This window comes from Lolium perenne, chromosome 7, assembly GCF_019359855.2.
Source record: "Lolium perenne isolate Kyuss_39 chromosome 7, Kyuss_2.0, whole genome shotgun sequence".
Taxonomy (NCBI): domain Eukaryota; kingdom Viridiplantae; phylum Streptophyta; class Magnoliopsida; order Poales; family Poaceae; genus Lolium; species Lolium perenne.
Window position 1 is genome coordinate 1,047,778 of NC_067250.2, and position 72,089 is coordinate 1,119,866.

Here is a 72,089-nt window from a genome sequence, read left to right on the forward strand (position 1 = left end):
TGGAGCGTCTGTATGTTTTTGTTTTGTTTGAATAAAGTTGGATCCTAGCATCCTTGTGTGGGAGAGAGACACGCTCCGCTGGTTCATATGAACACATGTGTTCTTAGCTTTTAATTTTCATGGTGAAGGTTGAAACTGCTTCGTTAATTGTTATATGGTTGGAAACAGAAAATGCTACATGTGGTAAATGGTATAATGTCTTGAACAATGTGATACTTGGCAATTGTTGTGCTCATGATTAAGCTCTTGCATCATATACTTTGCACCTATTAGTGAAGAAATACATAGAGCTTGCTTAAATTTGGTTTGCATGATTGGTCTCTCTAGAGTCTAGATATTTTCTGGTAAGGTGTTTGAACAACAAGGAAGATAATGTATAGTCTTATAATGCTTGCAATATGTCTTTTATGTGAGTTTTGATGTACCGGTTCATACTTGTGTTTGTTTCAAACAACTTTGCTAGCCTAAACCTTGTATCGAGAGGGAATACTTCTCATGCATCCAAAATCCTTGAGCCAACCACTATGCCATTTGAGTCCACCATACCTACCTACTACATGGTATTTCTTCGCCATTCAAAAGTAAATTGCTTGAGTGCTACCTTTAAATTTCTATTCTTCACCTTTGCAATATATAGCTCATGGGACAAATAGTCTAAAAACTATTGTGGTATTGAATATGTACTTATGCATTTTATTTCTTATAAGTTGCTTGTTGTGCGATAACCATGTTCCTGGGGACGCCATCAACTACTCTTTGTTGAATATCATGTGAGTTGCTATGCATGTCCGTCTTGTCTGAAGTAAGGGCGATTTACCATGAGTTGAATGGTTTGAGCATGCATACTGTTAGAGAAGAACATTGGGCCGCTAACTAAAGCCATGATCCATGGTGGAAGTTTCAGTTTTGGACAAATATCCTCAATCTCATATGAGAAAATTAATTGTTGTTGAATGCTTATGCATTAAAGAGGAGTCCATTATCTGTTGTCTATGTTGTCCCGGTATGGATGTCTAAGTTGAGAATAATCAAAAGCGAGAAATCCAATGCGAGCTTTCTCCTTAGACCTTTGTACAGGCGGCATAGAGGTACCCCTTTGTGACACTTGGTTAAAACATATGTATTGCGGTGATAATCCAGGTAATCCGAGCTAATTAGGACAAGGTGCGGGCACTATTAGTATACTATGCATGAGGCTTGCAACTTGTAGGATATAATTTACAGAACACATATGCTTTATTACTACCGTTGACAAAATTGTTTCTTGTTTTCAAAATCAAAGCTCTAGCACAAATATAGCAATCAATGCTTCCCTCTGCGAAGGGCCATTCTTTTACTTTTATGTTGAGTCAGTTTACCCATTTCTCTCTATCTTAGAAGCAAACACTCGTGTTAACTGTGCATTGATTCTTACATGCTTGCTTATTGCACTTGTTATATTACTTTATATTGACAATATCCATGAGATATACATGTTACAAGTTGAAAGCAACCGCTGAAACTTAATCTTCCTTTGTGTTGCTTCAATGCCTTTACTCTGAATATATCGCTTTATGAGTTAACTCTTATGCAAGACTTATTGATGCTTGTCTTGAAAGTACTATTTATGAAAAGCCTTTGCTATATGATTCAATTGTTTACTCATTGCATTTACCATTGCTTTGATCGCTGCATTCATTACATGTGCTTACAATAGTATTGATCAAGATTATGATGGCATGTCACTTCAGAAATTATCTTTGTTATCATTTACCTACTCGGGACAAGTAGGAACTAAGCTTGGGGATGCTGATACGTCTCCGACGTATCGATAATTTCTTAGGTTCCATGCTTGTTTTATGACAATACCTACATGTTTTGTTCACACTTTATATAGTTTTTATGCGTTTTTCGGAACTAACCTATTGACGAGATGCCGAAGTGCCAGTTCCTGTTTTCTGATGTTTTTGGTTTCAGAAATCCTAGTAAGGAAATATTCTCGGAATTGGACGAAATCAACGCCCAGCATCTTAGAATTGCATGAAGCTTCCAGAACACCCAAGAGCCACCAGAGGAGGGCCCTGTGGGCCCCAGATGACAGGCTGGCGCGGCCAGGGGGTGGGCCGCGCCCCCCTAGTGTGTCACCGCCTCGTCAGCCCTCCGACTCCGCCTCTTCGCCTATTTAAAGGTCCCTGACCTAAATCTTCGATACGGAAAAGCCATGGTATGAGAAACCATCCAGAGCCGCCGCCATCGCGAAGCCAAGATCTGGGGGACAGGAGTCTCTGTTCCGGCCCGCCGCCGGGACGGGGAAGTGCCCCCGGAAGGCTTCTCCATCGACACCGCTGCCATCTCCACCGCCATCTTCATCAACGCTGCTGTCTCCCATGAGGAGGGAGTAGTTCTCGATCGAGGCTAAGGGCTGTACCGGTAGCTATGTGGTTCATCTCTCTCCCTATGTACTTCAATACAATGATCTCATGAGCTGCCTTACATGATTGAGATTCATATGAGTTTTGTATCACAATTCATCTACGTGCTACTCTAGTGATGTTATTAAAGTAGTCTATTCCTCCTGCACGGTGTAATGGTGACAGTGTGTGCATCGTGTAGTACTTGGCGTAGGTTATGATTGTAATCTCTTGTAGATTATGAAGTTAATTATTGCTATGATAGTATTGATGTGATCTATGCCTCCTTCATAGTGTGATGGTGACAGTGTGCATGCTATGTTAGTACTTGGTGTAATTGCAATGATCTATCATGCACTTTAAGGTTATTTAAACATGAATATCGAATATTGTGGAGCTTGTTAACTCCGGCATTGAGGGTTCGTGTAATCCTACGCAATTAGTGGTGTTCATCATCCAACAAGAGAGTGTAGAGTATAGCATTTATCTATTTATTCTGTTATGTGATCAATGTTGAGAGTGTCCACTAGTGAAAGTATAATCCCTAGGCCTTGTTCCCAAATACTGCAATCATCGCTTGTTTCTCGTTTTATCGCATCTGTATCGCCTGCAATATTACCACCATCAACCACACGCCGGTTGTAGCATCAAGCTATTTTCTTCTCGGTGCGTATCGCTGCTCATATACATTCATACCACCTGTATTTCACTATCTCTTCGCCGAACTAGTGCACCTATACATCTGACAAGTGTATTAGGTGTGTTGGGGACACAAGAGACTTCTTGCTTTGTGGTTGCAGGGTTGCATGAGAGGGATATCTTTGACCTCTTCCTCCCTGAGTTCGATAAACCTTGGGTGATCCACTTAAGGGAAACTTGCTGCTGTTCTACAAACCTCTGCTCTTGGAGGCCCAACACTGTCTACAAGAATAGAAGCACCCGTAGACATCAAGCACTTTTCTGGCGCCGTTGCCGGGGAATGAAGGAAAGCTACACCATTTCCTCCCTCGTCAATAGCGCGCCAGTCCTGGACAGCATCAAGCAATTTTCTGGCGCCGTTGCCGGGGAGGAAAGGTAAAAGGTACTCACACTCCGGATCACGGCTACTAAGCTATTTTCCGCCGTTGTAAGTGCTCGAAGCTATTTCCTTTAGATCCTGCAATTGCATCTTTTTGTTTCTTGTTTTACACTAGTTTGGCATAATGGAAAGCAACATGGATCTTTTTATTCTATTTCCTGAGTTAAGACATGGATGGTTTGATGCGAAAATTAAAAAACCCATGGAACATATTAGTATGAACACTTTGAACACCATTGTTGCTAATGATATGGAAAATTCTAAGCTTGGGGAAGCTAGTTTTGATGAGCATGATCTTTTTAGTCCCCCAAGCATTGAGGAGAAAATTTACTTTGATGATACTTTGCCTCCTATTTACGATGATTATAATGATAATAGTCTTTTGGTACCGCCTGTTATGGAGGATAAATTCGATTATGATTACAATATGCCTCCTATATTTGATGATGAGAATAATAATGATAGCTACTTTGTTGAATTTGCTCCCACTACAACTACTAAAATTGATTATGCTTATGTGGGTAGTAATAATTTTATGCATGAGACTCATGATAAGAATGCTTTATGTGATAGTTATATTGTTGAATTTTCTCATGATTCTATTGGATATTATTATGAGAGAGGAAAATATGGTTGTGGAAATTTTCATGTTACTAAAACACCTCTCTATGTGCTGAAATTTTTGAAGCTACACTTGTTCTATCTTCCTATGCTTGTTACTTTGCTCTTCGTGAACTTGTTTATTTACAAGATTCCTTTTCATAGGAAGCATGTTAGGCTTAAGTTTGTTTTGAATTTGCCTCTTGATGCTCTCTTTTTCTTCAAATACTATTTCTTGCGAGTGCATCATTAAAACTGCTGAGCCCATCTTAATGGCTATAAAGAAAGAACTTCTTGGGAGATAACCCATGTGTTTATTTTACTACTGCACTTTTATTTTATATTTGAGTCTTGGAAGTTGTTACTACTGTATCAACCTCTCCTTATCTTAGTTTTTATGCATTTTTGTGCCAAGTAAAGTCTTTGATAGTAAGGTTGATACTAGATTTGGATTACTGCGCAGAAACAGATTTCTTGCTGTCACGAATCTGGGTTGAATTCACTGTAGGTAACTCAGAAAAATCTTCCAATTTACGTGAGTGATCCTCAGATATGTACGAAACTTTCATTCAATTTGAGCATTTTCATTTGAGCAAGTCTGGTGCCTCTTAGAAATTCGTCTTTACGGACTGTTCTGTTTTGACAGATTCTGCCTTTTATTTCGCATTGCCTCTTTTGCTGTGTTGGATGGATTTCTTTATTCCATTAACTTCCAGTAGCTTTGTGCAATGTCCAGAAGTGTTAAGAATGATTGTGTCACCTCTGAACATGTGAATTTTTGATTATGCACTAACCCTCTAATGAGTTTGCTTTGAGTTTGGTGTGGAGGAAGTTTTCAAGGGTCAAGAGAGGAGGATGATACAATATGATCAAGAAGAGTGAAAACTCTAAGCTTGGGGATGCCCCGGTGGTTCATCCCTGCATATTTCAAGAAGACTCAAGCATCTAAGCTTGGGGATGCCCAAGGCATCCCCTTCTTCATCGACAAATTATCAGGTTCCTTCTCTTGAAACTATATTTTTATTCGGTCACATCTTATGTGCTTTACTTGGAGCGTCTGTATGTTTTTGTTTTGTTTGAATAAAGTTGGATCCTAGCATCCTTGTGTGGGAGAGAGACACGCTCCGCTGGTTCATATGAACACATGTGTTCTTAGCTTTTAATTTTCATGGCGAAGGTTGAAACTGCTTCGTTAATTGTTATATGGTTGGAAACAGAAAATGCTACATGTGGTAAATGGTATAATGTCTTGAACAATGTGATACTTGGCAATTGTTGTGCTCATGATTAAGCTCTTGCATCATATACTTTGCACCTATTAGTGAAGAAATACATAGAGCTTGCTTAAATTTGGTTTGCATGATTGGTCTCTCTAGAGTCTAGATATTTTTTGGTAAGGTGTTTGAACAACAAGGAAGACAATGTATAGTCTTATAATGCTTGCAATATGTCTTTTATGTGAGTTTTGCTGTACCGGTTCATACTTGTGTTTGTTTCAAACAACTTTGCTAGCCTAAACCTTGTATCGAGAGGGAATACTTCTCATGCATCCAAAATCCTTGAGCCAACCACTATGCCATTTGAGTCCACCATACCTACCTACTACATGGTATTTCTCCGCCATTCCAAAGTAAATTGCTTGAGTGCTACCTTTAAATTTCTATTCTTCACCTTTGCAATATATAGCTCATGGGACAAATAGCCTAAAAACTATTGTGGTATTGAATATGTACTTATGCATTTTATTTCTTATAAGTTGCTTGTTGTGCGATAACCATGTTCCTGGGGACGCCATCAACTACTCTTTGTTGAATATCATGTGAGTTGCTATGCATGTCCGTCTTGTCTGAAGTAAGGGCGATTTACCATGAGTTGAATGGTTTGAGCATGCATACTATTAGAGAAGAACATTGGGCCGCTAACTAAAGCCATGATCCATGGTGGAAGTTTCAGTTTTGGACAAATATCCTCAATCTCATATGAGAAAATTAATTGTTGTTGAATGCTTATGCATTAAAGAGGTGTCCATTATCTGTTGTCTATGTTGTCCCGGTATGGATGTCTAAGTTGAGAATAATCAAAAGCGAGAAATCCAATGCGAGCTTTCTCCTTAGACCTTTGTACAGGCGGCATAGAGGTACCCCTTTGTGACACTTGGTTAAAACATATGTATTGCGGTGATAATCCAGGTAATCCGAGCTAATTAGGACAAGGTGCGGGCACTATTAGTATACTATGCATGAGGCTTGCAACTTGTAGGATATAATTTACATAACACATATGCTTTATTACTACCGTTGACAAAATTGTTTCTTGTTTTCAAAATCAAAGCTCTAGCACAAATATAGCAGTCAATGCTTCCCTCTGTGAAGGGCCATTCTTTTACTTTTATGTTGAGTCAGTTTACCCATTTCTCTCTATCTTAGAAGCAAACACTTGTGTTAACTGTGCATTGATTCTTACATGCTTGCTTATTGCACTTGTTATATTACTTTATATTGACAATATCCATGAGATATACATGTTACAAGTTGAAAGCAACCGCTGAAACTTAATCTTCCTTTGTGTTGCTTCAATGCCTTTACTCTGAATCTATCGCTTTATGAGTTAACTCTTATGCAAGACTTATTGATGCTTGTCTTGAAAGTACTATTCATGAAAAGTCTTTGCTATATGATTCAATTGTTTACTCATTGCATTTACCATTGCTTTGATCGCTGCATTCATTACATGTGCTTACAATAGTATTGATCAAGATTATGATGGCATGTCACTTCAGAAATTATCTTTGTTATCATTTACCTACTCGGGACGCGTACGAACCAAGCTTGGGGATGCTGATACGTCTCCGACGTATCGATAATTTCTTATGTTCCATGCTTGTTTTATGACAATACCTACATGTTTTGTTCACACTTTATATCGTTTTTATGCGTTTTTCGGAACTAACCTATTGACGAGATGCCGAAGTGCCAGTTCCTGTTTTCTGCTGTTTTTTGGTTTCAGAAATCCTAGTAAGGAAATATTCTCGGAATTGGACGAAATCAACGCCCAGCATCTTAGAATTGCATGAAGCTTCCAGAACACCCGAGAGCCACCAGAGGAGGGCCCTGTGGGCCCTAGATGACAGGCTGGCGCGGCCAGGGGGTGGGCCGCGCCCCCCTAGTGTGTCACCGCCTCGTCAGCCCTCCGACTCCGCCTCTTCGCCTACTTAAAAGTCCCTGACCTAAATCTTCGATACGGAAAAGCTACGGTACGAGAAACCATCCAGAGCCGCCGCCATCGCGAAGCCAAGATCTGGGGGACAGGAGTCTCTGTTCCGGCACGCCGCCGGGACAGGGAAGTGCCCCCGGAAGGCTTCTCCATCGACACCGCTGCCATCTCCACCGCCATCTTCATCAACGCTGCTGTCTCCCATGAGGAGGGAGTAGTTCTCCATCGAGGCTAAGGGTTGTACCGGTAGCTATGTGGTTCATCTCTCTCCCTATGTACTTCAATACAATGATCTCATGAGCTGCCTTACATGATTGAGATTCATATGAGTTTTGTATCACAATTCATCTACGTGCTACTCTAGTGATGTTATTAAAGTAGTCTATTCCTCCTGCACGGTGTAATGGTGACAGTGTGTGCATCGTGTAGTACTTGGCGTAGGTTATGATTGTAATCTCTTGTAGATTATGAAGTTAATTATTGCTATGATAGTATTGATGTGATCTATGCCTCCTTCATAGTGTGATGGTGACAGTGTGCATGCTATGTTAGTACTTGGTGTAATTGCAATGATCTATCATGCAATTTAAGGTTATTTAAACATGAATATCGAATATTGTGGAGCTTGTTAACTCTGGCATTGAGGGTTCGTGTAATCCTACGCAATTAGTGTTGTTCATCATCCAACAAGAGAGTGTAGAGTATAGCATTTATCTGTTTATTCTGTTATGCGATCAATGTTGAGAGTGTCCACTAGTGAAAGTATAATCCCTAGGCCTTGTTCCCAAATACTGCAATCATCGCTTGTTTACTGTTTTACTGCATCTGTACTGCCTGCAATATTACCACCATCAACCACATGCCAGTTGTAGCATCAAGCTATTTTCTGGTGCCGTTACTGCTGCTCATATACATTCATACCACCTGTATTTCACTATCTCTTCGCCGAACTAGTGCACCTATACATCTGACAAGTGTATTAGGTGTGTTGGGGACACAAGAGACTTCTTGCTTTGTGGTTGCAGGGTTGCATGAGAGGGATATCTTTGACCTCTTCCTCCCTTAGTTCGATAAACCTTGGGTGATCCACTTAAGGGAAACTTGCTGCTGTTCTACAAACCTCTGCTCTTGGAGGCCCAACACTGTCTACAAGAATAGAAGCACCCGTAGACATCACATGCCCACACACAAGCACTCGATCTCCCTGGCCCTCTCCTATCCCTCTCACCATGTCAGCAAGCACGCCCACACTCCCCTGAGCATGCTCGTACCAGCTTTGACCGAAGAAACGCACACCCTTGGCCAGAACGCCGCACGCCCAGGCACGCCAGAACGATGCCAGTCACGCCGTGAGCGCGCACTGGCATGTCACTGGACGCGACAGGACACTGCTTCGCCCCGTCAGCCTCGTCCTCCCCTCGCCTTCTCCTCTTGCACGTGCCATCACCGTACCACCAGCTATCTCCTAGACATCCTCGATAGCTCGCGGAGGAACCGTCGCCATCGCCATCATCGACGATTTAGCCGCCAGTACCCGCCGCAGACACGGAAGCGATATGAGCCATCCCCTCCTCCTTTCTCTGAGCCAGCTACACGTTGAGCGTTGCCTAGCCGTCGCCTACCTCGCGCCCCTATCGTCTTGCCCCTTCGCGCCTTGGAGCGCCCTTGACGCCGATGACCACCACGGCACCCCCGCAGCACCCCTTCACCCTATAAAAGGAGAGCTCCCGCGCCTAATTTCTTCACACCAACAAGCTCTCCTCATCTCCCTGATCCTCCTCAACATCTTCCCCTCCTCAATTAGCCCCCATCTCGCCGGAATTTGATCGGAATCCGCCGCACCAGTAGCTCATCGCCGTCGTCGAATTAGGCCACCTCAAGCTCCGCCACGACTACCAGGCAACTCCCCATCGTCGACAACATCGTCTAGCATCAGCGCCGCCCCTCGCCGGAGCTCCAGCTCGCCGCAGACCCCCTACCTCCGCCGCGGCAGCACACCCTTCTCCCCGACGACGACGACGGTCAGCCGTAGATCCTCGATCTAATCCGACGGCTTCCGTTGCAAGGTACCGCTTCGGCAGCTAACTGTCGCTGACCACTAGGCCCCACCATGTCGGGCGGCCCGTGGCGTGTGAAACGTTACTGGGCTGGCTTTTCTCTGTTTCAAACCAATTCGGCCCAATTGTCTTCCCGCCTAGCCCACTGAGCCATTTTCAAATTAATATGATTCAGTAAATTTTCAATACTGGTCTATGCTGAATTTTGAATAGTTTCAAATCTACAAGTCCAAATTGAGTGATTCAAAATGTTCTAGAAATCTTATGAAATTATATAACTAATCCCACTGGATTCACCCTCATATCTTGTGTAGATTTTGAATAGCAAAAAATAACAAGACAGAGACTTTTCAGTTTTCAAATAAATATTAAAATTCAACCCTTTTGAATTTTGAGGTGATTCCACCTCTCATAATTCACATTTCACCAACTCTAATTTACTATGCAAAAATATGATATGGGTTCTGTACATGATCTTTGGCTAGAAGCAAAATATTGGCTATGTAGTCAATAACTAGCCCATTTAAACCATTTCAAAAATTAGGAATTTAAATCTATGAGGGTAGCACCTAATTTAAATCATTTTCCCAAGTGTTATGAAGTAATATGATGACCTCTATTGCATGGGCTCATACTTGCTCACTTGTGGAATTTAAATCAAAATAGTATTTAAATCACAATGGTTATTTAAATCACATGAGATGATGAATCTCATTTAAATCATTTTTCTCAAATGATAAGTGTGAAGTGTTGACCTTGGTCAACATGTGATCATACATGGTTATTTGAGAAGATTAAATATTAAGAAGATTCAATGAGAGGAAATTATTTCTCCAAAGAACCAAATAGAAACCCTAATCCATTTTTCAATAAGAGGAAATTATTTTCCTAATACTAAGTAAGAAACCCTAGCATAATTTGTGAACAAATGTTAAGTAGTGATGCTAAATCATTTGTGTGAGCCATTAAGGCAAATTAAGATTACTTAAGTGTTGATTGGTGATTGTATCCTCGTATTCGTTTATAGACGCTAGTACCGGAGACTATGAAGAGGAAGAGGTCTTCTACCAAGAGGAAGAGGAAGAAAAACTTGATCACCTCACCAATCAAGGCAAGCTAGACTAATGCAAGATATTTTGTTGCAAGCTATTACCAATGCAAGATAGATTAGTGCAAAGCTCTACAAGAGCAAGGCACCATTACCTTTTACTTTATGATCCTATCCCAAGTTTTTTACTTTACAATTTTTTTTATTGAATCTTAATTATCAAAGTTACTTTTTGATTTATGATTCACTTGGTTTAGTTATGGAGTAGTACAAGAGCATCACACTTAGCCTAGCAAGCTCCAAGATACTTAGCACCCCTCATAACTAGTTGCTAGTGCTCAATATTAAAAGTGACTACTCTAGTTGGGAACTTGTGAATTGAAATGACTTTGAAAACCTTGGAGTGATGAGTCATTCTATTGAAAGATTTTGAAGGTGAATATGACTTGTGAATGACTTGGTGAATTTTACAAAACTGATGGTTGGGTTCGGATGCGATACCATTCCAATTTTACAAGTACCCCCACAATACCTGAATCTGGGTAAGGCTTAGCTGGAAACTTATGTATTTTAGTATGGGTTCCCTCTGAACAAGCGTCATAGGGGTTATGCCGAGGCTGCCTCCATTGAATGTGAAATGACGTGAAATGAGGTGAATGTCCTACCCAAGCCCTGTGCAGTTCCTGGGTTGACGGTTTGTTTTCACCGGGAGGCCAAGCTCATGGGGAGAGGTGCCTATACTAGGGTATGTAAATGAAAGGTTAAGATTGGTAGTTCGCGTACTGCGTACGATAAATCAGGGCCAGTTACCCCTGACGAACTATTGCAATTGTTGTGGCACAAGTGTACAACCTCTGCAGAGTTAAACCTATTCGAATAGCCGTGTCCGCGGTTATGGACAGGTTGAAAGGCCATACTGTTCCGTCATCAGAACTTTTCTAAAAATATGAATGGTGACTGGTGAATTGAATTTAAAGGTGACTTTGACTTTGAATCAACTGAGTTGTGGGAACGACACTAATGTTCCCACTTGAGTTAGGCAAATGAAGAGGTTTTGATTATTAAAGTGCTTATGAAATAAAACAAAGCCACCCACCATGTTAATAAGGATGTGATGCTAGAATAGCTTGTGTGAACCATTTGTGTGCTTAGTCTAGCCCTTAAGATTTGTTTGGTGATTGTATACCTCGTATCCGTTTATAGACGCTAGTACCGAGGAATACCAGGAGGAGGAGGTCTACTTCGAGGAAGAAGAAGAAAACTTTGATCACTGTACCACTCAAGGCAAGCTATACTCTTGCAAGTTACCCAAGTGCAAGCTCTACTTGAGCAAGGCACCCATACCATACTACTTTGTGTTTTACTTTCCAAGTCCCAGTTTTATCTTACCAAGCTTTTACTTTGCTTATCAAGGTTTACTTTTTAGTTGACTTGAGTCTAGATAAGGAGTAGTACAAGAGCATCAAAGTTAGCCTAGAAAGCTACAAGTTAGTTAGCACCCCTCATAACTAGTTGCTAGTGCTAAAATTAAAATTGACTTCTCTAGATGGGAAACATGTGAATCAAATGACTTTGAAAACCTTGGAATGATGAGTCATTCTATTGAAAGATTTTGAAGGTGAATATGACTTGTGAATGACATGGTGAACTTTACAAAAACTGATGGTTGGGTTCAGATGTGATACCATTCCAATTTTTGAGTACCCCCACAATACCTGATTATGGGTAGGGCTTAACTGGAAATTTATGTGCTTTAGTATGGGTTCCCTCTAAACAAGCGTCAAAGGGGTTATGCCGAGGCTTCCTCCGTTGAATGTGAAATGACGTGAAAATTAGGTGAATGTCCTACCCAAGCCCTGTGCAGTTCCCAGGTTGGCAGTTTGCCCTCACTGGGAGGCCAAGCTCATGGGGACAGGTGCCTATACTGGGGTATGTAAGTGAAAGGTTATGGTTGATGATCCACATACTGAGTATGATTATTCAGGGCTATCCCTGACGGATGTAATCAAAAGTTGTGGCACAAGTGTACAACCTCTACAGAGTGTAAACCTATTCGAATAGCCGTGTCCACGGTTATGGACGGTTGGAAAGGCCATACTGTTTCGTCATCAGACCATTTTCAAAATGTGACATGTGAAGGGTGACTTGTGACTTGAACTGGAAAGGTGAATTTGACTTAATCACAACCGAGTTGTGGGAATGACACTAATGTTTCCACTAGAGTTAAGTTAGGCAAATGAAGAGTCTTTTGTTACTAAGTCCTTATGAAATAAAATTGGCTTTATGCAAATAAACCTAGAGCTTAGAACCCCCTTACCATGGTTGATAGTACTTACACTAGTATTAGTTTGCGAGTACTTTAAGGTACTCATGGCTTTGTCCCTGGCTATTCAAATGGCCAAACTATGAAGAGGAGAACCAGTACCATGAAGATGGACAGCAGGACGTCTATGATAACTAGGACTACTCCTGACGTCAACAGTTGCATGTGAAACAGATGGACCGCTACTACGCTACTTCCGCTATGTGCTATGTAATTGATCATTAGATCAACTGTTTTATTAAGACTGGATCATGTGATCCTTTGATGTAAGACAATTATGGTTTGTAATGAATGATGTTCTGTGATATCAAGCTATTATGTCTCGCAAAAACAATATTCCTGGGATTGCGATGTATGACATAATAGGCATCTGGACTTAAAAATCCGGGTGTTGACAGATCTGTTTACCTCCTTCCATCACGTTGCTTGTTGCCGATGATGATGATCACGATGCCATCGAGATCCGTACCTTGCTACCTCCAATTCCCACAACGGTGCCGATTGACGAGGTATCAACTCGTCAATGCCTACAGATTGTAGACTTAGGGTTTTGTAGAAAGTAGAGGGCAAGTAGAACTCGAAAGTTGTCAGACGAATGTCCAACTCAACAAAATACGGTGGCTATGGTTTGCAATGATTCAATCCTTATTTCGACCTTAGCTTCACCTTTATATAGGATGTGAAGCTGAGGGTTTTCTGTGTCGTACAAGTACAGATTATCGGCCGCACTTGGCATTTCCCTATATTGATACAAGTTTCCTATAATAACTCTACTTTCCTAACCCAAACATCTTCAACCTTTGTGCCTCCAAATCTTCGAGTTTAAGGGTCTTCTACGTCAATAATTGCCCAGGGGTATTCATGCGACATGCCACTTAGGCATATCTATGTCACATGGGAAATTGACATCTATATGCCGATGTCGCCGAGTAAGCTCCTGATGCCGCCCATTTCCAAACGATGGTGTCTGGACAAGGGAGAAGATCCGCGTCTCAAAGAAGCTCCCATAGCTCAGCGAAGCTTGCAAGGTCTGGCTCCGTTGCAATGTTATGTAGGGCTCGAATCTAGTTGGCGTTTTGAAACTCCTCCTTCACTATCATGTCCTTTCACGTGGCAATGGACAAGAGGTTGGGAAATCGTAGCTTGAGCGGCCCATCCGGAAGCCAACTATCATGCCAAAACAAACATTTGTCACCATCCCCCAAAGAGATCTTCGTCAATGACCCGAAGAGCTCCATATCCGCACCGCTGCAAGGAAGGCTTGCTCCCAACCATGGCCTTGAAGCATGGTACTCAAATCATTTTCAATTTGGAAGAGGCCGTGTTGAACAGTTCATCTTTGACCCGCATAAGGCTATTCCAATACAAGGTTAGATGTGTACTACTCTCCACTTCGTTGGTTTTTTAGAAGTGTGATTATTACCGAAAAGGATATATTAGAGGTGCTCTAAGTTGCCGCACCGAGTAGGTGAGATGAACAGCCTGGCTAGCCTGAAAAGCTTACCTAGCTAATGGTAAGGCGTTCGAATACAGTTCCGGCGGGACAACGAAAAGGAGAGAATTCAGGGTTCAGTTTTAGACCGTTCCAAATGTGTACATAATCATAATCAGAGAGACCCGTTTTGACATTAGTTTTCTCTGTGCATAATCATAATCAGTAAGTACATTCCTGTTGTAGCCAAGAAGAAGATGCTACACGGAACTTGTCCATTTTTGAGCGAACACTCCTGCATACTGCACATCAGCACATGGTTTGTTGACCTGGACGGATCATGGATGGATATACATAACATAACCGACCTGACCGACCTTTGTCTGTCCATCACATGCGGATGGATCGGTCGAGTCGAGAGTAACATGCGTGCATGTGGGTCAGGTGACTACATGCGTGCACGTACCTGTCAAAGTCCAACAAGTAGCTACGAAAACTCAACCAAGTCAGTTATATCAGCGTTGAATTCTTGATCATACGCACGCACTCTAGCCAGCTTATCACATCGAACTTCCATAAACTTAACTTGCCAGTTGTGCCCATATCCTCAAACAGAAGCTAGCTTGCTATAGAAGAAGTGGATCGAGAAGATAAACGATGGCGGGGTGCGATCCGGCCAATTCAGGTTGGCCCGCCGCGCCAGTGCCAGGACCAGTAGTGCTATATCGGATTCCGGTCCAGTATATCTCAACGGTCTTGTAAGAGCATCTTTAGTCGGTTGGGGGATGGTGATCAAAAAATGGAGAAAAACATTTTCCAGTCACGTTCTCTAAAATTAAATAGCGTCTTATTTTATGTTTGGTATCTTCGAATAGTCTCTATCGGAAACGTCGGACACAAAAATAGATCCGAACGCACGCATGCAGCCCATACTCCCACATGTTATTCTCTTTTCTCACACTTTCTCGCACCTACTTTTTCCACATAGGGTGGCCTCCTCTATTAAAATGAATGCATCCGAACGCTATTTGAGGGACGCGGCTGGAAAGGGCCTCTTTTGTTTTTTTACAGATTTTATTCTCTTTTTATCTGGCGTTGTCTCCAAACGTGCTCCAAATCGTCGTGCCTGATATTTTTTGAGGCACGACTGGAGATGCTCTAAGAGCAACTGCATCGGCCTCTCAATAAACCTCCTCAATTATTATTAACAAATATTTTTAAAAAAATTGGTGTAAAAAATGAAGCTATAGGAGGCTTTGTATAAGTGGTTCCCTAAAGAAGTTACGTTGCTGAGGCGACATTCCCTTAAAGTTTCGGCAATCCAGTTTATAGGAAGGCTAGCAAAGCAAAATGATTTGAATTTCTAAACCTTCCCTCTCCCCTTTGTTACTTAGTTTTTAGTACTCCAATATATATAAGGACCGCGGCGAACATCCCCTGGGGATCCGAAAGCCTCGACCCCTTCCTTCCCAGCCGCTTGATGGGCGTTTTCTTACCGTTGGATTGAGTATCCATCCCCACATTCCTCCCTCCGACAAAGAAAAATCTCATACTTGGCCTCACTTGATCCTCACACACAGCTCCCCCATGGCTCGCGGCGGACCCTACTGGGTGTTGCGGAGCTCCGCCATATGACAATCGCTGCCGGCAAGGGAGCTCCATGGTGCTACAACCGCAGCCGGCCAAGAAACTCCACATCTGGCTTGCTGCAACAACGACGGCTTCGTAGTACGGACCCCAGCCCTAGAAGCTTTTCTCAAATCTGCGTGCCAATACTCTTCTTCGAGGGCCACGAACGTCGACGGAGAAGAACCTCGTCGTTATGTTACCTGCAACACCATCGCCCTCTGCTTGTAGCACCGTCCCACATTGTAGGAAGCAACGACTTGTGCCACTTGCAGAATCGTCATCGCCTGTGGTAGCACCAGCTACACCCGGACGACAATGTCCCGTGTCTTCCTATGGGCCCATCCGGGAAAGTTTCCAGGAAGATCCAGTTCTGCAGATGCAATGGAAATGACAAGACTGAGCGATACTTGGCATGGTGAGCTCAAATGGCAATTCCAAGTGCAAAATCACCATGGCAATGTCAAGCTCAACATCACCATGCAATGACAAGCTCAAGATCATCATGCCATTCATAAGCTCAAGATCATCATGTCATTCATCCTACTCATCATTGATATGCTCATGACTAACATGCAATTCTTTCTAACTACCATGCAACGCGCATTGACATCAATCCTATCTACATTGTCATCAATCCGATAGGGAAGGGATAGAGTACATACAATTGGTCGAAGAGCAAGCGGGCCCGTCAGAGGAGAAGGCCGCACACCGGCACCGACATGTGGTCCAGGAGGTCGCATCCCAAATCCAGGAGGAGGCAGAGGCGAAGCAGCGGTCGATGACAGAGCGACAGAGCAAGGGCCGGAAGATGGGGTGCTGCTAGAGCAGACGACTGCCGAAGATCACGGGGTCGGCCGAAGGGCGGTGGCGCGACTGGCGGCGCGCCATTGGGATCAGCCGGACGTGGCTGGCCCCATGGCATCATCACGTGCATCGAGGTGGAGGCAAACCCTGACGGAGGCTCCATGTCCCCGGTTGGAGCCTCCTGCACCCGCCGCCGCCCTGGCAAAAGCAAACCCTAGGTTGCAGCTTGCAGGACTGAAAAACCCCGTCACGGGATCTGCTGATCAAATCCCGACGGCTTGTAGTGCAGCCACGGCCGCGCTCCTCGTACCCATGTTGATGGGCCTGGAAGCGACCGGAGACGACCGATTCAACACAGGTACTCGAGAGGGATCGATCTGATCCACCTCGTACTCCCGGACCATGCATTTCTCCACGCGTGCAACCATTTCACGAGGGCATGCAAAATTAAACGACAACAGAAAATATCGGCTGGAAACGGCCGATTCAGATGTTGCTCTCGAGCCTATCTCGGTGCTCTGGAAAGCGGTTCGACCATAATGTTAGGCCTTTCGGGCAACCCCATGCGAGCCCACGGGCTCCATGCACCAAACAAGGCCTCATTTTCTTTGTCCTCCGCCACCGCCTGGATCTCCGCCACTGCCCGCCCTTCACCTCCATGTTTGTCTCCCCGTGTAGCCTCATATCCCCGCTCTGGTTTGTCTCCCCGTGTCCCAGGAGCCCGAGATGCGTGAGCGGAGGCGGTGGGCAAGCTCCGAGGCCAGGAGCGCGCGGGATGCGGCACAGTCGGTCGGTAGTCAGGACGGACGCCTCCTGTACTAAGTGAGGGCTGGATTCATCTGCTTGGATCATCTGGTACCGAATCCTTCCATCCTTTGCTAAGTCTCCTGTTAATTCACACCACAACTGTGTCGTAGATTAATTTCTGAACTTGCACATAGTCTAATTTCCAAAACTTGAACATAGTCTAATTTCTGAACTTGCACATTGTCTAATTTTTGAACTTGTATACCACAACTATGCAGTAGGTAGACTCTTCAAGTCCTTTATTAAACTAACACTCAGATGCCAGACTTGACTAGCGATAAGCCATGCCATGATAAGCGGCTGTCAGGCATAACAGACGCAAATACACAAAGTAACTGTATATACAGTCTTATTAATCTGTAGAAATCACTTACTAATATGTAATTTAAATACCTGCTGCAGATAATGTAGTATGTGCTGACGTTACCTAGGCACCTAGCTAAATAACTGGCTGTGCAATTCCTTTTAAAATCACTACTTGGACAGACATCTGCAGATAGTCCACAATTGTACAGTGTTCACTGGATGATATACTACAATCCAAATTCACCATTGAATTCTGAATCCTAGGACACGCGGTGAGCTGCCGCGCAGGCATGGATGGTAACCAGCTAGATGCGCAGATGTCCGGTGTTCGCAAGGATAAGGATGGAATGCTACGGAAATACTACAAGGACCCGAGCATTGTACTAGGAAGGATGAACACGAAGGACATGAGCGGTGAGCTACATCACCTTAAAGTTGACCTTCTTACTGCTTGGATGCTCTGCACACAGGTTCTTTAACTGTACCTTCAACTTATTGATTTATCAATCATTTAGCCGGATTTCCTTGAGGTTCTTGAGAAATTGTAGGCCCTCCATCTCCCTGTAACGGTCAGTCTCTAGCAGCTCGAGCTTAGCCAATGCGTCCTTTTCAAATATCAAGTTGAGCTGGCTTAACCCGGAAAGCTCCAGCACCACAAGGCTCGGGAAAGACGAGCCTAGTAAATGCAGCTGATTCATTACAAGTGACCCTACCCTCAGTCTTAAAACTGCAAGATTTGGTAGAGCCCCGAGGGTTTGTATCTCGTCATGTTTGCCCAATCCGCTGAACTTTAGGTCCAGCTTTGATAGATTCCATAGGTGATGCATCCAGTGCGGTACTCTGACCAGGAAGCCATCCAACTTGAGGCTCTCAAGGTGTTTTGGTGGCAACAAATCCCCACCTAAACAACCATCTAGGCCGTCTCCATCTGTACGACTGCTAAATGCTTGATACACTTTCAGAGAACAAAGGCGGTTGTGAGCAGCAATGGCAGACCAAAACTTCTCCCTGTTTTCCTTTTTGATACCAGCCACACATAGCTTACGCAGCTGGGTAAGTGAAGTCAGCTCCTTCAGGGCATTTTCCTTCCTCATTGCAACCGCAACAACACCCAGTGTTTGTAGGGACTTCAGTTTTCCGGTCCCTTTTGGAGCTTTAAAACCATTTGTATCATTGTGTAAACACACCCAAAGGGCGCGGTGCAGGTTGAGTGTATCGTGCAGGCTCAAACCAAGTTCTGAATGTTGTGCACTCCAAAATGATTCAACCAGAGACCGTAAGAGGGTGGCCTGCCGAAGACACATACGCAAAATCTGCGGTAGCAAAATTGTGCAACCTGTCTGTCGTTCACTGTTCTTGGCCCGTAACAAAGAAAGCCGGTGTAACCCATACACTCTTCGGTAATCATCAATAAACATGTCATTCTTCTCTCGTGCTCTCATAAAATCACGAGTTGTGCGAAGGTGTTGTAGCTTGCGAAGCTTGGTGATAGTTGTTGGCAGTTCTGATATATGCGTACCTTTGATATCCAGTGTTTGGAGGTGGCTCAAATTTCCAATAGACTTTGGCAGGTACCAGATATAATTACATCTTCGTATAGATAGGTATCTAAGGCGATGGAGCTTCCCAATTTTATCAAGATGGCGATTTCCCAACCGCAATACGCCCTCCAAATCGAGCACTCGGAGGAACCTCATCTTTTCAGATATGAAATACGGTCTCCACTATCCATACACGGTGATCATCAAAGTAACCCTCACCAACTTTGATGATCATACGTGCGATCACTCACCGTGTATGGATAGTGGAGACCGTATTCTAAAAGATCATCAAAGTAACCCTCACCAACTTCTTCTGGTGTCATGCCATGCACCTCTTTGCAGTAACCCTCTGCGATCCATCGCCTCACCAAACGCTTGCGCTTAATTATGTAGCCTTCTGGGAATATGGACATGTATAAGAAACATGACTTGAGATGGTAAGGTAAGCCATCATAGCTCCTCATAATGACTGTATTTATAGTCCTAAGCTCTGTGTTGATCTCCAACTTAGCACTAATGCGGTCATTCATCCTCCTCCATTCGAAAGCAGTTTTAGGTTTAGTGGCTAGGAATCCACCTATAGTTGACATTGCTCCTCATAATGACTGTATTTATAGTCCTAAGCTCTGTGTTGATCTCCAACGTAGCATTAATGCGGTCATTCATCCTCCTCCATTCGAAAGCAGTTTTAGGTTTAGTGGCTAGGAATCCACCTATAGTTGACATTGCAAGGGGAAGTCCCTCACACTTCTTTAAGATAAGTCTTCCTTGTTCCTCCATATCAAGGATCCAATCAACACTTTCTGTCTTGTCTTCAAACACCTATAATAGATACAATGTAACATTGTTAAGTACATGGGTTAAAGAATAATTCTTTTGCGAAAAGGAAGTACACTATGCACTTTTCAACCTCGCTTCAGTTTGTGGCTTCTGAAAAAAGTTACATGCCTAATAATCTCAGTTTATGTTTGTTGAACTATGCTACTATGTGCTTATTATTTTCAGCACTGTTGTAGACGAAAACTAAGACTGTCTATTCCATTCTTTTCTTTGTAAATACATTTAAATGCAGATGACACATGTTGACTATGGTTCCTGTCACATTTCACTTTTGTTTTCTTACACAGCAGTAGTAGTTGTGAATCTGGTTAGAAGGTAGTCACCACTCAGTAATAGGGTTATCTGAATCCAACTTGATGCCAAACGGAGCCTAAGTGCAGAATCTCAATGCCAATGATAACGAATGATAAGAAATGTGTTGGGGACGTCTTACAGAAACTCTCAATTTATCTTCTGAAGTCAAACTCAGCAAAAGGATAGAGTAAAAAATACTCATGCAAAAGGAAAGAAAAGACATCAGATATACATAAAAGTACTTTATTTTTGAAGAGGTCAAGTGCAGCAGCATCATTCAGACCTTCAAGACGATACATGCTCGTGTCTTCCGCTGAACAATGTTTGGCAACATATCTTTCCCTTGTGGTGACTATGGCCATTCCGGCATTTTTTAAGCAACTCCTGACCAAAACCCATTCCGGAGTGGTGGATATACCATCAAGAACAATGAGGCACTTATAATTTAGAAGTCCACTTAATTCTTTGACCAGCTCTTGAAGTCCCATTGTTGCAGTGCTCTTCTTTTCTTTTCCAGTTGTTGTTTTTCCAGTAGGATCCTCTCGGGCACCATTCAGTAGTTGCAATGATAAACTTCTGATGAGAGCTTCAGGATCGAACGGCCACAATGCAGTGACCCAAGCACGCTTCCAGCCACCAAGTTGTTGGCTTCGGTAGGCGCTTCGGACAAGAGTGGTCTTCCCAAGACCTCCCATACCCCACACTGATATCACCTTAGTTTCTTGATTGTTTTCTGGATCACCAACTAAATTTGTTCTTTTGCAGGGTTCACCAACTAAACTGATAAGATGATATTGCTCTGTTTCCCGTCCAGTGAGAACTTCCTCAACCAGTGCATTTGTGATGCTGCCATGGAACTTCTTTACAGGAGGTAAGTTATTATTATTAACCATATCTCCACCAGGACCCTTTTCCGGTTGAATTTCCTCCTCTATTTCACTTGTGTACTTTGCTGGGTTGTTTTCAGTAACGATAACTTTATCCGTGCCCGAACTGGTCTCGGCAACACCTGAGGCAGGCATAACCTACAGATAAAGCAGATATTTGAGCAATTTATGTATGTGATCTACAAACATGAACTGCAACATTATGTGTTCGTGTGCTAGTAAAATTAAATTTAGCATGAACTGCGATTGACATTTTAAGCTTAGGACGAACCAGAGTTTCTGTGCTTTAGTGCTGACCTTCGCTATATATTATCAGCAACGGCTTTAGACAAATTCTCTATTATCATTTATCGTCTACTAAGCACCTTTCACCTAAAAATACATACATATACGAGTGTACACTGATAAAGCGTCTACTAATCACCTTTCACCTAAAAATACATACATATACGAGTGTACACTGATAAAAAAAGTGTTACCTCCTGGTGGAAGAGATATAGTCTTGATCTGATGACAGCTTCTTAAACTCTGTTACTTGGAGCGGTTGTTCCGGCCACAAACTTGCAATTTCAGTATGATTCTACTGCCTCTCTTGTTTCTGGGGAAGAAACTCTTGATGCAGTCCAATTCAACGATAGTGGACAAGTCATCAATCACAACCAGATATCTGTTGTCAGTAACCTGTGCATTGAACACACGAATCAAATCACTTTGTAGTTTGTCACATGTTCTCCATCCTTATCATGACATTACCCCCTATAGTTGTCCCTTGTTTGGCATTGTGGATTTCCTCCAGAGAGTTTGCATAGAACTGTCTCGCAAGGCTGTAGAGGAAATCGGTCGGGTTGAAAGGATGCATCAACCTGACCCAAGCACGTCATCCAAACTTGTCAAAAACTTGTCTGCTATCATAGACGTTCCTGATCTCGTGAGTCTTGCCAAGATCACCACCGGTTCCCCACACCGCGATCACGCCAAGGTTCTCCTGTTCGCTGGTGACCAGCTGAAGGAGCTCCACATTGGGCTTCCCCTCCTCGAGGGCGGCAAGTCTGGCCTCGTTGATGCCAAACATGGCCTGTTCTTCTGCAGCAGCGGCAGCAACGGTCTTCTTGGAGCTAGACGAACCTTCCGTGATGAGGCAGTACCAAAGGTGGCTCACATCCTCAACCTTTGCCCTTAGATCCTTCACTTCCTTGGCGATGCGGCGTCGGTCACATGGGTCATGGGGGATGCAACTCCAGATGGGCTTCTTCTCGGCATGGAGGCCGAAATCCATGAGGCTGTCCTCAACGTCGAAGGCCAGGTCTCGGACCTGCTTCATCCAGGTCATGAGTACCTTGTGCTGATCTTGCTCCTCGTTGGCCGTCATCAGGAAGGACCGCATCATCTGCAGCTCGTCGGCGATGAAGCTCACGTCATGATCCACGCCCAGCTGCAACGTGATCTCCTCCGCGGCCTTGGACTTTGCATAGCCCAGTGCTCCGTCCAGCACGGCCTTGCCCACGCTCACCGCCGTTGCTTCCATTGATTGTGAATGTTGGTCTGCACAAAAGCAGCTATCCACAACTCTATCTGCGCAATATGTTATACTCGTAGAGGAAGTGCAAGTGCTTTGCAGCAGACACACAGACCTCCGGCAAGGTTTGACACTTCTTTTCAGTCCACTGAGGATTAAGTAATTCTCACTCGACCAACGTCACCATCCGATCCTCGTACAGCATTCTGTGATGACTCCCTGAACAGTCTCCCGACAGAAATTTCTTGGGCTTTTCTTGGGTCCGTTGGGCTTCAGCTTCTACACACCGTCATGGGCCTTGGGCTCTAATATGATTTTGTGCATTTCCATTCTAGACCTGTAGCTTAGCAAGACCGTAGCTAAAAAAAGAGTTTGAACACCTCGAACATTTGCTTGTTTTTTAGATTTTATTTCATAATCGCCTAGGAAAAGGGAAAACTTGGGAGCAGCCGTAGATCTCAAAGACGCAGAGAAGCCAAGCACAGACGGAAAGTGCTTAGCAATGCTCGCAAAGGTGAGCCCAGGGATCAATTCAAGTTGTAATGGTGGAGGCAAACGGTAGGGGAACACAATCCCCTCCCAATGAATGCAAAGGAACCAACAGCTAGAACCCCAATCAAAGAGATAGACATCACCTTCCTGTCGACACACTATAGCCAAACCTTCAAGAGATTTGCACCAACCATGGCCTCGTTCACCACTCCACAGCCGATCCCTAGACGGCGCCTCCACACGGGCTTGCGTGAAGCCTTTCTTAGGTGGCGGCGAGGGGAAACCCTAGTAGCCCCAAAGTCACCCTCGGGATGACGACGCGAGGGCCGAGCGTTTTCTTTCTTAAGTTGTACATGAGGATCGTTCGTATTTACTCCGCAGAATTAGATATGCAGGATTTTGCCCCATGATAGAATTAGCCAGCATAGCTACTGTGACGACCTACCCACACAGCCCAATGAGGCAGCGATCCAAACATTTCCTCTACACGAATATTTTTCCTTTTAAGTTTGTGAGAGAGCGGAGAAGGATGTTCTACAGACAATAACACCCGGCTACTTTAAGAAGTTGAAACAAAAAACGCAGCTAGCACCAGAGTCTGCTGCTCAAGTGTTCTGAACCCCAAACTCCAAATGCTGCCCGTTGCGTACCCTGATTCTATTTTGTTTTTGCGATATATCCTTGACAGAGTTTAGGATAAATTTAGCGGCTTTTCCGTGCGACCAGGAATTTTTTTTAAGTTGCAGTGAGGATTACCTGATAAAATAGAATCTACAGGGTTTTGCAGCTAGACGAAATTTGAGGATCCCATGACTCGATTAAAAGGAAACCCCCTTTGGAAATTAAGTAATCTGATACAGTTGATAGATGACACTGTCATCATAGTCACTGCAGAAGGGCTCCTGCAGATAGTTACGACTTGGGGGTAGGACAGTCATCTAATTTCATACATCACCCCGATACAAAAAAAAAACCAAATCAAAAACTATTGTACGATCCCCATCCATGACAAGATCAAGGAACCCACCGATCGAACGCCAAATGAATGTGTAGATAGGCAATCACCGGCCGTTAACAAGAATGCAACACGAGCTAAACTTGGTTTCATCTACAAGTCGTCGTTCGTGAAGATATGGTTGTCAGCTGAGGCCATCTCGTGCACGACGAGCCTCTCGGCGGTGACGGTGGCGCCCGTGGCGTTGTTGAAGAGGTAGACCCCTGCGGCCGCGTAGATGGCCTCCGTCGGGTACGCCCGCGACGTCGCCGTGATCCTCCCGCCCATCGCGAAGCTCTGCACGATGGAGTGGTCCACTAGCACCCTCACCGAAAAGGTCTCACCGTCAAGCACCGGCACGATGCTGCCAATCATCCTATTCACGACATCCTTTGCCCGTGTTGACCGTGACTCGTCGTGGCAAAAGTGGGTCTGGAGGCCGCCGTCGACGCCCTTGGACACGTAGAAGTACACAGCCGTCTGTTCGGTGCGGCCATTGGCAAGGACGAGGAGGCCAAAGGGGCCGAGCGCCCCCCGTACGGCGGCACCGCTGGTGCTGCAGTTGTAGCCGACGTCGGCCTCGTTGATAGCATCCACGTCGGAAGAGTTGAGTTGGAAGGAGGCCTCGATGTCGAGTTGAGCGCCCTGGTGGAGGGGGAGGCGAATGACGGAGCCGGCGTTGACGGTGATGCGACCGAGGTCCGTGGAGTTCCTGCGGAGGGTGTCGACCTCCTCCACTGGCCATTGGATGAGGTTTGTGCGGGTCTTCCTGTCAAGCTCCACCGTTCTTGGAATCGTCTGCACACACGATGATACATTTACCGTTATAATGAATCAATTATTTAACTTGACTGCAAACAACTACTCTTGTCTATGTAATCAATATAAAGGGCCTGCGCCCTCCACCGAATTCTCTTAAAGAAACAACGGCACGAACAAAGAAGATAGCGTAGTCTTCACATAAACAATTTAATAAGCAACAAGTTGATGAGTACGATTGTGGAGCAATGCTAGCTAATTTTCCACTAGACTGAAAATGGACACTTGAGAGGTGCAGTGTGAGATCAATGATGAAAGTGACCAAAAGAAAACAAGCCGTTGAAATTCAGCCGGCCTATGTCCCGATCGGTAAGTAAATAAAAGATTAGTTCAGCATCAAGCACCTACCATGGCGATTAACAAAAATACAAGCAAATTCTATACTGGGGGAAAGGACACACTACTACACTAGGCATATGAGTAGTCGATGGTAGATCTGCGATTTTAACTAGGGACTGAATGCGACATGCATGCAGGCAGGCAGAGCCAAAGGGGACGGGCACACCATGTGTGTCAACAAGGCAGCTAGCAGCTAATTACGATAGTGACCTGCCTACAGTAGAACCGAGAGGTGACCGTTAAACAAGAAAGAAACAAGCGACAAGACGTCCGTCTAATAGTGTTAGCTAGTCGTCCTCCATGCTTATGCCGGCGATGAAGCAATGAGGATGATAATGACAGAATATATGCAAATAAGGTACTAATACTAAGTACAAGAAGAATGATGTGGATTTGTACAAGTGCATACCATGAGATTGGCCCATCCCTTGGTGATGTCGGCCTGCTCGGAGTCGGTCTCGCCGATGTATGCCCATACGATGCGGCGGTTCTTCTTCTGGTCGTAGAAGGACTTGGAGGCGTAGTACTTTCCCCAGTCGTATCTGAGCCCGATCCCAAGGTCCAGCTCCCGGTCGATGGGCGTCCAAACGTTGGCGACGGCGTCGAACCTTCCGAGCGCGTAGTAGTCGTGGCGCTCGTCGTCGCTGCTCTCCTTGAGCACGAAGAGCACGCCGGGCGAGTCGTCGCCGCCGAGCATCTCGGACGAGTTGCCGCCGACGGGGTAGAGGTCGATGCACTCGTACATGCCAGTGCCGTCGGGTCCGCGGTGCATGTTCCCCGGCATGAGCTCGTAGTTGACGAAGTCCTTGGTCTTGTAGCTGAGGATGATGCCGGCGTGGCCGTCGTCGTCCTTGGAGCCGATGACGGTGCGCCAGGTGTGGTCGGAGTGGTCGAACCAGGCGGTGAGCGGGTCGCGGAAGTCCTTGAGCCCGATCCCGGGCGGCGGGAAGAGGATGGGGTTGGCGGGGTGCTTGACCCACTCGCGGAGGAGCGGGTCGGACGGGTCGGCGGGCGTGGCGAGGCACTGGACCTGGGCTAGGGTGTCGGTGTTGCCGGTGTAGAGCAGGATGACCTGGCCGTCGGGGAGCACGGTGATGGAGCCGGTGAGGACGCCGTTGCTGTCGTACCACTGGTCGGGAACCATGGCGAGAGGGAGGTGGCGCCAGTTGACCATGTCCTTGGAGACGGCGTGGGCCCACGCGATGTTGCCCCAGCTGTCGCCCTTGGGGTTGTGCTGGTAGAAGAGGTGGTACCATCCGCCGTAGTACACGGGGCCGTTGGGATCTGCAGATCGAGCACGCACGCCGCCGGCCACACCACGTACGCACGTCAGATCAAAGGAAAACAAGGCAAGAAAACGAAATCTGAATCTGCAGATAGCGAACTGCGCGCGCGTACGTACCGTTCATGTAGTGCTGCTCCGGCTGGAAATGGAACCCGGTGCGCTGCCACTGCAGCATGGCGTTGCTCCACGGGAACCCGCCGTCGGCGGAGTAGGCACCGGAGGACTTCTCCGACACGCCGAAGTCCTTGCCCCGGCTCCTCGGGAACTCCATCGGCACGGCCGGCACCGTGGCCGACGCCACGTCTGCGCCGGCCGGGACCCGATCCACCCTGCCGCCCGCGAGGAGCCCGACCACGACCACCACCGCCAACGCCGAGGCCGCCAGAACGGCGGCGCACGCGCGCCACCTCACGCCGCCGCTACTTCTGTTTTCACGGGCGTCGTCGGAGGACGACGGCAGCGGCGCGTACGCATAAGGAAGCAGCGGCGCCGTGGTGCCGGGGACGACGGCGCTGGACTCCATGGCGTCGCGTCGCGTCGGCGGCGGCCCGGTCGATGGTTCCGAGGAAGGCTAAGTGGACACTGGGCGGTGGATGGATGGATCGACGGAGGAGCGAGCGGGCGCGATTTATAGCTGGTCGGGCCGGACGGGGGTTTTCGCAGGGGTTTTGGCCCGTTGTGTCAAATACTGTAGTTTTGAACAGGCTGTACGTACGCGTCCCCTCCGTCGAGCGCTCCCGTCCGTTGATCGCTAAAGATTAAAATGGTAGGGTGCCAGCACGGACACGTCTGGCTCGTGGGGCCCACGGGTCAGCGACGGAGAAGGCCGACATTGGCCATGTGAAATCGCAAACATGCATGCATCCCAGCTCTGGACGGGCTCGCTCAGCTGATTCCATCACTCTACTTAGGGCATCTCCAGCGGCGCGACGCATTTCAGACGTCCGAAATATCCATTTGCAAGTTTTTATCCGCGCGTCCGTTTGCATCTAGGGGTGGCTCCAGCGGGCCGACGCATTTTCGCGTTTGCATCAATTTATGAAGTTTCCAAACAACAAAATATGAAATCAATAAAGTCATAGTTATTACATTTAAAAGTCGACATGAAAATAAGATAGTATTTCTCTAGGCATGATCTTCATGGCCAGCCAATGTCCACTGATGCTCAATCAGATCCGTTTGCAGCTGTTTTGAGACGTTCTCGTCAGTGACTTCTACATTCCTATGTAGATAGTCATACCAAGATGAAGCTCCAGGAAGTGGCGCAACCAGCTCACCTTGGAAATCCCATTGGTTCTCATTGCGGCCATCAGGACGCTCGTTCTCAACGATCATGTTGTGCATGATCACGCAGCATGTCATCACCTCATGCATGGTCTTCAGCGACCATGTTCTTGCCGAGTGACGGACAATTGCCCAACAAGCTTGGAGCACACCAAATCCGCGCTCCACATCTTTCCTGCAAGTCTCTTGCATCTTGGCAAACCTCCTCGTCTTCTCGGAGTTTGGATTACGGACAATCTTCACCAATGTGGTCCAGTCAGGGTAGATGCCATCAGCAAGATAATGTGGCTTGTCATATGCATTTCCATTGATCTCATAGCTCACCCGGGGAGCTTTACCTTGCATGAGCCTGTTGAAAACCGGTGATCGGTGCAACACATTGATGTCATTGTTGGAACCGGCCATGCCAAAGAATGAATGCCAAATCCATAAATCTTGAGATATGACAGCTTCAAGAATGACAGTTGTTCCCTCCTCATGCCCGCTGTACGCACCCTGCCATCCAAATGGACAGTTTTTCTACTGTCAGTGCATGCAATCTATGCTGCCAATCATTCTTGGGAAGCCTCTAGACTCGTTGATAGACAGGAGGTGCCTTGTATCCTCAACAGTTGGCTCCCTACAGTAATACTCTCCGAACACGGCAATCACGGCTCGACAAAACCTGTACATGGCCTCAAAACAGGTGCTCTCACCCATTCGAAGATACTCATCGAATATATCCGCAGCCATTCCATATGAGAGCATGCGAATAGCCGCGGTGCATTTTTGGTAGGAGGTGAAGCCTAACGCACCTGTTGCATCGCGCCTGCATTGAAAGTAGGGGTCGTAGTTTCTGACGCCCCGTAGAATGACCAAGAACAGGTCCCTTGACATCCTGTATCGGCGCCGGAAATATTTTTCCGGGAAGATCGGATTGGTGAGGTGGAAGTAGTCCTTGTGGAGGCAGGCCTGCCCTTCCACTCTGTTGCGCGGCAGGTTTTTGGAGCGCCCCTTCACAGAGCCCCGGTGCTGCGGCCCAGGGTTAGAGGTGAACTCGTGGATCATGGAGGCTGCAGTAGTTGCCAATGTCAGCGTCGACTCATTGGACTCCTCGTCTGAAGAGGAGTCGACGACCTCCGCGCGGAACTTGTCCAACATCTGCCACATGTCCATCTGCGTGGGTACAAACTGCGGATCAATGGCCGCGCACAATAGCGCCGAAAACACGAGTAGAAACCTACCGGCGCAATTGACCGAACAGGTCGTGGGCGGCGCAGAAGGGCGGCACAACCGGGAGCGTTTCGCCCGAAAACAGCCGGCTGGTACGCGGCGGAGCCAAGCCCGAGTATGCTCCCGCTCTCCCGCGCGGCAAGAATGCAGCCGGCGGCGGCTACTGCGGCGCTGCGGCCGGACGGCGGCGGATGGGGTTGGGGTGGTGGCGACGCACTAGGCCAGCAAAGAAGGGGAAAAAGACGCAAATCGAAGCGGTCGATTTCGCTGTCCCTGACATGCGGGACCGGGTAAGAAATGGAGGACGCTCCGTGCGACCGCCGAGCGTCCGCGGAGACGCAAACCTAGCGCATATTTGGGTCAGGTTTGCGTCTCCGCGGACGTCCCGGTCACTTTGCGTCGCCCCGCTGGAACAGGCCCCAGACGCATTTCCGGTCACGGCGGACCATTTGCGTCGCGCCGCTGGAGATGCCCTTACTAGGGTGGGCGAGATAGTAGTAGATCTATATTTGTGGACACACTCTCTTCTCCATCCTATATGTGACACTTCAAGCCGCACCAAACATATTTATTTTTCAAATGCCATTAATTGAAGAAATACTACTATATATACCACATGAAATAGTTGTTGTGCAGTAAATTAGCTAGAAACAAAACATATATTGTGGCTTTTGTGTAGGAAAAAAATGGACCTAAAAATGTATTTCGGGGACTAGGTTTTCAGGGCACAAACCTTGTTTTTTTTCCTGCCAAATACATGAATATGCAATCATATATCTTTAGCATTTTCTGAATATTGTAACCATGCATCTATTGGTGAATTTACAACACACCTTAGTACTAGCTTTCCATTTTGATTACTTTTGTCTCCTAGCTCGACCGGTCTTATGACGATCTTCAGTGCAGACCTGGAAGTGTCTCTCTAGCAATGGGTTTTGTCGACCCAGCTGGTTGTTTGAAAGCATCAACTTATGGCCGGGGATTATCCTAGAGGCCGGAGAAGAGGTCACCATCAGCAAACCGTCCGAGTTCGTTGCGTTTGAAATTGATTGCCCTTGAGCTTACCATTGAATCTTTAAGAAAGATATAGTGTCTGATTACAAAGGTGAATTTGTAGATGTCAAATGTGACCGTTCTATAGACGGTAGAAGAGGCTGTAGGGAGATAATAGGTCGACGACCAACATTGAGGGTGTACTGTAACGGGGTTGCCTTCTAATCTAACTTTTTAGAAGTGCTTGCCAAAGCATCCACAGTCGACCTCATTAAAAAGTACACATGTAATTGTAACACACATTTGTAGATGTAAGAAATATCGTATATAAAATCCCAAAACTCGACGTGGATAACACTATATGGAGCAGATTCAGAAAACTGAAAACTGGTTCAGAAATTCAGTTTTCTTACTGAACTGTTACAGCAAGTTTTTTGTTTTAGTTTGAAACAATCCAACGGAGGGCTAACCACAGGGTATATATATAGCTCATAGAAAGAGCATACATGTGTTTCATGCTATTGAAGCACTTTTTTTTTTACCCAAAAAATATGAATTTACCAACATTGTTACATCGCGTGAATAAAGCACCATCAATCAATTTTAACACTCTTACTCTACAAAACGGAGCAATCGGCGTGAGGCAAGGAGCTTGCGATATTGCAGTTGTCCACTGATCTTTGTTACGCACATGCGAAGTTCATGCTGCCATGGCACAATTATTGGGAATGACGCAGGACATGTGGGGTTTTTTTTATAAAGGACGGTTCTCCATCATTTGGACTCTATACCACAAGGTGCCTAATTTAGTACACTAATGGCCAGAATTTGGGGCCCAAGAGATTTGGCCATTGGTTGCTTTTGAGATCTCCGATCACGACCGCTGATACTCCACATGACCCGGAAATATCAAACTGGAAAGGTCCACATAAGAGTTAATTAAGTAGGACAATAATGCTGCTACACATCTGGATCTAAGCAAGGAAAAATATTGCAGCTAGCTGGAGAGAAAATTACAACGAGTAATAATTAAGTACACGGAAGAGTAACCAACGAATTGAACCAGAGCGAGGTTGGCACTTGGTGGATGTCCTCGACATACTAGAGTGGCGTTTGTCGGACCTCTGGCGCACAAAATCAGTATATATGTTTCGCTGCGCGCCATTTCGTTTTGAAACCTTGAAACTTGATGAAACTGTATGATCCCTGGCAGCACAACACAAATCTTAAAGTATGAACAAAGTGAATCAAACCAGTGGCGAAGATAGAAACTTCAGGAAGCATAGGCACACAAGGTTATACTGCCAAATCTTAGATGACATTGCTATTGAATATCACAAATTGTTAGCTTTGTGCGGTTGTCAAGCCTGGACGGCCGCCTGGGCTTATTAGGGACCGCAAGGTCCGCTCATGAATCGGCGGGCAAGAACGTGCACGGGATGTCCCATGCCGACTTAGCGCACAGATGGAAATTTTGCACTGAGAGAGCTGGTGATGGAACATGCATAATGGTGGCCTAGCTTGTTTCTCTACACTGTTTGCATGTGGTGCTTGCGCTGCTTTTAGCCTAGCCACGGCACCCAGAAGAGGACAGTGCATCGGTTGAATTGCTGGAGCCGGCCGGGACTAGGCTCACGCGCATATCAACCCGGACGACACGGGCTCGTGGGTGTTGGTGGCGAGAGGAGCCTACGGTGCATGCTCACGAAAATGGCAAGTATCTCTGCTCCGAATGAGACTCTCCCAAGAAAAAGAGCAGAAAGGGACGACTCATGTATGTTATGGAAAAAAACGGACACGCGTGAATGTTTGTAGCGATTTGGAAGTGGTAGCGCGCTTGTCCAACAGTTCACCATCGGTCGACATGACATCTTTGTAACTTGCTCTTACACAAGGCACGCATCGGCTCTGGTGTTGCTATCAGATGTCGCACCTCAGGCCCTCGCGCCAGGGAGGTAAAAAGCCATTCACAACCTGCGTGAGCCGTGAATGGCCACATCAAGCCCTCGAGCCCGGAGACAACTAGCCACTCGCAACCTGCATGAGCTGCGAATGGCCACCTCAAGCCCTCAACAAGCCATTCAAACTCTCATGCAGATTGTGAATGGCTTGTTACCTTTCGGCTCGAGAGCTTGAGCCGCAGATGTGAGAGCATTCGTCTAATCGCACGAAAGTTAAAGATCCTGAATATGATGCTAAAAGTACGTATTAAATTTTTAATCAGATGATTAATATGCTATTTTCGTAAAAATCGTAACAATAACCACATGTGTCATTTGAAGTCTAGTCCACGAGCTAGTCAATTGTTTCTACATGATGTTGACTAATGTTTTGTAATGTTAAAATATATCTTTAGTCGAGATCGTATCTTTTTATTTGTAAACTAGGTAACGATTACTTTGGGTGTCCAACAGTTCACGATCGGCCGACGTGACATCTTTGTAACTAGCTAGGCTCGTACAGAAGGCACGCATTGGTTCTGGCGTTGCTATCAGATGTCGCACCTCAAACCCTCACGCAGGGAGGCAAAAAGCCATTCACAACCTGCGTGAGCCGTGAATGGCCACATCAAGCCCTCGAGCCGGGAGGCAACAAGCCATTCACTGTGAATGTCTTTGTTGCATTTCCGCGAGAGCTTGAGTAGCAAATGTAGAGCACTTATGTTATCGCACGCAAGTTAAAGATCTCGAAATATTATACTTCCTTCAATACATCGCTGTTGGGTGAAACAGACATGGGCCTTTTAACCTCTCCGCACTCCACCGCAAACGGTCCAAACTAAACAGTTTCGATGTCCCAAAATATGCATGATCCCCTTTAAAGTTTTAAAAGATGCCTCTTTGGGGCAGATGCAAAATTTGCATACGAGTCCTATAGAGAACATGTATGATTGAGTTGCTGGAGCCCGGACTCGGCTCACGTGCATGGATGATAGCAGCGCGGACGACCGGAGCTCGTGGGGGTGGTGAGAGAGGAGCCTACGTGTACCATTTATCTATAGTAGCGACTCAGGTCCGCCCCTACGTACTTTGGCTCCCAGCTGCAAAGGCCAACCAATCGTAAATTTCAAACTCGCCACTCGGGTTGAGCAGTGAGACTTCGCACCTACTAGGGTAATGGTACTGCGCGCCTCCTCCGTTCGTAAATAAGGATATTTCAGTTTTATTTTTAGTTAAATTTTATTAAATTGAACAAATTTATGAAACGAGCGTGTAGTATTTATGATACTAAATTATCATTACTATATTTACATTGACATTTAATTTTGTAGTGTAATAATCTTGTGCTACATATGTTGCTACTTTTGTATAAAAAGTTAATCAAATTTTAAAAAGATTTAACTTAAGACAAATCTAAACAACGAGTGGTGTTTTGGAACATGGGAGCATATGCTCCCTCTATTTTAAAATTCATCTTACACATATTTTGAATTTCAAAAAAATGAAAATGAAAAATTCGCACGTACATCTTCACGTGCTACACGCTCACAAAGTTGTTTCATAAAAAAATGGACTTGTCATGTGACGTGTGTAAAAAAGACAAAACTCAGTGCTAAAAATAATGCTTTTTACAAGATAAATTTTCTCTTTTTTACATAGACCACAAAAAATATTGATTTTTCATGAAACTTGGCGAATGCACATATATTATGGAGATGTACATGTAGAATTTTTTGTCAAAACTTTTCGACAATTCGAAATATAAATTTTTGGTATAGGGAGCATACGCACCCGGGAGTCGAATTGAATTTCTGCTAAACATACAGTTATTGTCTACTTCCTCTTGGAAGAGTACTCTCAACTTTCTTGAAAAGTACAGGTGTTCCAGATACTAATAAAGACATACAGCTGAATGGTAAAAATGCGGTGCATCACGAATCTAATGACCTTAATTTAGTGGCATAAACATTGGTGATATTGTTTTTTAATCAAACAGTTAAAGACGCATTCGAACCTCACATTACCATGGGGAAGGAAAAGTAGACTAGGCATGACGGCTCCGGGTGGTTGTTGTTGGAGTGATCGGCCATGGCGGGGCCTCCGGTACTGCTCTGCCCCCCTAGCTCTGACCTTCATCGATGGCGTCATGAAGCTCGCCAGAGAAGATGGTGGGAGTCGATGGTGGCTGCAATGGCGGGATTTTCATTTTTTCATTTTGGAAATAAATCTTTGCCAAGTACCGCTATTAAATACTTTGCAAAGAGAGGGCCAACGTGACATCACTTGGAGGCATCATTTCTCCCCCGGGTGCTTGTCGTATGCACTCGGCAAAGGCTATGCACTATGAACGAAGAGGTGCCCTTTCTTTGCCGAGTGCCACAAAAATATACACGGCAAAGGGTCTTGTCGAGTACCCGCATGATTACATTTGGCAAAGAATAGCGAATGACAAGCGAAGGTGCCTTTTCTTTGCTGAGTGCCATGAAAATGTACAGGGCAAAGAGTCTTTGTCGAGTATCCGCATGATTACACTTCGTCGGGCTGTTGGGGCTACCACCTAACACAAATGGATAAACATGTCCGGACTCATTTTGGTGCCAGGGATCCAACCCAACGGATAGAAACAAACACATTTGGTGTTTGAAATTAGTCGGACAATTGGAGATACCACGATATACATGTTCTGCTCACTACGTCCATTGTAGCGCATGGCCCAAATTGATTTTTTTCTTCTAAATTCGATCAACTTTATAAAAAAGTAGTTACATTTATTATAGTATATTATTTGTTTCTAATGTAATTTCATTATATACCATTTGACATTATGTATGTTTCTGCTATTTTAAATAAAATTTATCAAATCAATTATTTTAATAAAATATAAAAGCTAGAAATACAATTATTTGTAAAAGGAGAAAATTCGACCCAGAGAGAATTCCCGGCACATTCAACCTGTCCTGCTACCTGCACCGATTCGCACGTGCGACCCGAGATTGCATTACGGCTGATCTTGTCCACCTAACTAATAAAAGTTCATGTTGTTGCAACACAATTCCTGGAGACAAATGACATGCGTTTTCTAAAGATGGACGGTTCTCCATCATTTGGACTATATAGTAGAGATCTATATATTAGTAAAATATTGGCTAGAAAAAGGGGGCCAAGAGATTTGGCCATCAGTTGCTTTTGGGATCATCGATCCCGACCTCTACATGCCGACTGACACCGGACGGAATCGAAACTGCCAAGATTCAAAGCACAATTGAATAGCACAATAATGGTAGCTGGTAAACAGAAGTAGATCCAAAACAAACAAAAAAATACTGCATCTAGCTAGCTATACTAGAGGAGATAAAATGACAGCCAGTAAGTTAGAAAAGGTAAATCCGAATCAGAGCGAACTCTGCGCTGCCTGCCAGGTTTGCCGTCCACGTCAAATGGGCTCTCTCTTCTTCATCACATTCCTCCGAGTGAACCAACAATGCTGCTGGCCCACCTTACACGTGTGCGTCAAATGGGGTTGCTGCAAAGTGGCAGATGCTGACTAGGCTGTGACAGATATATCCGTTGTTTTGACGATCCATGATGTTACCAACTCGGAATTGCTGACTTGGCTTGTAGGTGGCAGTTACGCGTTAGCTCTCACTTTTTTCACGGTTTACTTTGTGCATATGAGTCTCGACGGTGACACCGAGAAATGTCGTTTTGAAGGATCGTGACCGTGCACTATCCTAATTACTGTGGTTGTGCAAAGAAAAATCAGCATGCCCCATAGACATAGCTTTGCCTCGCATACCACGACACAGGCTCCAACTTATCCATGCCATAACAGTGGGCATCGAAGAAAGCGGAGCAAGTTTTGCATGGAAGATATGGAAATGGTGTGGGTGTCTTAGAGCTAGGCCCATAAAACTCCACAAGAGCCTCATGAAGTAGACTACAGTCACTGATTTTAGTTACCGATGTGCCAAACATTTTCATTCATGCAATACTCGCCATGGCCACTGCCCACTGGGAAACACGTTCTTGGTTTCGCAAAGATAAAAAGGAAACGCGTTGCCAGCGCTTTATACATCTGCATTTCCCTCTGTTGCAACTTCACACCCCCATCGTGTCACTTCTGCTCCACCGCCTCCTCCCAATCTACGGCTACAACGTCGCCCTGGCCCTCTCGCGGAACTCTATTTGGCATCATGGCATGGGGACTAAGAAGAGCAAATGGAGAAAAGGGTGCATTAGGCTAATAAACGATGACTGTGGCTGATGTGAACGTAATTTTTTAGGAGCTAACTAGCACAGAACCCGTGCGTTGCTACGGTGCCCATTAAATCAAATGGAATCCATCCGTTTAAATCCTTACGGCTCGAGTGTGAAACATTTAATTGAATTATCTATTTATACTTACCAACCTTATGAGACAAAAAAAAATAACATGTATCTTTTCGGAATCTAGTAAATTGCTACATGGCTACATCAATGTACTGCTATGAAATACTAAAGCTCGATTATTTTATCGTGGAATAAAAGTCTTAAAATCTGCTTCACAATTAACTCGGTGGACCTTAAGCCATAGTCGGATAATTAAATGTGGACAAGATGAACGCTTTTTGTGTTGGGGTCTCTAACATGCATTTTTTTTGCCTATATCGAATTCCAGCTGGACCCTTCCGTTGATAGGGTTACATTGCGCAGTTGAGGACAACCACAGTTAGTATTTATGCATCTAATGCTTGAAAACATGTAATGTGAACTACTGTAACGTGCAATCTCTTATTCTGAAGTGCTGAATTTTACAACTTCAAAAGCATATGAGTAGTTGCAGTCTGCAACTACTCAGAACCTCTATTTCCTTGACTTCACATTTTGATCAATCCATGGGCCTCATGTACCTGGAGGTGCTAGGAAAATCATGGCAGCGGGAAGGAAGCAGGGTTTTCCAAGCTGCAGTATTTGGTAAATCATCACGTTGAAGTTGATGTTCCATTGGTGCTGCGTTGTATATACATATTCAGAAAGCTTCAAAGTAATTATGCGGCCGTTGTTTCAGGTCACCTAGCAAGGGAACAAGGATGTTCAGGTCAATAAACTAACCATGATCTAGAATTAACTACTCCTGTTTGGCATCTTGGATCCACCTCAATTGCATGTACGTGACTCTCAGCTAATAGAAGAGTACCGGCCTGGAGGAAAATCTGTATGGAGAAAAGATATTTTGCTAAATTTAAGCAATTGCAAGCGGGCCTTCGGCCAGCTGCTCTCCTAACAAGGCGGAAACGGACGAGCACCATAGCAACATGGCCGGCCGCAGCTGTTTTCAGCATCATGGCACCATGTGCGCCTTCCCTGGATCTGAAACAGGCTAGGAAAAACACACGTTTTTCGGCGGCCGGCCTGATCATACTTTGCTTATCAATAGTTCATGAATCCGTGGATGAAAAGGAACAGCTTGAGCGGTACGCGAGATCAGCCCAGAAAGCAGTGCCCCTAGTCGATCATGAACGACACGTCGACGTCGAACCCCGTCTGCTACTTCGGCGAGCTCCTCTCCCATCCCCAGGTTCCAACGTCACCCCACGCTGCGGCCGACGATAGCCATAGGCAGGGCACGTCCCGCTCCCGTTTGCCACTGTGTCTCGCCAAGGGGGCGACATAGTAGACTTTGCGGTCTCCGCCATGGTGGAGAAGACAGCGTCGCACTAAGAGCATGTCTAACAGGCCCCGTATAACCCGCCCATCCGTAAAATTCCGGCGGGATACGGGGCAGGCGCGATTTGGGGCGTCTAGCAGGCCCCGTATTCGGGGCGGCCCGTTTCGGTGGAATACGGGGCCCAGGAAATCGGCCCCGTCGCCCCGTACTTATACTGGGCGCAGGTGCGAGTGAGGGGTTAACCCCTCACTCGCAACCCTAGCTCCGCCGTGCGCCGCCACCTCCGTACTTAGCTCCGGCGACAAATTACTCGCTCCCCCGCGCCGCATTCCACCCCATCTCCAGCATGGACGCCCGCCGCCCCAGTACCGCCTCGCCGGCGAGCGGATCGAAGCGATCCCGCTCGCCGGACAACTTGGAGGATGCATGGCGGCGCCAATGCAAGAGATCCGCCGCCGGGAGCCGGCGTGTGGCCTGCAGGTACGCCGGCGCCGCGTACGTCCCGCCGAAGCTCGTTGACTTCGCGGCGGGCGGGCGCTGGTACAACGACGATCCGCCGATGAACCCGATGAGCGGGCCCAAGTTCGACGAGTGGCGCGCCGACTGGGAGCGCCGCCGCTGGGCGAAGGAGGCTTGGAGCAGTGGGAGCACCAGCGCTGGAGGAGCTCCGCTCGCCGGCGAGGAGGAGGAGGCCCCCGACTTGTTGAAGGAGCTACGACAGTTCCTCAAGGACGACGCCAAGAGGAAGAGGGCGGAGGAGGAAGAGGTGGCAGCGGCCATCGCCGCCGCGAAGGAGGCGGAGTTGCGGGAGGCGGAGGCGGAGGCGGACTCGTACCTAGTCGACCTTCCCGAGTAGGATCGCGCATTCTGGATGTAGCAGTATCGTTGATCCATATGTATGATCCGTAGTATGATCAATGAAGATGAACTTCCCGGGGTTTTTATTTTAAAAATACGGGGCGAAATACGGGGTCTGCTAGACGGAATGGCTCTTCCGTTAGCAATTTTTCGATACGGGGTGAAAAAGCGGCGAGATACGGGCAGAAATATAAGGGGCCTGCTAGACATGCTCTAATGTTTATATCGATCTGATCCTCAATCGTACCGTCTGAATCGCTATTGCAGAACACCTGATTTTGACTGTAACCATGGATCGACCTGATCTAGGTCTATTGATTCCTCACATATTTAAATCCTTGTAGAAGGCAAGAAGAGAAGGACTCGGTTCTAATCAGGATGGATTCCTTCCCAGTTCCTTCCTGGTTTTTCCTAGCTTTGAATCGCTGTTGCTACTGGTTTTTGTTATCGATCAATGGAACAACGGATAGATTTGTTTTTTTACGTACGATGGTCAGAAAGTCATCCCAACGTGGACTCCTATTTTCATACGTTGTTTGCTAACTTTCGGGGAACAATGCCTTCCGAACTTGGACGGCCTCGATTAAGAGAGGAACTCTTCCGCTTCTGACCTACCAATAGAATAGCGGCGGACGGACGGATAGGATTTCACAGACGGACAGATGTGATTACACGACGTACCAAACCAAACCAAACCACGGAAACACTTTTGCTTTTGTTATTAGGTATAGACTAGTAAAAAGCCCGTGCGTTGCTACGGAACCTTCTAGTTGACACTTGCGATTAAAAGTGATCATTGTTTGCCCTTTTACAAATGCCTTGAATCGAGTGATCTTTGTGCAAAGGATCCAAGTGATAAGGTCCATTCTTGTCTCCTTAGATTGGAGGGAATTCCCCATATCAAGCGTTGTTGTGAGTGTTCCACCACTATCTTCCTTTGCGCGTAGCCTGAATTTTTAAAAAATACATAATTATATTTTTTTAAATTTATAAATATTGCATATTTTGTTTTTTTTTCTAAAAAATTGTGGCGTCGTGCTAGAGAATCCTGAAAGGGACTTTTCGAACTGGACTAACTCGACACCCATGTCAGGCGATAGGTCTATCGGGCTGGAAAAACCCGAGAAGACCAGTCGGGTGAGGCTATCCCGGTATGTCGTCGAGATCGGAGCGCGGCAAACATGCCTGACTCATTCGACGGATCATGTCAAAGATTGTTGCAGCCATATGTGAATCTTTTTCGCAGTCGTGGATGTGGTCCTAGACGTACACTCGCCAATACAGTGTTGTCTCTCGCATATCAATTCACGATGCCCTATTGTTTGCATGTGAAAAAAAACAGACATTCCGCTACTTGTTATTTTAGAGAGTGACGGAAGTCAGTATAAAAAAACGAGATGGAACCTATTCAACAAAGTTATCAATGCTCCTCTCGTATAGTCATATCATGAACTGATCTGGAGCGGATGAAGAGTAGATGGTAATGTGCCGCGCGCTGTTGCAACTTGTAAGAGCATGTTTAACAGGCCTCTTACTTTTCTGCCCCGTATAACGCTCGAAATTCGCCTCGTATACAAAAAATGGTCGATCAGACACCGCTCCGTCTAGCAGAACCCGTATTTGACCCCGTATATTTGTAAATTTAAAACCCCGGGAAATTTCATTCATAGTTCGTCGATCATACATAGAAATCGACATACCTACATACATACAAAATGCGCGATCGGATCGTGACTTCTAGTCGGAGAGGTCGACGATGAACCTATCGGCCTCCGCCTCCGCCTGCGCCCGCGCCTCCGCCTCCTGCACAGCGGCGATGGCCGCCGCCCTTTCTTCCTCCTCCGCCTTGTCCTTCTCGGCGGCGTCCTTGAGGGAGTCTTGAATCGCCTTCAAGAAGGCGGGGTCTTCCTCCTCCTCCTCCCCGGCGAGCGGGGCACCTCCGCCGCTGGTGCTCCCGATGGTCGCCCTCCACGCCTCGCTCACCCGGCGTTGGCGCTCCCACTCGGCGAGCCACGCCGAGAACTTCGGGCCGCTCATCGGCTTGAGCGGCGGGTCCTCGTGGTACCAGCGGCCGCCCCGCGTGAAGTCGACGAGCTTTTCCGGGACGAACTGCCCGCCGTCGTACTTGCAGGCCGCGCGACGGCTGCCGGCGGCGGATCTTTTGCAAAAAAAGCCGCCACGCTTCCTCCACGTTGTCCGGCGAGCGGGATCGCTTCGATCCTCTCGCCGGCGAGGCGCTACTACGGCGGCAGGTGGAATGCGGCGCGGGGGAGCGACTAATTGCTCGCCGGAGCAGGAGGAGGAGGCGGCGGCGCACGGCGGAGCTAGGGTTGCTCGAACCTGCGCCCGGTATAAGTAGGGGGCGGAGGGGCCGAGGCGGGTTATAAGGGGCCTGTCTGTTAGACATGCTCTAAGCATGGTGCTTGCCGTCTCCTCCTCTCCCATCGAGGCAGCAGATTCCGCCGGCCGTCCCTCCCTCTTTGTTTCCCCGGATAGAGGCTCCGCCGTCTAAGCTCTATCTTTCACCATCCACCCCAAATTCATCTGTGATCCAAGATCGTGTGCAATTTATCAATTTCGCCGTGCTCCAACTTGTCCTCTTTCCATCCGCCTTTCTGAGTTCTGATCATTTGATCTTTATGCCAAACAACCGCTCTCAAGGTTGTTATTTTGGTACAGCTCGCTGATAAGCCAGAATTTTTTTAAGCATATAAACAGGTAAAGGTGGGTATTCGTGAGCGAGGTGGGACTAAATAATTCATACTCCTACTGCCCTGCCAAGCAGTCAATGAATTTACGTGGCTGGTCGCATGCAACACAGCAGCCGAGCCGTCCAAGCCCATGGGCCAGTTTTCAGCGACCGTATTCTCGCGCGACCATCGATCGATCCTGTGAACAATTACGTGAACACAGCAGCTACGCGGTGGCATCAGCCTGTAAATTACTGTCAACTGCGAGAGCAATTTCAAAACGGACGAAAAATTAGGGGAGAAACCTTACTTCCTTTATTAGTAGGTAAAGATAAAAGCACAAAATAGATATTTTTTACGACACATGTACGTAGACCCACGACAGTACTAGGGTCGGATCTGTATAGGGTGATCCTGATGCACATGCATCAGGGTAATCAGAAAATTTTAGCACGATTTGTGTGTTTAGCAAGGTAAATGCATTAGGTTAGACTAAAAAAAAGTGCATCATGGACAAAAAAATTTAACTAACAAGGTAATCTAGATAAGTGCATCAGGGAACTTTTGATCCCAGCTCCGCCCCTGGCCAGTACATAGCATATTCGATGGACAAAAAAAGCTGATCGGGCAGCCACGCGTTCCAGATCTTGGCGACGAACACTACTGCGCAAGGGGAACTCTGAATCTTCGATTGTGCACGCGAAGGAATATCCCGTGCTGACATCAGGGAGAAAACGAATCCCGATGAAACACGTACGTGACCTGGCAGTCTTCAGCTTTTTTAGAGTTAGCCGTAGGAGTGGGCCACCGTAGGATATTTGGACGGCTCTCGTCTCTCGGAGGCCAGGCCATGATGCACTGCACAGTAGCTCCGCACATGCTGATAGCGTCCGTGTCACTGTAACAAAGAATCAAAAAGTTAAACTACGTTTGGCCAAATTACCGGCTCAAAGTGGCACGGTATTGTGTCCTAAACACTACATGAATGGCGCTATACGAGGGCTTTTTATACGTCGATGGTCAAAAGTCGGGGTCGTCGGCGTATGGTCCGGCCAGGCCTGCCTACCAAAACGACACTCGGCGTAGCCTTGCCGTCGGCGTTGCGAGGTCTACGCCGAGGGCAGCCCTCGGCATATCTTTGGCCCTAGGCGTAGACAGGGCTACGCCAACGGCCACCCTCGGCATAGACCATCCTTCAAATTTGTCTACTTTTGTAAAAATCATAACTAATTTATATGACGTCGAAATAATGCGTATAAGGTATCAAAATGTTCAGAAAAATATCCTCTATCTGTTTATATCAAAATCATGCATATTTAAATCATGTATAGTACCATATTAACATAGTAAAAATTCAAACACTTTCTTATGTGTCATCGGGTTCCCGTTTTGGCCAGATGGTAATTTAAACGAAGTCAGAAAGATGGTAATTTAAACGAAGTCAGAAAATCCCGCGGAGCCGCATGGCCTCATTTTATGTGTCCTAGTAACCACTTCAAAAGACGAAATTGGGATACAGAAAGTATTATGAAAAACTCTTCACGAACTGGCGTAGTGGTGAAGGGGCGCATAGAGAGGAGTGCTGATGATGTGCGGCGAGTCCAACGAGAACGAACTCGTCCTCTGCCCCATTGCTCCTGGCGTAGTGGTGATTGGCCTCACTCCACTCCAGCGCATCTGCTCTTCAATTAGTTTTGGATTGGGGTTCGATGCTATCTGCTCTTCAGTTAGCTTCATGTTGGGGTTCAGATGCTTGCTAGTTCTTGTAACACTGAGTGACTCCGCTGGATCAATCGAGTAGTCGTTTGTGATCTCTGGTCATAATTATTTACTTCAATTGCATCCGCTCTTCCATTAGTTTCAGACTGCGTGATGTAGTTTCCGCCTTGTTCCGGATATTCTAATGTTTTATTATGTGTAAAAATAATATATATACATTCTAATACAGTATACACATGCTATTTTTGTACATGTACATAAGTTTAAGTTTATATTATCCAAACTTAACAAATCATTGAATTCCATGATTTGTACATCCAAACGGGAATTGGAATTGAGGATCACCTTTTAATTCGAACAACAAATTCCGAGCACATCCAAACAATAGAATTTGATTTGGAAGCCAGATTTGGAATTTCCAATCCAATTCAATTCCATATTCAATTCACTGCATCCAAACACAACATTAGGGGAAATGAGTAGAAAACGACCTGTGACACCGCATAGTTTGTCGGAACGATGCCATATTTGGCACGTGTGTGAGCCCTGGTATGGGAAGCAAGGCCCCAGGCGTGGATTTCCAATTCGACCCACATGCGATGGTTTTTTCATTTTCGAGGTGCCAAAACGGTTTTTTTGTGAAGCAGCTACATGGGCGCATTTTAGTATTGCGCGAGACCTCTGTGTAGTCGTAGGAGACCGCCCCCGCACCACGTATCACATGCCATATGTGCATCCTAGCTATCTAGAAATCGATGCGGCTTCCTGCGGTGTTCCGCCGAATCCGCTGGAAACTTTACGGATTTGAACTAGGGGTACACTTTCCGCCGCTCAATAAATTCTGGCAAAAATGTTTTTAGGTCTATGACACATAACTTTATGTGCTAAATTTATTCCGTTTAGGGGGATGATGAATGGGTGCAGCAACGCGCCCGATACGGTCATACCGCATCTCCGTGGGGCCTATTTTGGCCAGATGGCAATTTAAACGAAGTCAGAAAATCTCATGGAGCCGCATGGTGTCATTTAATGTGTCATAATAACCACTCCAAAAGTTAAAATTGGGATATGGCAATTATTTTGGAAAACCATTCACAAATAGGGCCATCACGTCCGGAGTTATATGAATTTAGGAGAAAAAATGAGTAGAAACGGCCCGTGACACCGCATACTTTGTCGGAATGAGGCCATATTCGACACGTGCATGGTCCCTGGGATGGGAAGCAAGGCACCGGGAGCGGATTTATAATCTGACCCATGGGCGATATTTTTTCATTTTCGTGGTGCCAAAACGGTTTTTTGGTGAAGCAGCTACATGGGACGCATTTTAGTATTATGAGACGTCCACGTAGTGGTAGGACACCGCCTCCGCATCGCATATCCAATGTCATATGTGCGCGCTAGCTATCTTGGAATCCCCGCAGCTTCCTGCGGTATCCCGCCGAATCCGCTGGAAACTGACCGGATTTGAACTAGGGGTATACTTTCCGTCGCTCAATAAATTCTGAGAAAATGTTTTTAGGTCTACAAAACATCACTTTATGTGCTTTTTTTTTGTCCGTTTAACTTGTTGGCGAACGCTGCACCAGCATCTCGGGGGGGGGGGCATTTTGGCCAGATGGAAAACTAGACGTTATATTTAGATTCATCTCATTTTGCTGATCGATTTAGACATATTATTTGTGGAATTTCGATTTTCCGATTTAAAGATATTAATTATTCCATATTAAATGGGAAAAAGACCAAAAAAATAAAATCATTTTATTACTATTCGAATTCAATATTATTATTACTTATATATTCACTGTTGTTTACTTAAGTAATTATTTGGAATTCAAAAATAAAGAGGTGTGACATCACGGTTCAAGGGTTAATAGAGTCGATATGCTATTATTGTCAGCAAGCTAGGTATCAATTCTTTAATGGAAGCTCATCCGAATGGATCCCAGAAGTTAAGCGTGTTGAGGATGGAGTAGTGTGAAGATGGGTGACTGATACGTCTCCGACGTATCGATAATTTCTTGTGTTCCATGCCACATTATTGATGATATCTACATGTTTTATGCACACTTTATGTCATATTCGTGCATTTTCTGGAACTAACCTATTAACAAGATGCCGAAGTGCCGATTCTTTGTCTGCTGTTTTTGGTTTCAGAAATCCTAGTAAAGAAATATTCTCGGAATTGGAGGAAATCAACGCCCAGGGTCCTATTTTGCCACGAAGCTTCCAGAAGACCGAAGAGGAGATGAAGTGGGGCCACGAGGTGGCCAAACCATAGGGCGGCGCGGCCCAGGCCTTGGCCGCGCCGACCTATAGTGTGGGCCCCTCGTGTGGCCCCCTGACCTGCCCTTCCGCCTACAAATAGCCTTCGTCGCGAAACCCCCAGTACGGAGAGCCACGATACGGAAAACCTTACTGAGACGCCGCCGCCGCCAATCCCATCTCGGGGGATTCTGGAGATCTCCTCCGGCACCCTGCCGGAGAGGGGATTCATCTCCCGGAGGACTCTTCACCGCCATGGTCGCCTCCGGAGTGATGAGTGAGTAGTTCACCCCTGGACTATGGGTCCATAGCAGTAGCTAGATGGTTGTCTTCTCCTCATTGTGCTTCATTGTTGGATCTTGTGAGCTGCCTAACATGATCAAGATCATCTATCTGTAATACTATATGTTGTGTTTGTCGGGATCCGATGGATAGAGAATACTATGTTATGTTAATTATCAAGTTATTACCTATGTGTTGTTTATGATCTTGCATGCTCTCCGTTATTAGTAGAGGCTCTGGCCAAGTTTTTGCTCTTAACTCCAAGAGGGAGTATTTATGCTCGATAGTGGGTTCATGCCTCCATTGAATGCAGGACAAGGACAGAAAGTTCTAAGGTTGTGGATGTGCTGTTGCTACTAGGGATAAAACATTGATGCTATGTCTAAGGATATAGTTATTGATTACATTACGCACCATACTTAATGCAATTGTCTGTTGTTTTGCAACTTAATACTGGAAGGGGTTTGGATGATAACCTGAAGGTGGACTTTTTAGGCATAGATGCATGCTGGATAGCGGTCTATGTACTTTGTCGTAATGCCCAATTAAATCTCACTATATTTATCATGACATGTATGTGCATTGTTATGCCCTCTCTATTTGTCAATTGCCCGACTGTAATTTGTTCACCCACCCTGCGTTTATCTTCTGGGAGTGACACCTCTAGTGACCGGTGGACCCCGGTCCTATTCTTGAGATCGCATACAATCTCCTGCAATGCTTGTTTTATCGTTTTCTGCAAACAATCATCTTCCACACAATACGGTTAATCCTTTGTTACAGCAAGCCGGTGAGATTGACAACCTCACTGTTTCGTTGGGGCAAAGTACTTTGGTTGTGTTGTGCAGGTTCCACGTTGGCGCCGGAATCTCTGGTGTTGCGCCGCACTACATCCCGCCGCCATCAACCTTCAACGTGCTTCTTGACTCCTACTGGTTCGATTAAACCTTGGTTTCTTACTGAGGGAAACTTGCCGCTGTGCGCATCACACCTTCCTCTTGGGGTTCCCAACGGACGTGTCAACTACACGCATCAAGCAAATTTCTGGCGCCGTTGCCGGGGAGATCAAGACACGCTGCAAGGGGAGTCTCCACTTCCCAATCTCTTTACTTTGTTTTTGTCTTGCTTCATTTTATTTACTACTTTGTTTGCTGCATTATATCAAAACACAAAAAAAATTAGTTGCTAGCTTTACTTTATTTACTGCCTTGTTCTCTATATCAAAAACACAAAAAAAATTAGTTACTTGCATTTACTTTATCTAGTTTGCTTTATTTACTGTTGCTAAAATGAATAGTCCTGAAAACACTAAGTTGTGTGACTTCACAACCACAAATAATAATGATTTCTTATGCACACCTATTGCTCCACCTGCTACTACAGCAGAATTCTTTGAAATTAAACCTGCTTTACTGAATCTTGTTATGCGAGAGCAATTTTCTGGTGTTAGTTCTGATGATGCTGCTGCCCATCTTAATAATTTTGTTGAACTATGTGAAATGCAAAAATATAAAGATGTAGATGGTGACATTATAAAATTAAAATTGTTTCCTTTCTCATTAAGAGGAAGAGCTAAAGATTGGTTGCTATCTCTGCCTAAGAATAGTATTGATTCCTGGACTAAATGCAAGGATGCTTTTATTGGTAGATATTATCCCCCTGCTAAAATTATATCTTTGAGGAGTAGCATAATGAATTTTAAACAATTAGATACTGAACATGTTGCACAAGCATGGGAAAGAATGAAATCTTTGGTTAAAAATTGCCCAACACATGGACTGACTACTTGGATGATCATCCAAACCTTCTATGCAGGACTAAATTTTTCTTCGCGGAATTTATTGGATTCAGCTGCTGGAGGTACCTTTATGTCCATCACTCTTGGTGAAGCAACAAAGCTTCTTGATAATATGATGATTAATTACTCTAAATGGCACACGGAAAGAGCTCCACAAGGTAAGAAGGTAAATTCTGTTGAAGAATCCTCTTCCTTGAATGATAAGATTGATGCTATTATGTCTATGCTTGTGAATGATAGGACTAATATTGATCCTAATAATGTTCCGTTAGCTTCATTGGTTGCCCAAGAAGAACATGTTGATGTAAACTTCATTAAAAATAATAATTTCAACAACAATGCTTATCGGAACAATTCTAGTAATAACTATAGGCCATATCCTTATAATAATGGTAACGGTTATGCTAATTCTTATGGGAATTCTTACAATAATAATAGGAACACACCCCCTGGACTTGAAGCTATGCTTAAAGAATTTATTAGTACACAAACTGCTTTTAACAAATCTGTTGAGGAAAAGCTCAATAAAATTGATATTCTCGCTTCTAAGGTTGATAGTCTTGCCTCTGATGTTGATCTTTTGAAATCGAAAGTTATGCCTAATAGGGATATTGAAAATAAAATTGTTACTACAGCAAATGCCATCCAAGTTAGAATTAATGAGAATATAAGATTAATGGCTGAATTGCGTGCTAGGTGGGATAGAGAAGAAAATGAAAAACTAGCTAAAGAGAAAAATGTAGCTAAAGTTTGGACTATTACCACCACTAGTAATGTTGATTCTTCACATGTTTCTGCACCTCCTACTATTAATGGTAAAATAATTGGTGTTGGCAATGTTTCTACTCCTAGTGCAAAGCGTACAAAACTGCCTGAAATTGCTAAAACTGCTGAAATTGCTTGTGATAAAACTGCTGAAATTTTTTCCAACCTTGGGAATGATGATCCCATTGCTGTAGCTCATAATGATTTAGATTTTGATGATTGCCACATTTTTGAAGTTATAAAGTTCTTACAAAAACTTGCTAAGAGTCCCAATGCTAGCGCTGTAAACTTGGCTTTCACAAAACATATTACAAATGCTCTCATAAAAGCTAGAGAAGAGAAACTAAAACTTGAAACTTCTATTCCTAGAAAGCTAGAGGATGGTTGGGAACCCATTATTAAAATGAGGGTCAATGATTTTGATTGTCATGCTTTATGTGATCTTGGTGCAAGTATTTCTGTTATGCCTAAGAAAGTCTATGATATGCTTGACTTGCCACCATTGAAAAATTGTTATTTGGATGTTAATCTCGCTGATAATGCTAAAAAGAAACCTTTGGGGAGAGTTGATAATGTTCATATTATGGTTAACAATAACCTTGTCCCCGTTGATTTTGTTGTCTTGGATATTGAATGCAATGCATCTTGCCCCATTATATTGGGAAGACCTTTTCTTCGAACCGTTGGTGCTACTATTGACATGAAGGAAGGTAATATTAAATATCAATTTCCTCTCAAGAAAGGTATGGAACACTTCCCTAGAAAGAGAATGAAGTTACCTTATGATTCTATTATTAGAACAAATTATGATGTTGATGCTTCGTCTCTTGATGTTACTTGATTTACACTTTCTGCGCCTAGCTGAAAGGCGTTAAAGAAAAGCGCTTATGGGAGACAACCCATGTTTTTACTACAGTATTTTTGTTTTATATTTGAGTCTTGGAAGTTGTTTACTACTGTAGCAACCTCTCCTTATCTTAGTTTTGTGTTTTGTTGTGCCAAGTAAAGTCTTTGATAGTAAAGTTCATACTAGATTTGGATTACTGCGCAGTTTCAGATTTCTTTGCTGTCACGAATTTCGACCTGCCTCCCTGTAGGTAGCTCAGAAAATTAAGCCAATTTACGTGCGTGATCCTCAGATATGTACGCAACTTTCATTCAATTTGGAAATTTTCATTTGAGCAAGTCTGGTGCCTCAATAAAATCCATCTTTACGGACTGTTCTGTTTTGACAGATTCTGCCTTTTATTTCGCATTGCCTCTTTTGCTATGTTGGATGAATTTCTTTGATCTATTAATGTCCAGTAGCTTTATGCAATGTCCATAAGTGTTAAGAATGATTGTGTCACCTCTGAACATGTTAATTTTTATTGTCCACTAACCCTCTAATGAGTTGTTTCGAGTTTGGTGTGGAGGAAGTTTTCAAGGATCAAGAGAGGAGTATGATGCAATATGATCAAGGAGAGTGAAAGCTCTAAGCTTGGGGATGCCCCGGTGGTTCACCCCTGCATATTCTAAGAAGACTCAAGCGTCTAAGCTTGGGGATGCCCAAGGCATCCCCTTCTTCATCGACAACATTATCAGGTTCCTCCCCTGAAACTATATTTTTATTCCGTCACATCTTATGTGCTTTGCTTGGAGCGTCGGTTTGTTTTTGTTTTTGTTTTTGTTTGAATAAAATGGATCCTAGCATTCTTTGTGTGGGAGAGAGACACGCTCCGCTGTTGCATATGGACAAGTATGTCCTTAGGCTTTACTCATAGTATTCATGGCGAAGTTTCTTCTTCGTTAAATTGTTATATGGTTGGAATTGGAAAATGCTACATGTAGTAATTCTAAAATGTCTTGAATAATTTGATACTTGGCAATTGTTGTGCTCATGATTAAGCTCTTGCATCATATACTTTGCACCCATTAATGAAGAAACACCTAGAGCTTGCTAATTTGGTTTGCATATTTGGTCTCTCTGAAGTCTAGATAATTTCTAGTATTGAGTTTTGAACAACAAGGAAGACGGTGTAGATTCTTATAATGTTTACAATATGTCTTTTATGTGAGTTTTGCTGCACCGCTTCATCCTTGTGTTTGTTTCAAATAACCTTGCTAGCCTAAACCTTGTATCGAGAGGGAATACTTCTCATGCATCCAAAATCCTTGAGCCAACCACTATGCCATTTGTGTCCACCATATCTACCTACTACATGGTATTTCTCCGCCATTCCAAAGTAAATTGCTTGAGTGCTACCTTTAAAATTCCATCATTCACCTTTACAATATATAGCTCATGGGACAAATAGCTTAAAAACTATTGTGGTATTGAATATGTACTTATGCACTTTATCTCTTATTAAGTTGCGTGTTGTGCGATAACCATGTTTCTGGGGACGCCATCAACTATTCTTTGTTGAATATCATGTGAGTTGCTATGCATGTCCGTCTTGTCTGAAGTAAGAGAGATCTACTACCTTAATGGTTGGAGCATACATATTGTTAGAGAAGAACATTGGGCCGCTAACTAAAGCGATGATTCATGGTGGAAGTTTCAGTTTTGGACATATATCCTCAATCTCATATGAGAATAATAATTGTTGCCACATGCTTATGCATTAAAGAGGAGTCCATTATCTGTTGTCCATGTTGTCCCGGTATGGATGTCTAAGTTGAGAATAATCAAAAGCGAGAAATCCAAAATGCGAGCTTTCTCCTTAGACCTTTGTACAAAGTGGCATAGAGGTACCCCATTGTGACACTTGGTTAAAACATGTGTATTGCGATGATCCGGTAGTCCAAGCTAATTAGGACAAGGTGCGGGCACTATTAGTATACTATGCATGAGGCTTGCAACTTGTAAGATATAATTTACATAACTCATATGCTTTATTACTACCGTTGACAAAATTGTTTCATGTTTCCAAAATAAAAGCTCTAGCACAAATATAACAATCGATGCTTTCCTCTTTGAAGGACCATTCTTTTTTACTTTTATGTTGAGTCAGTTCACCTATCTCTCTCCACCTCAAGAAGCAAACACTTGTGTGAACTGTGCATTGATTCCTACATACTTGCATATTGCACTTATTATATTACTCTATGTTGACAATTATCCATGAGATATACATGTTACAAGTTGAAAGCAACCGCTGAAACTTAATCTTCCTTTGTGTTGCTTCAACGCCTTTACTTTGAATTATTGCTTTATGAGTTAACTCTTATGCAAGACTTATTGATGCTTGTCTTGAAGTACTATTCATGAAAAGTCTTTGCTTTATGATTCACTTGTTTACTCATGTCATTACCATTGTTTTGATCGCTGCATTCATTACATATGTTTACAAATAGTATGATCAAGGTTATGATGGCATGTCACTCCAGAAATTATCTTTGTTATCGTTTTACCTGCTCGGGACGAGCTAAACTAAGCTTGGGGATGCTGATACGTCTCCGACGTATCGATAATTTCTTGTGTTCCATGCCACATTATTGATGATATCTACATGTTTTATGCACACTTTATGTCATATTCGTGCATTTTCTGGAACTAACCTATTAACAAGATGCCGAAGTGCCGATTCTTTGTCAAGCTGTTTTTGGTTTCAGAAATCCTAGTAAAGAAATATTCTCGGAATTGGACGAAATCAACGCCCAGGGTCCTATTTTGCCACGAAGCTTCCAGAAGACCGAAGAGGAGACGAAGTGGGGCCACGAGGTGGCCAAACCATAGGGCGGCGCGGCCTGTGCCTTGGCCGCGCCGACCTATAGTGTGGGCCCCTCGTGTGGCCCCCGACCTGCCCTTCCGCCTACAAATAGCCTTCGTCGCGAAACCCCCGCACGGAGAGCCACGATACGGAAAACCCATCGAGACGCCGCCGCCGCCAATTCCATCTCGGGGATTCTCGAGATCTCCTCCGGCACTCGCCGGAGAGGGGATTCATCTCCCGGAGGACTCTTCACCGCCATGGTCGCCTCCGGAGTGATGAGTGAGTAGTTCACCCCTGGACTATGGGTCCATAGCAGTAGCTAGATGGTTGTCTTCTCCTCATTGTGCTTCATTGTTGGATCTTGTGAGCTGCCTAACATGATCAAGATCATCTATCTGTAATACTATATGTTGTGTTCGTCGGGATCCGATGGATAGAGAATACTATGTTATGTTAATTATCAAGTTATTACCTATGTGTTGTTTATGATCTTGCATGCTCTCCGTTATTAGTAGAGGCTCTGGCCAAGTTTTTGCTCTTAACTCCAAGAGGGAGTATTTATGCTCGATAGTGGGTTCATGCCTCCATTGAATCTGGGACAAGGATGTAAAGTTCTAAGGTTGTGGATGTGCTGTTGCTACTAGGGATAAAACATTGATGCTATGTCTAAGGATATAGTTATTGATTACATTACGCACCATACTTAATGCAATTGTCTGTTGTTTTGCAACTTAATACTGGAAGGGGTTTGGATGATAACCTGAAGGTGGACTTTTTAGGCATAGATGCATGCTGGATAGCGGTCTATGTACTTTGTCGTAATGCCCAATTAAATCTCACTATATTTATCATGACATGTATGTGCATTGTTATGCCCTCTCTATTTGTCAATTGCCCGACTGTAATTTGTTCACCCAACATGCTTTTATCTTATGGGAGAGACACCTCTAGTGAACTGTGGACCCCGGTCCTATTCTTTACATCGCATACAATCTACTGCAATACTTGTTTTACTGTTTTCTGCAAACAATCATCTTCCACACAATACGGTTAATCCTTTGTTACAGCAAGCCGGTGAGATTGACAACCTCACTGTTTCGTTGGGGCAAAGTACTTTGGTTGTGTTGTGCAGGTTCCACGTTGGCGCCGGAATCTCTGGTGTTGCGCCGCACTACATCCTGCCGCCATCAACCTTCAACGTGCTTCTTGACTCCTACTGGTTCGATTAAACCTTGGTTTCTTACTGAGGGAAACTTGCCGCTGTGCGCATCACACCTTCCTCTTGGGGTTCCCAACGGACGTGTCAACTACACGCATCAGTGACCGACGAGAAGTTTAACCATGATTGTAATTTGACCTAAGATTAAGTGTACTTAGAGTTAAAAGTGTCTTAGGTGAAAGATAAACAAGTAAAAAAGAAAAGAAAAAAAATGAAGTAAAAAAATAAAAATTTGAAAAAAATAAAAATCTATGCCGAGGATTTTGCCGTCAGCATAGCAAAACAAAGTTTTTTTTTCGAATTTGTTTTTGAAAATATTTTTTGAAAAAGAAAATTTGAATTTTTTAAATTAGTATGCCGAGGGTTTTGCCATCGGCGTAGCGTGGTATGCTGAGGGCCGGGCTATGCCGACAGCAATAGTGGCTCCACCGAGGAGCTATGCCGAGGGCTGCCCTCGGCGTAGCCTACGCAGACGGCCAAAACCGGCTACGCCAAGGGTTCCCAGCCGTCGGCATATCAACCTATTCCTGTAGTGGAAAAAAAGACCATGCTCCGGTGTTGCTGTCATGCTTTTGATACAATCTTGTAATCTGTTTGGTTATTGGGAGGTGGTTCTTGACCTTGTTTTGTAGTTTGGGTTGTTATGTGCTTTTGATGTTTATATAACCGACAAAAATATATGAGTCACTTTCCAAGTTTAGAAATGATCCGGTGCATTTATGAAAGGTACTAGAATGCTCTAGAAGCTTCCGCAATAAATCACTGATACGTCCAATTTGCATCACTATTTTATATCATAATTTGATGTTATTCATTGATATATTTCATATTGGGACACAATACTTATGTTATTTCATCTATTTTGCATGTTTCATCATTATTGGAGGATCAAGCACCGGAGCCAGAATTCTGCTGGAAAAAGCACCGTCAGAACGCAATATTTCGGAAGATCAACTGTGGAAGGAAATTATACCAAAAATCCTATTTTTCAAGATGACGAAGGAAGCCAGAAGGAGGAGCTGAGAAGGCCCAAGGTGGGGCTGCACCACGGCCGGCGCGGCCCATGGCCTGGCCGCGCCACCTTGTGGTGTGGGGGCCCCACAGCCCCTTTCGCCTCCTTTTCTTCGCGAAACCCTTCGTCCCGAAAACCGAAGCCACAGAGGGTACCTCACGAAGAGTTACAGCCGCCTCTGCGGGGCGGAGAACACCAGAGAGAAAAGAGCTCTCCGGCGGGCAGGAATCCGCCGGGGAAATTCCCTCCCGGAGGGGGAAATCGACGCCATCGTCACCGTCATCGAGCTTGACATCATCTCATTCATCATCATCATCTCCACCATCATCACCGCCGTCTCCACCGCTGGACATCGTCACCGCCGTAGCAATTTGGGTTTGATCTTGATTGTTTGATAGGGGAAACTCTCCCGGTATCGATTTCTACTTGTTGTTGATGCTATTGAGTGAAACCATTGAACCAAGGTTTATGTTCAGATTGTTATTCATCATCATATCACCTCTGATCATGTTCCATATGATGTCTCGTGAGTAGTTCGTTTAGTTCTTGAGGACATGGGTGAAGTCTAAATGTTAGTAGTGAACTATGGTTGAGTAATATTCAATGCTATGATATTTAAGTTGTGGTGTTATTCTTCTAGTGGTGTCATGTGAACATCGACTACATGACACTTCACCTTTATGGGCCTAGGGGAATGCATCTTGTACTCGTTTGCCGATTGCGGGGTTGCCGGAGTGACAGAAACCTAAACCCCCGTTGGTATATCGATGCAGGAGGGATAGCAGGATCTCAGAGTTTAAGGCTGTGGTTAGATTTATTCTTAATTACTTTCTTGTAGTTGCGGATGCTTGCAAGGGGTATAATCACAAGTATGTATTAGTCCTAGGAAGGGCGGTACATTAGCATAGGTTCACCCACACAGCACTTATCATAACAATGAAGATTATTTAGCCGTATGTAGCGAAAGCACTAGACTAAAATCCCGTGTGTCCTCGAGAACGTTTGGTAATTATAAGTAAACAACCCGGCTTGTCCTTTGTGCTAAAAAGGATTGGGCCACTCGCTGCAATTGTTACTCTCGCACTTTACTTACTCGTACTTTATTCAACTGTTACATCAAAACCCCCTGAATACTTGTCTGTGAGCATTTACAGGGAATCCTTCATCGAAACTGCTTGTCAACACCTTCTGCTCCTCGTTGGGATCGACATTCTTACTTATCGAAAATACTACGATACACCCCTATACTTGTGGGTCATCAAGACTATTTTCTGGCGCCGTTGCCGGGGAGTGAAGCGCTATTGGTAAGTGGAATTGGTAAGGAAAACCTTTACTGTTTGTGCTGATTTTATTTCTACCTGCTGCTATAAGTCATTATGGAGAGATCTTCTCTTCAATTTCTATTTGGGAAATCTACTACTACTGCAACGGTAGTGGATGAGGCGCCAGGTGAGGAAGTGATACCATATAAAATACCTATGAAAATTATTGAACGTGTTATGGATAACCGCTATGAAGGGGATGGAACTGTCCACCCTGGAGATCATTTATTGTTCTTGCATGAATTATGCGGTTTATTCAAATGTGCAGGTATTGCTATGGATGAAGTGAGGAAGAAACTATTCTCTATATCGCTGTCTGGTAAGGCGGCGCATTGGTATAAATTACTGGATAATGGGGATTCTCTTGAATGGAATGATATTGTGCCCCGGTTTTATTCTAAGTTCTATCCTCCAAGTGAAATTCACAAGGATCGGAATCGCATATATAATTTTTGGCCTCATGATGGAGAGAGTATTGCCCAAGCTTGGGGGAGATTGAAGTCTTTAATGCTCAAATGCCCCATTCATGAGCTTCCTGGTAATGTTATTATTGATAACTTCTATGCAAGACTTTCTTTTCAAGACAAGACCTTGCTGGATACTTCTTGTTCTGGATCATTTACACGCAACAAAGAAGAGTTTAAAAGGGACCTTCTTGATCGGATCCAAGAAAATACTGAAGGTTGGGAGAACGACAAGGATAGAGAATCAGGTATAATTTATGATTATAAATGCATTGAAGCTTTTATGGATACTGATAAATTTCGTAATATGAGTGCTACATATGGTCTTGATACTCAAGTTGCTGCAAATCTTTATAAAGCTTTTGCCTCTCATTATGAATTGCCTAAGAAGAATTTTGATAAGTATCATGAACCGTATAAAGATAAAATTGATTCATCTATTAATAAATGCGTTGTAGTTGAAACTGTTGATCATGTTATTCCTGAAGCTTATATTGAAAAAACTCCTTTCCCTGCTAAAATGAAAGAGTACTCTGTTATAAATAGTGCGGTTCATAAAAGTGAAAAGAAACCTATAGAACCTGAAGAACAAATCAAAGTTGAACCTGCTGTTGCAATAGTTAAAGATCTTGTGACTGAAAATTTGGAGGAAGGTCATATTATTTTCTGTGAAGATGCTTCTAATATTGTTTCACATCCTAATAAACCCAAACAAGTTAGTGTTCCTATGCTATCTGTTAGAATTGGTGATCATTGCTATTATGGTTTATGTGATATTGGTGCAAGTGTTAGTGCTATTCCTTATGCGCTCTATACGGAGATTATGCACGAAATTGGTTCTTGTGAACTTGAAGATATTGATGTGGTTATTCAGCTGGCTAATAGAGAAACTATTTCTCCAATTGGTATTGTTCGAGATGTGGAAGTTCTATGTGGTAAGATTAAATATCCTGCTGACTTTTTGGTACTTGGTTCTGCTGCTAGTGATTATTGTCCTATTATTTTTGGTAGACCTTTTCTAAATACTTGTGGAGCTATTATAGATTGCAAGAAAGAGAAAATTTTGACTAAATTTTCTGGTGAATCTTATGAGTTTAACTTCTCCAAATTTACCAAAACTCCTTATAAAGCTGATTTGCCTAATAATGATTTTAAAATGGAACAGTGTGCATCTATTGTTCTTGTTCCTAATAATCCTTTGCAGCAACATTTGGAGGATAGCGAGAGTGAAGTTTTTAGGAAAGAAAGAGATGAGCTTGAGGAAATTTTTCTTCGCCAACCTATTCTTAAGCATGATTTACCGGTGGAAGATCTGGGTACAACACCGCCACCAAAGGAAGATCCTGTCTTTGATTTAAACCCATTGCCTGATAATCTTAAATATGCTCATATTCATGATAAGAAAATATATCCTGTTATTATTAGTTCTAAGCTTACAGAGTTTGAAGAAGAAAGGCTATTGGAAATATTGAAGAAACACCGAGGCGCTATTAGCTACACTCTTGATGATTTGAAGGGGATTTCTCCTTCTATTTGCCAACATGCTATTAATATGGAAGATGATGCAAAGCCTGTTGTTGAACATCAGCGTCGTCTAATTCCGAAGATGAAGGAGGTGGTAAGGAATGAGGTATTAAAACTTCTTGAAGCTGGTATTATATATCCTATTGCTGATAGTAGATGGGTTAGTCCTGTGCATTGCGTTCCCAAGAAAGGAGGAATGACTATTGTGCCTAATGATAATGATGAGCTCATCCCTCAAAGAGTAGTTGTAGGGTATAGAATGTGTATTGATTTTCGAAAAGTTAATAAAGTTACTAAGAAAGATCATTACCCTTTACCATTTATTGATCAAATGCTAGAAAGATTGTCTAAAAATACTCATTTTTGCTTTCTTGATGGTTATTCTGGGTTTTCACAAATTGCTGTTAAAACTAAAGATCAAGAGAAAACCACTTTTACTTGTCCCTATGGAACTTATGCTTATAGGCGTATGCCTTTTGGTTTATGTAATGCTCCTGCTACTTTTCAAAGATGTATGTCTGCTATTTTTCATGGCTTTTGTGAGAGTATTGTGGAAGTATTCATGGATGATTTTTCCGTCTATGGGAATTCTTTTGATAGTTGCTTGCGAAACCTTGATAAAGTTTTGCAGAGATGTGAAGAAACTAACCTTGTTCTTAATTGGGAGAAATGCCACTTTATGGTTAATGAAGGAATTGTATTGGGACATAAAATTTCTGAGAGAGGTATTGAAGTTGATAGAGCTAAAGTTGAAGCAATTGAGAAGATGCCCTATCCGAGGGATGTTAAAGGTATTCGTAGTGTTCTTGGTCATGCTGGGTTTTATAGGAGATTTATTAAAGATTTCTCCAAGATTTGAAAGCCTCTTACTAATCTTCTTCAAAAAGACGTACCTTTTGTTTTTGATGACGATTGTAAGGAAGCTTTTGAAACTCTTAAGAAAGCCTTAACAACTGCTCCTATAGTTGAACCTCCTGATTGGAACTTACCATTTGAAATTATGTGTGATGCTAGTGATTTTGCTGTAGGCGCTGTTCTTGGACAACGGGTAAACAAAAAACTGAATGTTATTCATTATGCTAGTAAAACTCTTGATGCTGCTCAAAGAAATTATGCTACAACTGAAAAAGAATTATTAGCTGTAGTCTTTGCTTGTGATAAATTTAGATCTTATATTGTTGATTCAAAAGTTACGATTCATACTGATCATGCTGCAATTAGATACCTTATGACAAAGAAAGATGTGATACGTCTCCGACGTATCGATAATTTCTTGTGTTCCATGCCACATTATTGATGTTATCTACATGTTTTATGCACACTTTATGTCATATTCGTGCATTTTCTGGAACTAACCTATTAACAAGATGCCGAAGTGCCGCTTCTGTTTTACTGTTTTTGGTTTCAGAAATCCTAGTAACGAAATATTCTCGGAATCGGACGAAATCAACGCCCAAGTTCCTATTTTCACCGGAAGCATCCAGAACACCCGGGAAGGACCAGAGGGGGGGGCACTGGGCCCCCAGACCATAGGCCGGCGCGGCCCAGGCCCTGGCCGCGCCGCCCTATGGTGTCGTCACCTCTTCGACCCTCCTGCGCCGCCTCTTCGCCTATATAAAGCCCCTGGATCGAAAACCCTGATACGTTCGACGAAACCCACAGAAACCTTCCAGAGCCGCCGCCATCGCGAGGCCAAGATCTGGGGGACAGGAGTCTCTGTTCCGGCACGCCGCCGGAACGGGGAAGTGCCCCCGGAAGGCTTCTCCATCGACACCGCTGCCATCTCCACCGCCATCTTCATCACCGCTGCTGCTCCCATGAGGAGGGAGTAGTTCTCCATCGAGGCTCGGGGCTGTACCGGTAGCTATGTGGTTCATCTCTCTCCCATGTACCTCAATACAATGATCTCATGAGCTGCTTTACATGATTAAGATTCATATGAGTTTGTATCACAATTTATCTATGTGCTACTCTAGCAAAGTTATTAAAGTAGTTCTATTCCTCCTGCACGTGTGTAAAGGTGACAGTGTGTGCACCGTGTTAGTACTTGGTTTATGCTATGATCATGATCTCTTGTAGATTGCGAAGTTAACTATTGCTATGATAATATTGATGTGATCTATTCCTCCTACATATGCATGAAGGTGACAGTGTGCATGCTATGTTAGTACTTGGTTTAGTCTATTGATCTATCTTACACTATAAGGTTACTTAAACATGAGCATTATTGTGGAGCTTGTTAACTCCGGCATTGAGGGTTCGTGTAATCCTACGCAATGTGTTCATCATCCAACAAAAGTGTAGAGTATGCATTTATCTATTCTGTTATGTGATCAATGTTGAGAGTGTCCACTAGTGAAAGTGTAATCCCTAGGCCTTGTTCCTAAATACTGCTGCGTTACTACTGCTTGTTTACTGTTTTACTGTGTTACTACTGCTGCAATACTACCACCATCAACTACACGCCAGCAAGCTATTTTCTGGCACCGTTGCTACTGCTTATTCATATCACCTGTATTTCACTATCTCTTCGCCGAACTAGTGCACCTATTTGGTGTGTTGGGGACACAAGAGACTTCTTGCTTTGTGGTTGCAGGGTTGCATGAGAGGGATATCTTTGACCTCTTCCTCCCTGAGTTCGATAAACCTTGGGTGATCCACTTAAGGGAAAACTTGCTGCTGTTCTACAAACCTCTGCTCTTGGAGGCCCAACACTGTCTACAGGAAAAGGAGGGGGCGTAGACATCAAGCTATTTTCTGGCGCCGTTGCCGGGGAGGAAAGGTAAAAGGTACTCACACTCCGGACCTCGGCTACCAAGCTATTTTCCGCTGTTGTAAGTACTCGAAGCTATTTCCTTTAGATCCTGCAATTGCAACTTTTTGTTTCTTGTTTACACTAGTTTGGCATAATGGACAACAATGAGCTTTTTATTCTATTTCCTGAGTTAAGACATGGATGGTTTGATCCGAAAATTAAAAAACCCATGGAACATGTTAGCATGAATACTTTGAATACCATTGTTGCTAATAATATGGAAAATTCTAAGCTTGGGGAAGCTGGTTTTCATGATCTTTTTAGTCCCCCAAGCATTGAGGAGAAAATTTTCTTTGATGATACTTTGCCTCCTATTTATGATGATTATAATGATAGTGGTCTTTTGGTGCCACCTACTATGGAGAGTAAATTTTGTTGTGATTATACTATGCCTCCTACACTTGATGAGAATAATAATGATAGCTACTTTGTTGAATTTGCTCCCACTACAACTAATAAAATTGACTATGCTTATGTGGAGAGTAATTATTTTATGCATGAGACTCATGATAAGAATGCTTTATGTGATAGTTATATTGTTGAGTTTGCTCATGATGCTACTGAAATTATGAGAGAGGAAAATATGGTTGTAGAAATTTTCATGTTACTAAAACACCTCTCTATGTGCTGAAATTTTTGAAACTACACTTGTTTTATCTTTCTATGCTTGTTGCATTATGCTTCTTGAACTTGTTTATTTACAAGATTCCTATGCATAGGAAGCATGTTAGACTTAAATGTGTTATGGATTTGCCTCTTGATGCTCTCTTTTGCTTCAAATACAATTTCTTGCGAGTGCATCATTAAAACTGCTGAGCCCATCTTAATGGCTATAAAGAAAAGAACTTCTTGGGAGATAACCCATGTGTTATTTTGCTACAGCACTTGGTTTTATATTTGTGTCTTGGAAGTTGTTTACTACTGTAGCAACCTCTCCTTATCTTAGTTTTGTGTTTTGTTGTGCCAAGTAAAGTCTTTGATAGTAAAGTAAGTACTAGATTTGGATTACTGCGCAGTTCCAGATTTCTTTGCTGTCACGAATCTGGGTCCACCTCCCTGTAGGTAGCTCAGAAAATTAAGCCAATTTACGTGCATGATCCTCAGATATGTACGCAACTTTCATTCAATTTGAGCATTTTCATTTCAGCAAGTCTGGTGCCATTTTAAAATTCGTCAATACGAACTGTTCTGTTTTGACAGATTCTGCCTTTTATTTCGCATTGCCTCTTTTGCTATGTTGGATGAATTTCTTTGATCCATTAATGTCCAGTAGCATTATGCAATGTCCAGAAGTGTTAAGAATGATTGTGTCACCTCTGAATATGTTAATTTTTATTGTGCACTAACCCTCTAATGAGTTGTTTCGAGTTTGGTGTGGAGGAAGTTTTCAAGGGTCAAGAGAGGAGGATGATATACTATGATCAAGGAGAGTGAAAGCTCTAAGCTTGGGGATGCCCCGGTGGTTCACCCCTGCATATATCAAGAAGACTCAAGCGTCTAAGCTTGGGGATGCCCAAGGCATCCCCTTCTTCATCGACAACATTATCAGGTTCCTCCCCTGAAACTATATTTTTATTCCATCACATCTTATGTGCTTTACTTGGAGCGTCTGTATGTTTCTTATTTTTGTTTGCGTTTGAATAAATCGGATTACACCATGCTTGTGTGGGAGAGAGACACGCTCCGTTGTTGCATATGAACACATGTGTTCTTAGCTTTTAGTATTCATGGCGAAGTTTCTTCTTCGTTAAATTGTTATATGGTTGGAATTGGAAAATGATACATGTAGTAATTGCTATAATGTCTTGGGTAATGTGATACTTGGCAATTGTTGTGCTCATGATTAAGCTCTTGCATCATATACTTTGCACCCATTAATGAAGAAATACATAGAGCATGCTAAAATTTGGTTTGCATATTTGGTTTCTCTAAGGTCTAGATAATTTCTAGTATTGAGTTTGAACAACAAGGAAGACGGTGTAGAGTCTTATAATGTTTTCAATATGTCTTTTATGTGAGTTTTGCTGCACCGGTTCATCCTTGTGTTTGTTTCAAATAAGCCTTGCTAGCCTAAACCTTGTATCGAGAGGGAATACTTCTCATGCATCCAAAATACTTGAGCCAACCACTATGCCATTTGTGTCCACCATACCTACCTACTACATGGTATTTCCTGCCATTCCAAAGTAAATTGCTTGAGTGCTACCTTTAAACAATTCAAAATTTATCACCTCTGATTTGTGTCAATGTTTTATAGCTCATGAGGAAGTATGTGGTGTTTATCTTTCAATCTTGTTGGGCAACTTTCACCAATGGACTAGTGGCTTCATCCGCTTATCCAATAATTTTGCAAAAAGAGCTGGCAATGGGATCCCCAGTCCCAAATTAATTAACAAAAATAGACACTCCTCCATGGTATGTGATTGTTGGACGGCACCCGAAGGATTCGGTTAGCCATGGCTTGTGTAAGCAAAGGTTGGGAGGAGTGTCATCATAATAAAACTAAAATAAAAAGGCACTCCTTCATGGTATGAGAGTGTTAAGGTGCACCCGAGGATTCGGTTAGCCATGGTTTGTGAAAGAAAGGTTGGAAGGAGTGCCACCCAAAATAAAATAAAATGGGAGCCGCTCTTTGAAGGTTTGTCTGGCAAGGGGGTTAGAGTACCCGCTACCATTCGTTGACAACAACATACACCTCTCAAAACTTTACTTTTATGCTCTCTATATGTTTTCAAAATAAAAGCTCTAGCACAAATATAGCAATCGATGCTTTCCTCTTCGAAGGACCATTCTTTTACTTTCATTGTTGAGTCAGTTTACCTATTTCTCCCCATCTCAAGAAGCAAACACTTGTGTGAACTGTGCATTGATTCCTACATACTTGCATATTGCACTTATTATATTACTCTATGTTGACAATATCCATGAGATATACATGTTACAAGTTGAAAGCATCCGCTGAAACTTAATCTTCTTTTGTGTTGTTTCAATACCTTTACTTTGAATTATTGCTTTATGAGTTAACTCTTATGCAAGACTCATTGATGCTTGTCTTGAAGTGCTATTCATGAAAAGTCTTTGCTTTATGATTCACTTGTTTACTCATGTCATTACCATTGTTTTGATCGCTGCATTCATTACATATGTTTACAAATAGTATGATCAAGGTTATGATGGCATGTCACTCCAGAAATTATCTTTGTTATCGTTTTACCTGCTCGGGACGAGCAGAACTAAGCTTGGGGATGCTGATACGTCTCCGACGTATCGATAATTTCTTGTGTTCCATGCCACATTATTGATGTTATCTACATGTTTTATGCACACTTTATGTCATATTCGTGCATTTTCTGGAACTAACCTATTAACAAGATGCCGAAGTGCCAGTTCCTGTTTTCTGCTGTTTTTGGTTTCAGAAATCCTAGTAACGAAATATTCTCGGAATCGGACGAAATCAACGCCCAAGTTCCTATTTTCACCGGAAGCATCCAGAACACCCGGGAAGGACCAGAGGGGGGCACTGGGCCCCCAGACCATAGGCCAGCGCGGCCCAGGCCCTGGCCGCGCCGCCCTATGGTGTCGTCACCCCTTCGACCCTCCTGCGCCGCCTCTTCGCCTATATAAAGCCCCTGGATCGAAAACCCTGATACGTTCGACGAAACCCACAGAAACCTTCCAGAGCCGCCGCCATCGCGAGGCCAAGATCTGGGGGACAGGAGTCTCTGTTCCGGCACGCCGCCGGAACGGGGAAGTGCCCCCAGAAGGCTTCTCCATCGACACCGCTGCCATCTCCACCGCCATCTTCATCACCGCTGCTGCTCCCATGAGGAGGGAGTAGTTCTCCATCGAGGCTCGGGGCTGTACCGGTAGCTATGTGGTTCATCTCTCTCCCATGTACCTCAATACAATGATCTCATGAGCTGCTTTACATGATTGAGATTCATATGAGTTTGTATCACAATTTATCTATGTGCTACTCTAGCAAAGTTATTAAAGTAGTTCTATTCCTCCTGCACGTGTGTAAAGGTGACAGTGTGTGCACCGTGTTAGTACTTGGTTTATGCTATGATCATGATCTCTTGTAGATTGCGAAGTTAACTATTGCTATGATAATATTGATGTGATCTATTCCTCCTACATATGCATGAAGGTGACAGTGTGCATGCTATGTTAGTACTTGGTTTAGTCTATTGATCTATCTTACACTATAAGGTTACTTAAACATGAGCATTATTGTGGAGCTTGTTAACTCCGGCATTGAGGGTTCGTGTAATCCTACGCAATGTGTTCATCATCCAACAAAAGTGTAGAGTATGCATTTATCTATTCTGTTATGTGATCAATTTGAGAGTGTCCACTAGTGAAAGTGTAATCCCTAGGCCTTGTTCCTAAATACTGCTGCGTTACTACTGCTTGTTTCTTGTTTCTTGTGTTACTACTGCTGCAATACTACCACCATCAACTACACGCCAGCAAGCTATTTTCTGGCACCGTTGCTACTGCTTATTCATACCACCTGTATTTCACTATCTCTTCGCCGAACTAGTGCACCTATTTGGTGTGTTGGGGACACAAGAGACTTCTTGCTTTGTGGTTGCAGGGTTGCATGAGAGGGATATCTTTGACCTCTTCCTCCCTGAGTTCGATAAACCTTGGGTGATCCACTTAAGGGAAAACTTGCTGCTGTTCTACAAACCTCTGCTCTTGGAGGCCCAACACTGTCTACAGGAAAAGGAGGGGGCGTAGACATCAAGATGCTAAGCCGAGGCTTATTAGATGGGTACGTCTGTTGCAAGAATTTGATTTACATATTGTAGATAGGAAAGGTGCTGATAATCCTGTCGCTGATAATTTGTCTAGATTGGAAAATATTGCTTATGATCTTGTTCCTGTTAATGATAGTTTTCCAAATGAACAATTGGCTGCGATAAAGGTGAGTTCGCGAGACAGTCCTTGGTATGCTGATTATGTGAACTTTATTGTTTCCAAGTACTTGCCTCCAACTTTTTCAGCTCAGCAAAGGAGGAAATTCTTTTATGACTTGAGGCATTATTTCTGGGATGACCCACACTTATATAAAGAAGGAGTGGATGGTATTCTGCGAAGGTGTGTTCCCGAATATGAACAACAAGAGATATTGAGTAAATGTCATGGTAGTGCTTATGGAGGACATCACGCCGGAGAAAGAACCGCGCAAAAGGTTCTACAATCAGGTTTTTATTGGCCAACTCTCTTCAAGGATGCGAGAAAGTTTATTTTATCTTGTGATGAATGCCAAAGGGTTGGTAATATCTCCAGACGTAATGAAATGCCTATGAATTATACTCTTGTTATTGAACCATTTGATTGTTGGGGATTTGACTTCATGGGACCTTTTCCGTCTTCAGAAGGTAACACTCATATACTTGTTGCTGTTGATTATGTTACTAAATGGGTGGAAGCCATACCTACAAAAAGTGCTGATGGTGAGACCTCTTTAAGAATGCTTTTAGATATTATTTTTCCTAGATTTGGAGTGCCTAGATATATTATGACTGATGGAGGTTCTCATTTTATTCATGGAGGTTTTAGAAAAACTCTTGCTAGGTATGGTATTAATCATAGAATTGCTTCCGCTTATCATCCTCAAACTAGTGGGCAAGTAGAATTATCAAATAGAGAGATTAAATCTATCTTGCAAAAGACTGTTAATAAAACTAGAAAGAATTGGGCTAGTAAATTGAAGGATGCACTTTGGGCTTATAGAACTGCTTATAAAAATCCCATGGGAATGTCACCTTATAAAATGGTTTATGGGAAAGCTTGTCATTTACCTTTAGAACTAGAGCACAAAGCTTATTGGGCAGTTAGAGAATTAAATAAAGATCCTAAACTTGCCGGTGATAAGAGGTTGTTGCAATTAAGTTCTCTAGATGAATGGAGAAGTGAAGCTTATGAAAATGCTAAACTCTTTAAAGAGAAAGTTAAAAAATGGCATGACAGGAGGATTATCAAAAGAGAATTTAATATTGGGGATAAAGTCCTATTGTATCGGTCTCGTCTCAGATTCTTTGCAGGGAAATTACTCTCGAAATGGGAAGGACCATATGTTGTCGAGGAGGTGTATCGTTCAGGAGCAATCAAAATTAGCTCTCTCCAAGGCAATGCCACGCAAGTGGTGAATGGACAAAGACTCAAGCATTATATCTCAGGTGATTCCTATAATGTAGATGTTGATATTATTCAAGTGGAAACACCGGAGGATTTCATTAAAGGACAAATTGACAGTCCGCCAGAACTCGACTTTGAATAGGTAACAGTACTGGTAATGAAAAGTTCGCAATTCACTTTCCGAACTATATTTTTGCTGTTTTTGGAAAATATGAAAAATTACGAGTTCGAAACGGAGTGGCAAAGACGCACGAGGGCGTGCCACCATAGGCCGGCGCGGCCTGACCTGGGCCCGCGCCGACCTATGGTCTGGCCGCCTCGTCGCCCCTTTCCGACTCTGGTTCGATCTGGTACTTTCCTTTTGTCGTGAATTTTTTTGCTATATAATCCCCCGGACCCCTGGAGGTCCGTATATCGTTCTCTCGACGTGTTTTGTTTCGAGCTGTTTCTGCCAGGATCTGTTTTCAGTTTAGAAGCACCATGGTCTCCAAGAACAAGGGCAAGGAGTTTCCGGATGAAGATAATCGAGATCTTGGGTGGAAAGAGGAGGACAAGGACGTCAAGGAAGAGGATGAAGAAGAGGTGGAGGAAGATTCGCGCGCACACCCGCGTGCTACCATCGCAAGCATCAAGGTGGTGGACAACCCTTTTAGTGCAAACAAGAGCGCAAGAATTCGCACTGGAGGAGCGGTTCCACGTCATTACCTAGCTCCGAAAACATCTTTATCAGGCATTCACCATCCCTTCCACAATCTAATTTTCAATAATCAAATTGAAGGGACTCTCAAGGCAGCATTGCCTAGCAATTGGGATATAGATCGCTCTAACACTGCAGGAAGGAGGAAGCCTGAGGGTGAAGAGTGGGGAAATAACTCCAAGAGTTGGGACTCGCCGTCGGACAGACTTCTTAACCGCGTCGAGCACAATTCGGAGATGATTCGCAATCTCACATACAAGATTGATGAGCTTCAGGAGCTTATTGAGAAGCTTGTCAGGAATTCATCACCACCATTGCCGAAGGAGTAATTCATCATCGGTATTGGCATCCCCTTGGTTTGTTCCAAGCTTGGGGGAGTGCCGCGGTATCACATCATCACTATCTTTTACTTTTTACTGTCAAGTAGTGTCATATCATGAGTAGGGAAGTTATCATATAAGATGGGATGCAGTTTGGAAGTATCTCTCCTTTAGTTGGTTATCTATGTATCCCTTGGTGTGAGTTATCGTTATGGAATATTAATGAGAAGTCTTATCATTTACATATTGCACATCTTATTTTAGTTTGCAATCTCTATTATATGATTTACCTTGTTGTTAGTATTGGTATCACTGTGGGAGCATTGAATAAATCTATTTGGTTTTGGCAAACTTAGCATTGGTCAATAGCAACAACACTTTGAGGTTTAAGTAGAAAAGAGAAATACATGTAGTTGTTTCATTGTCTTTCTTTCTTGTTAGCTCATAGCTTATTATTCTGAAGTTAAAATTGTTTGTGCTTACAAGGAAGATGCATGATTATTTCTATCACATGTACATTTGTTTGTTTCCCTCAACTCTTATGCTTGCTAATTAACCTTGCTAGCCAAAAACTTGTACTGAGAGGGAATACTTCTCGTGCATCCAAACCTTAGCCCAAACCTATGTCATTTGTGTCCACCATACCTACCTACTACATGGTATTTTCTGCCATTCCAAGTAAATACTTCATGTGCTACCTTTAAACAATTCAAAACTTAGTATCTCTTATTTGTGTCAATGTTTTATAGCTCATGAGGAAGTATGTGGTGTTTTATCTTTCAATCTTGTTGGGCAACTTTCACCAATGGACTAGTGGCTTCATCCGCTTATCCAATAATTTTGCAAAAAGAGCTGGCAATGGGATTCCCAGTCCCAAACTAATTAACCTAATAAGACACTCCTCCATGGTATGTGATTGATGGATGGCACCCGAAGGATTCGGTTAGCCATGGCTTGTGTAAGCAAAGGTTGGGGGGAGTGTCATCATCATAATAAAACTAAAATAAAAAGGCACTCCTTCATGGTATGAGATTGTTGGCAGGCACCCAAGGATTCGGTTAGCCATGGTTTGTGAAAGAAAGGTTGGAAGGAGTGCCACATAAAATGAAAATAATATGGGAGCCGCTCTTTGAAGGTTGTCTGGCAAGGGGGTTAGAGTACCCGCTACCAGTCGTTGACAACAACAAACACCTCTCAAAATGTTACTTTTATTCTCTTTATATGATTTCAAAACTGAAAAAGCTCTAGCACATGATTTAATCCCTGCTTCCTGATGTCTACTTCCCCCTCCTTTTCCTGTAGACAGTGTTGGGCCTCCAAGAGCAGAGGTTTGTAGAACAGCAGCAAGTTTTCCCTTAAGTGGATCACCCAAGGTTTATCGAACTCAGGGAGGAAGAGGTCAAAGATATCCCTCTCATGCAACCCTGCAACCACAAAGCAAGAAGTCTCTTGTGTCCCCAACACACCTAATAGGTGCACTAGTTCGGCGAAGAGATAGTGAAATACAGGTGGTATGAATATATATGAGCAGTAGCAACGGTGCCAGAAAATAGCTTGCTGGCGTGTAGTTGATGGTGGTAGTATTGCAGCAGTAGTAACGCAGTAAAACAGTAAACAAGCAGCGATAGCAGCAGTATTTAGGAACAAGGCCTAGGGATTAGACTTTCACTAGTGGACACTCTCAACATTGATCACATAACAGAATAGATAAATGCATACTCTACACTCTTGTTGGATGATGAACACATTGCGTAGGATTACACGAACCCTCAATGCCGGAGTTAACAAGCTCCACAATTCCATGTTCATATTTAAGTAACCTTATAGTGTAAGATAGATCAAAAGACTAAACCAAGTACTAACATAGCATGCACACTGTCACCTTCATGCATATGTAGGAGGAATAGATCACATCAATACTATCATAGCAATAATTAACTTCATAATCTACAAGAGATCATGATCATAGCATAAACCAAGTACTAACACGGATGCACACACTGTCACCATTACATCGTGCAGGAGGAATAGAACTACTTTAATAACATCACTAGAGTAGCACATAGAATAGTAGTGATACAAAACTCATATGAATCTCAATCATGTAAAGCAGCTCATGAGATTATTGTATTGAGGTACATGGGAGAGAGATGAACCACATAGCTACAGCAGAGCCCTCAGCCTCAGGGGTGGATTACTCCCTCCTCATCATGGAGGCAGCGATGGCGGTGAAGATGGCGGTGAAGACGGCGGTGGAGATGGCTCCGGGGGCAATTCCCCGTCCCGGCAGGGTGCCGAAACAGAGTTCTGTCCCCCGAATTGGAGTTTCGCGATGGCGGCGGCGCCCCTGGAGTCTTTTTGGAGTTTCGTCAATTGGTACTGCGTTTTTAGGTCGAAAGGGCTTTTATAGGCGAAGAGGCGGCGCAGGGGGGCACCTGGGGGCGCCACACCCTAGGCCGGCGCGGCCAGGGTCTGGCCCGCGCCGCCATGTGGTGTGGTGGCCCCCTGGCCCCTCTCCGACTCTTCTTCGGTGTTCTGGAGCCTTCCGGGAAAAATAGGAGGTTTGGCGTTGATTTCGTCCAATTCCGAGAATATTGCCCGAACAGCCTTTCTGGAACCAAAAACAGCAGAAAACAGCAACTGGCACTTCGGCATCTTGTTAATAGGTTAGTTCCAGAAAATGCACGAATATGACATAAAGTGTGCATAAAACATGTAGATAACATCAATAATGTGGCATGGAACATAAGAAATTATCGATACGTTGGAGACGTATCAGCATCCCCAAGCTTAGTTACGCTCGTCAGAAAGGTGTAAAAGCGATAACACAGATAATTTCTGGAGTGACATGCCATCATAACCTTGATCATACTATTTGTAAAGCATATGTAGTGAATGCAGCGATCAAAACAATGTATATGACATAAGTAAACAAGTGAATCATATAGCAAAGACTTTTCATGAATAGCACTTAAAACAAGCATCAATAAGTCTTGCATAAGAGTTAACTCATAAAGCAATAATTCATAGTAAAGGCATTGAAGCAACACAAAGGAGGATTAAGTTTCAGCGGTTGCTTTCAACTTGTAACATGTATATCTCATGGATATTGTCAACATAGAGTAATATAACAAATGCAATATGCAAGTATGTAGGAATCAATGCACAGTTCACACAAGTGTTTGCTTCTTGAGGTGGAGAGAAATAGGTGAACTGACTCAACATTGAAAGTAAAAGAATTGTCCTCCATAGAGGAAAAGCATCGATTGCTATATTTGTGCTAGAGCTTTGATTTTGAAAACATGAAACAATTTTGTCAACGGTAGTAATAAAGCATATGTATCATGTAAATTATATCTTACAAGTTGCAAGCCTCATGCATAGTGTACTAATAGTGCCCGCACCTTGTCCTAATTAGCTTGGACTACCGGATCATCACAATGCACATGTTTTAACCAAGTGTCACAAAGGGGTACCTCTATGCCACTTTGTACAAAGGTCTAAGGAGAAAGCTCGCATTGGATTTCTCGCTATTGATTATTCTCAACTTAGACATCCATACCGGGACAACATAGACAACAGATAATGGACTCCTCTTTTATGCATAAGCATGTAACAACAATTAATAATTTTCTCATTTGAGATTGAGGATATATGTCCAAAACTGAAACTTCCACCATGGATCATGGCTTTAGTTAGCGGCCCAATGTTCTTCTCTAACAATATGCATGCTTAACCATAAGGTGGTAGATCTCTCTTACTTCAGACAAGACGGACATGCATAGCAACTCACATGAATTTCAACAAAGAGTAGTTGATGGCGTCCCCAGTAAACATGGTTATCGCACAACAAGCAACTTAATAAGAGATAAAGTGCATAATTACATATTCAATACCACAATAGTTTTTAAGCTATTTGTCCCATGAGCTATATATTGCAAAGGTGAATGATGGAATTTTAAAGGTAGCACTCAAGCAATTTACTTTGGAATGGCGGAAAATACCATGTAGTAGGTAGGTATGGTGGACACAAATGGAATAGTGGTTGGCTCAAGTATTTTGGATGCATGAGAAGTATTTCCTCTCGATACAAGGTTTAGGCTAGCAAGGTTATTTGAAACAAACACAAGGATGAACCGGTGCAGCAAAACTCACATAAAATACATATTGTAAACATTATAAGACTCTACACCGTCTTCCTTGTTGTTCAAACTCAATACTAGAAATTATCTAGACCTTAGAGAGACCAATTATGCAAACCAAATTTTTGCAAGCTCTATGTATTTCTTCATTAATGGGTGCAAAGTATATGATGCAAGAGCTTAAACATGAGCACAACAATTGCCAAGTATCACATTACCCAAGACATTTATAGCAATTACTACATGTATCATTTTCCAATTCCAACCATATAACAATTTAACGAAGAAGAAACTTCGCCATGAATACTATGAGCTAAGAACACATGTGTTCATACGAACCAGCGGAGCGTGTCTCTCTCCCACACAATCATTTATTCAAACAAAACAAAAACAAGAAACATACAGACGCTCCAAGAAAAGCACATAAGATGTGATGGAATAAAAATATAGTTTCAGGGGAGGAACCTGATAATGTTGTCGATGAAGAAGGGGATGCCTTGGGCATCCCCAAGCTTAGACGCTTGAGTCTTCTTAATATATGCAGGGGTGAACCACCGGGGCATCCCCAAGCTTAGAGCT

General features: G+C 43.8%; 1 protein-coding gene and 1 pseudogene across 1 annotated transcript; both read right to left on the minus strand.

The window, feature by feature from the left end:
* Positions 1–18,095: 18,095 nt before the first annotated feature.
* LOC127316322 (disease resistance protein RPM1-like) lies at positions 18,096–23,973 on the minus strand (annotated as a pseudogene).
* Positions 23,974–24,075: 102 nt separating this feature from the next.
* Positions 24,076–27,301, minus strand: LOC127311700 (sucrose:sucrose 1-fructosyltransferase). The gene is made up of 3 exons (XM_051342157.2): positions 26,812–27,301; positions 25,819–26,693; positions 24,076–25,049 (listed from the first exon to the last, which is right to left on the minus strand). The coding sequence occupies exons 1-3, from the start codon at positions 27,215–27,217 to the stop codon at positions 24,366–24,368; spliced, it is 1,965 nt and encodes a 654-aa protein (XP_051198117.1). The 5' UTR covers positions 27,218–27,301; the 3' UTR covers positions 24,076–24,365.
* Between the last annotated feature and the right edge of the window lie 44,788 nt (positions 27,302–72,089).

What these genes read in the sequence shown, in the direction of transcription:
- LOC127311700 (XM_051342157.2), bottom strand. Translation starts at nt 27,217, where the DNA reads ATGGAGTCCAGCGCCGTCGTCCCCGGCACCACGGCGCCGCTGCTTCCT. An exon ending in GGAGCAGCACTACATGAACG is followed by an intron (nt 26,694 to 26,811) that starts GTACGTACGCGC and finishes CTCGATCTGCAG; the next exon opens with ATCCCAACGGCCCCGTGTAC. An exon ending in AGGGATGGGCCAATCTCATG is followed by an intron (nt 25,050 to 25,818) that starts GTATGCACTTGT and finishes TCGTGTGTGCAG; the next exon opens with ACGATTCCAAGAACGGTGGA.